The 72,089-nt window shown below is 40.4% G+C and overlaps 3 protein-coding genes and 1 long non-coding RNA gene across 4 annotated transcripts; 1 reads left to right on the forward strand and 3 right to left on the reverse strand.

Moving 5' to 3' along the window:
* Positions 1–11,229: 11,229 nt before the first annotated feature.
* LOC122638844 (probable alpha,alpha-trehalose-phosphate synthase [UDP-forming] 7) lies at positions 11,230–14,760 on the reverse strand. Its single transcript, XM_043831693.1, has 4 exons — positions 14,752–14,760; positions 12,826–14,606; positions 12,444–12,717; positions 11,230–12,114 (listed from the first exon to the last, which is right to left on the reverse strand). Exons 1-4 carry the CDS (start codon positions 14,758–14,760, stop codon positions 11,782–11,784), a joined length of 2,397 nt encoding a protein of 798 aa, XP_043687628.1. The 3' UTR covers positions 11,230–11,781.
* An 11,232-nt stretch (positions 14,761–25,992) lies between these two features.
* LOC122638845 lies at positions 25,993–27,885 on the reverse strand. The gene is made up of 5 exons (XM_043831695.1): positions 27,323–27,885; positions 26,842–27,178; positions 26,526–26,682; positions 26,262–26,380; positions 25,993–26,136 (listed from the first exon to the last, which is right to left on the reverse strand). The coding sequence occupies exons 1-5, from the start codon at positions 27,883–27,885 to the stop codon at positions 25,993–25,995; spliced, it is 1,320 nt and encodes a 439-aa protein (XP_043687630.1).
* Positions 27,886–28,030: 145 nt separating this feature from the next.
* Positions 28,031–45,204, forward strand: LOC122640915. The gene is made up of 4 exons (XR_006329778.1): positions 28,031–28,206; positions 39,302–39,306; positions 43,127–43,131; positions 45,194–45,204. It is a non-coding gene; the product is annotated as an uncharacterized LOC122640915 (long non-coding RNA).
* LOC122640914 (nuclear pore complex protein NUP214-like) lies at positions 45,201–45,877 on the reverse strand. The gene is made up of 2 exons (XM_043834197.1): positions 45,568–45,877; positions 45,201–45,467 (listed from the first exon to the last, which is right to left on the reverse strand). The coding sequence occupies exons 1-2, from the start codon at positions 45,782–45,784 to the stop codon at positions 45,229–45,231; spliced, it is 456 nt and encodes a 151-aa protein (XP_043690132.1). The 5' UTR covers positions 45,785–45,877; the 3' UTR covers positions 45,201–45,228.
* Between the last annotated feature and the right edge of the window lie 26,212 nt (positions 45,878–72,089).

A 72,089-nucleotide genomic window follows, 5' to 3' on the forward strand; every position in this document is an offset into this window, starting at 1 on the left:
GATGGGGATGCACAAACATACAGTTCGCACATAGACCATGATGCATGTACATGTTTGTAGATTTTCCACCTATCACACAGTCTAATTCAATGGTATATGCTACTATAATAACTCGAGAAACACTGTGGGTCCTTTCATTCTCGCCACAATGCAACCTCAGCTATTACCATGGGGCCCGCATAGGTCGAAGCCTTAATACCACCCAGAGGCAGACCCCGATGATTAGTGATCACCCTTGACCTGGCCTCTCTCCCCCACAGGCACAAGGAGCCCTACTCACCCAACACTCAAACCTCTGTTGGTAAGGGTCATAGAATAGGGAAGCAAAACCTAACCGCAGTTATACTTCTTGTAAATCTTATCATTTCGAGAGGTATTCTAAGTACATCAATGTCTCATACCATTTAGCACCCGGGTACCAGCACGATACGATGCATACAAATCAACATGGCATGCAATAAAGATCATATACATTTCTGGGGTTTCGGTACCGATACTTCCCAGCACCGTAACCGGATACAAGGATGAAACATATCTCACAACATCAATATTTCAATCAAGTAATAAAGAATATGTAAAGTATGAAATCATGCATAATTATGATGCAAAAAATTCAATAAATGTACATTTAATAAGGTCAAACCCAAATAAATGCCCAAAACCCACTAACTATAAAGATCACGTTCCAATGTTACAGGTTTGTCACTGTCGTTGATTAACATGCCTCAAGATATGAGTTTTTTATCCTAGGGAAAGAGTGAAAACAATATTAAACAAGTGGTGAATAGAATCCCAAAAGGTATCCCTTAAATCACCCAAGTATAGGGCTTCAAAGGCAGGGCAGTTTTATGGGTGGTTTTAACCCAATTCCTAAAACCGCACGTAAAACCTCTCAAGTCAATGGCTTTTAAGCCTGGTGATTTTATGAGTGGTTTTACCCAAATCATAAAACTGCAGGTAAAACCTCCCAAGTCAATAGCTTATATTGGGGGCAGTTTTAAGGGCAGTTTTACATAGTCTCCTAAAATCGTATGTAAAACCTCCCAAGTTTAACTCTGAGATTGAAGGGGTTTTTCACATAGGGTTTTAATCCTAGAGCGTTTGAGTGCATTAAGACAATAAAGGGGCTTCCCCCTAGGTTGCTTAGGGTCCTAAGACCTTATTAGGTCCATACAACCAAAGGATTCAAGAGGAGAATCCTTGAAGAGCCTAATCTAAAGCATAGTAAGATAACACGCCCTAAGTCTTACAAGTAGGGTGCAATGGTGGGTCTTAAGGGTCATGAATAGAGTGTAATGATCACACAATAACACAGGGTGGAGGTTCCAAGTGGAATCCTAGGTCAAGGTCTTCCCATTACCCCAAATCCCCAAACCCAAAAATAGAAGAGGGAAGAGAGTTTCATAGCCTACCTGACCAAAACAGAGGAGCTCCACGTTTAGGACTCCAAGGGGTGGGGTCTTAAGCCTTCAGCCAATCTCCTCCACCCACCTTCTTCCTTGCTATCTTCCATGTTTTGGGTAGACGGGAGGAGTTATGACCAATGAATGCTTATAAGGTTCTATTTATAGTAAGTGGAAACTCAAGGTCTATTTGGTTGGGTAGTAACTAGGTCAAAACACATTTTTGAGTTAAACTTGGTTAAATGGGTCCACCCATTGGTCCCACAAGGAAAAGAAGATTGTGGATGGGGTCCACAAGGGGATGGAGATTGTGGATGGGGTCCACAAGATATGGGGACACCAGTCCCTAGCACATTTCCCAAGGTAAGTGGGACCCATAACAAAACACTCCACAAACAGCTAAAATAGCTTGGGTAGTTTTATGGATGGTTTTACTCATAACATAAAACAGCAGGTAAAACCACCTAAGCAAAGATAGGTTGAACTCCACATCAAATATCCCCTGCTTTGTCCCTCACTTCGAGGACCCAAAGAGTAAGGTAAACAAGTAAAACAAAAGGCTAGTAACTTACCCATCAACTGCCACAGTGTGTTCCCCGTGATCTCGAAGAGTTTCCCCACTGGAATGCCAAGTTCATTACTAAAAGAAGTGTCTAAATGGGGTGACACAGGATGTGTCCTCCGATACTCCTCGCTCTTAGGGCTGCTACTAGGAGGGTAGTCAACAAAGTCACCATCGATGAATTTTTCCTACTGCCAGTTGAGGAACCTTTCTTCGACAGGTAGATCCGTGAAGTGGTCAATGATCTTGTAGTTGGGTTTGACCATCATGGAGAACAGCTCACCGGCATATGTGGGAGCATCATCTCCAAGTCATGAGGATAAAAATAGAATATTAGGATTTAGGGTGCAGGTATAAAAGCTACACACTTAAACCTTCGACTTCACAAACAGCCAGGGCTTCCTCCTCACATGCAGCCGGGACTTCCTCACCACGGGCAAACATACCTCTTCCACCACCACCATGAGAGGATCCTCAATCAAGCCCACCAGGTTGGGGTTCATGATACAACGCTTTAGAGCTTTGGAGCAGAAGATGGATGAAAATTTCCCATCTTTATAGATGGTTGTTTCCGAATTTGTTGAGATCGGGGAGAGGTTGGATGGCATAGAAGCTCAACTAAACACAGTAAAGACTTGGAGGTCGCCACCTCAAACGATGGAGAAGGGAAAAGGGAAGCGAAAGGAGAAGCAGTAAACTTAGGATTTCTATTTTCAGTCCCTAGTTTGTTATGTACTTTTTTTATTAGTCATTAGATTAGTTTCTATTTTCTTAGGACAACAATGAATATGGAGGTATTATGATGTAATTTTATTTTAATTTGAGTTTTGTCGTCCTTGGACGGACCTACTTATGTAAGGATGGTATTTTAATTAATGAATTCAGCATTTACTATTTAAATGCCTTCTCTTATTGTCTTCTATTATGAATTGTGTATTGTTAATGTTTTTATTAGGCGTTTCCTAACATTTAGTAAATTAGTTGTGGGTTGAACCAGTCGATGAACATGGCAGAGCAAAATGTCTCTAATACCATACTGTCACACCCCACTCCCTAAGGCTAGGTAGTGTGACTAGGATACACCCCTATATCCTACACCAACACCAAGATCTAGATCTACATTTGCAGTACCATGATCATCAAACCAATAATGTAAATACAATCAGAGTAGCAGTGGAAGCATAATAACATAAAACATAATATCACGGAAGCTAATAAGATGATATCATATAGGTAAGTTGAAACTTATTCCATCACCACAAGGTTTATCATCCATACTATATTTATATACAAGTATATATACCAAAAACCAAGGAATAGAACCATACTTAATTACATTTCCAAAACTGAATAAAGTAATGTAATTGTTTCGATGGGCTTCAAGCCCTACAGTGCCCCGTACGCACAAGCCTCACATGTACATTCCTCTTTGTGCTCCTCCTAGCCGAGAGCACTCCATACATCTAGCCCGTCACCATAAGGATAAGTAGGATCCACTCAGTTGGTTCCGTCATACCTACATCCACATCTAAAGAGAGAGGACCCTCGAGGGATGAGCTTCACCAAGCCTAGTGAGCAATTAGATCACACAAGCAAGCACGGGTATTCATGATTTCACAAATAATATGATGCATGAATGCATTGATTGATTTTCCACCTAACACCACAACTAAGTCGGGGTCTAGTACTTGTAATACCCTAGGCATCATCCTTAGTCCCAACAATGGAGGAGCCCAACGATGTCAAACCCGAGTTGCGATGGGAGCCTACGGTACTGAACTCCCCATAGATCGTCCACAAACCCCCTCTTATAAATCCCATCCTAGCGTTTAGTCCAAAAAAATGGTCGGCATCTGAACTTCTTGGTGGGCCACGTCCATGGGTTGTCTGACACCTAACCCCCTATTGACAAGGGTTATAGCACCATCCTAACCAGCATACAACTATATGCATGATAGGGTACACATATGTATATGCTAGAGGTCGACTCCATAGTACCGAAATCACGATTGGCCCGACTATCCTCTCGTCCCCTCTATCGTACACATACACCTACCAAAAGTACGGAAAATGTGATACCAAAGTCACAGTCGGCCGGTCACAAAGCCGTTTTCAACCTAAATGTAGCAATTATCTCTAATGCAACAAATATCTCTACATGAGCATAAAAATAAATAACTCATGGCAATCCCAAGTCTAGCACCGACTCATGGCACTTGGATCCCACCTCACACATTCATCTCATAACCACAATTTACATTCTTAATCCATCACATGTCCATTACACAACCATTCTCTCATTCACAACGCAATCCATAACATAATCAAGTGTTAAACATAAGCCCTAGCTAGTAGCATTGAACATGGTCTGCAACCTAAAACATCTAACCCTAACCTATCATTCATATAAGAGTTTATAATCTAATCTAACATTCATAGTGAGCATTTCACACTTATCATGATAGGCATATAAAACATACCATATGCATGTATGACATTCACAAGGCATATGGGAAAAACACTCCAAAATTAAGTTCAAGTATCTAATCCACTAAGAAATCATCGTAATTAAATGATCTTGGGTTCCCGTGCACATGTATGCCTTTACAGCAGGTGGAAATTACCCTAGATCGTCAAGTTATAGGTGTACATTAGTTGGGAAGAGGTCTGGGGGTCAAACCCTTGAAACAATAGGAATTTAGCATGTGCGAACTGTGCTTGCGGTCTGTGGACTCCATCATCTGCAAGCCTGCGGTCTGTGCAGGCAGACCACAATTCCTGCAGAGATTCCAATCCTGATGAAGAAGCTGCGGATGATGTCTACACAGTCCACAAACATCGAACGCTGAGGACATTTTTGCTGTATTTCAGCAATGGCCCAAGTTGTGGATGGTCAATGTCCAAGGAATCAACAGGGGCTCCAATGGGGAGTAATTCTAACCTCCTAGGGTTGCAAATGATCGTTGGATCCCATCCCAATTAGGGTTCTACATTGGAATTAGGTTCTAGACCATGAAATCCCCAATTCAAGGTGCATTAATGGTGGTTTAATGGTGGTTAGGTAATGAGGCTAGGAATTTGTACATTAGGGTTTGAAATTGATACTTCCAACATTCAATTGAAGGAATAAATCAATTAGAGCAACAAGCCCTAAGGTCTAAACTTGAATTAGCAATCAACCACCTAAAACCTTAAGTGAAATCAATAGAAACAAAGAGGGAAGGAGGTTGGTCACTGTGGAAATCAATTGGGATAGCAAGGGGAAGTGTTTCTGAGCTGGGAATAGCTCTATCCTTTTATTCCTCACGAGCTCCTTGGTTGGGTTGAGCTCCAAAGGTGTTGGAATGGTGGTGGAGCTCAAGAATGGCTTGGATTGAAAGGTGGGTCAGCAAATGGAGTCTTCTTCCTTCTTCTTCCTTTTCTTTTCTTCTTCATCTTCCTTTCTCTCCTCTCCACTTTTTCTCCTCTCCTCCTTACTGGAAATGTGAGTAGATGCTAGGGTTTACCAATTATAAAATAAAACACTTAGAGTGTGTTTGGTAACGTTCAGAACAGCATTCTGAAAAGTTCTTTTGTTCAAAAAGAACAAAAAAACATGAAAAAGTGTTTGGCTTTGCGGTTCGTTTTTTCATTCTTTTAGAATGAACCGAAGGTTTTCATCACCAAAAGAACAAGAACGACAATTACATCGCAATATCGTGAAATCCCGTGATTTCGAGAAAAGAAGCCAACAGCCTCCTTGGGGGAAGAGAAGGGAATAGAAGGAACAGAGGAAGAGAAGGTACCTGCAACTACGGCCAAGGTAACCATGATCTCATCTCTCTCTCGCTTCCTCTCTCTGTCTCTCTCTCTCTCTCTCTCAATCTCTCTCTCTCTCTGTCTGGCTTTCTCTCTCTCTCTCTCTCTCTCTCTCTCTCTCTCTCTCTCTCTCTCTCTCTCTCTCTCTCTCTCTCTCTCTCTCTCTCTCTCTCTCTGTGTGTGTGTCTAGGTCATCCCTGTTGTGCGAAAATCAGCGGTTGATGGGGGTTTTTGTGTGTCATTGTGTCTCAGGAATTGGATCACCAACCCTATACTTGGAAGGATTCAGCCGAAAAGGTATGGGATTTTAGGAATTTTTTTGGTATGATTTGGGAATTTTGTATGATCTGTAATTTTAGGGATTTTTTTGGTATGATTTGAGATTATGGAATATGAATTTTGAAGAGGCCGTGTGCTTGTCTGCCATGTGAATTTAGGAGGAGATCGCACCGAAGCTTCGTTGATTATTATGAGAATCAAACATTATCTCCTCATACGATTATGGTGATTCTTAACCAACCACTTTACTGTCCACACGTCTTTCTTCTTACACGTATTCCCATCTTCCTTCCTTCCTTCTTTTCTTTCTTCTCGTCTTTCTCTACTTCTTTATTTCTTCACATCTTTGGAGTTTTTTTTTGTTCCCTCTTTCCATTCTTTTGGGTTTTCTCAGCCTTCTTTGAATCTTATGAGACTCAACCAGTTTCATAGCTCAAAGAGTTGTCAAAACCCACTTCTCTGTCTGTTCTGCTTTACTCGAAGTCTCTTATTTCCCCTTTCTGCAGAGTTTCTCAGGAACCTCTGTGTGTGTTTGAAAGATTATTGAAAATAGTCTATCTGGGTAGCTCCAAGAACTCTTCTACAGATTTTAAGAGTTGAGAAAAAGAAGAAAAAATTATCAGAAAAAAAAAAAAGAAGACTAGAAGGAAGAAGATGAAAATCCAATGTGATGTGTGTGAGAAGGCACCGGCAACTTTGACATTGAAGTTCATGAAGCAAACAAGCTTGCAAGCGAACATCAGAGGCTTCTTCTTCAGTGCCTCTCCAACAAGCTCCCTAAATGTGATATCTGCCAAGTAAATATTGTTGTACCTCCATATTTTTTATTTTCTCTAATTTTCCTCACCATTTTTGTCGTTTCCATGTATTGTTTGATTTGGTTCATTTGATTTTTTTTCCTCCCTTCTTTTGATTAACTTGCTTTGGGTATTGAAGTAAATATTCTGAAGATGGTGTTAGGCAACTAGGAACTACTTTCTAATCGTTTGAAGTGTTTTTATACCACTTTTATTCACTAAATGATAGAGATCGAGAATGCTTCAAGGTACTCAGACGTAGCGTAAGGCGTAAAATGACAACTTTAGTAGTTCATTAGCTTAAGATCCATAGAGTTTCTGATCGATGGAGATGTTGGTTGTATTTACATTATTCTGTGAGTAGTTTATGATGTAATTGGTATTAAAAAAAAAAAAAGGAAGGGGGAAAAAGAGAGAGAGAGAGGGAAGAATGAATCAAGATTAGATATCAGAACTATATATGGTAAAAGGAATAACAAATAATGAGCCAATGAAGCACAGTTTGCTATGTTATTAAAGCTTCCATAATCTAGAGCAGAAGATAAAAGACAAAAGAGGGGGGAGTCTTGTTAGAACTGAAAATTGTGGGTCATCCATGAGTCCATTTATGGGCCCAAAAAGGGCTGGACATTCAATGGAGCCTGTTAAAGATACATGCATGGGAGGGTAGTCTTAGCTAAGTAATTTGGGATTTAATTGTTATATTGTTTCTCTTTCCTATTATAGTTATATTTCAGTTTCCTATTGTAATTAGGTTCTAGGCTTAGCTAGGCAAGAGGTGTTAGAGTCCTATTTCCTTTGTAACTCTTATTTGGCTTTCTAAATATAAAAACATGAAGGCTGGTATGATATACACACCATCTATCATCCAACTCTCTTCCCATCTTCTCTTCTCAGTGATTGTACAACTCAGAATAGATAAACAAGATTAAAATTCAAGCAAGAACTATTGGAAACAAACAGTAGTATGGACAGTTTTGCTGTCTATATGCAGGAGCTAAAGCAGGCCAACGGATTTGAACCTGAATGTAGGAAATAATATTCTGACCTATAGAATCAATGAGAAGAACAGTGCACTACAGGGGGCTGCAGAAATCAATTCTAGTTGTAGGAAACAATAAAAGGAAATTTGTAGGTGGGATGGGCTTTTTTTGGTTACTTTGGTATACTGTAGGTACATTGTAGCATATAATTTATGGCTGAGTGTTGGTGTTTCACCTGATGGTATATTCTGCATGATGGAAAAACAGGTCTAAAGTTGAATGAAATCTATATAAAAGTGGTGTTACTGTCTGGTTAGGAAACAGTATGTTGATAAACAAAGTCCTTATCAACTTCCTTTTCTCTTTATGACTACAGAAAACACCATGCTAGTTTTGGTCAAGGCAACCCTAAGGAAAGTTCAGATTCCAATCCAATAGGCAAAATCGCATATGGACACAACCAGCAAAGTAAACTGGTGATATCTCCCAAACAAGAAATCTGATCAGATTCCAACACTATTTACTTCAGATCTGTCCATCAGATTTGAGCCAAAATTTGGGAAACCATTCTTCTCCATATAATTGACCTTCGACCAGCTTTTGGACCATATCTGAAACTTTGATTTACTGTTATTAAATTTATTTTTAAATCTGGGTTTCTAAATCTGTCACTGTGAAAACCATCCAAGAGAATTTGAAACAGGTCAGATTTTAATAAGATATTGATCATGAGATGTGATCTTCATCCCAAAAGGACTTGATTGGATGATATTGATCTGGGTATGACATGGGAGGATGGTTCAAACTTAAACTTTTGATTTCTGTTCTGGGTACCCTAGGGGGGACTATCATATGATAAGTTGATTCAACGTTCATATCCATACCTTTTCTTCCTTTACTTTTTTCCACTCACATAGGAGAAAGGGGATTGGGGAAGACAAAGAAATTACTGTGAAAGGAAGCAATGAATGGCAGGTAAGAGCAGGGCCCATCTATGTTATCTCTTAGGACCAATTTCAAAAGGTTCTGGCATTGGCACCACCATTTTTCTGTTTGTACTAATTGCCTTTTCTTTGAAAAACAAAAAATTTCTTTACTTCTCATGTCCAAAATAGCCAAGTGTTTCAGTTAGTTAAGATCATTCAGTCTATGGAATCTCCTGGCTTTCTAGAATCCAAAAGAATGGAGAATATAATTTGGTTTAATCTGTTGTGTTAATTCATTAACAACTTGATGGGCCTTTAGCTCAAATTGGTAGAGCACTTGGAACATGAGCATGTTCCAAGAGGATGATGGTTCAAGTCCACCAAGGCCCTCTTTATTCAACTATTCATAGCATAGTTAGTTATGCCACTAATCCACTCAAGAACCTAATTTTAATGGCATCTTTGAAATTTGACATCTTTTTATACTTACTTTGGTTATGTTAATGAGATATTTTAATTTTATGCTAAGGTTGGTAAGAGAAAAGGATTTTACAAGTCTTTTTTTGGTATAATTGACAAAGAAATGGCATTATTGTAATTAATATCAAATAGGGAAGAACAGATTTTACCAAATATCATTTTCGTTTTGAACAGCGTTCTTGAGAACATTATCAAGCGGTCATTTTCGGTCTTACAACGCCGTTCTAGACCAAGAACGCAAAAGAACATTTCTAGTCAAGAACGGGCATTCTTTGTTCAGACCGTTACCAAACGCAGCCTTAGGGTTTGTTTTGCTGGGACAGCTTATTTGCCTTAAAAGTGTTTAAAACACAGTTGGGCCAAAGTGGGCATTAGATTAGGTGTCCCAATGACTAGGATAGGTCAAATAGGTCCCAAGCCACCTAGGAACATTAGATGTCAAGTCCTAGGTCAAACCATGTGGGGTCCAAACACAAAGATTTCATTTCTGGGCAAAATAAGCATGTGCGGACTGTCTGTGTGGTCTATGCATTCGATCATTTGCAGGATCATCCTGCATGATCTGCACATGCCAAAAGTTGCAGAATTTGGCTCCAATTGACTCAGGGTTTTCTCCAGGGTCTTTGTACATGCAAGGGGACTTTGTCTATATGATTAATATGACCTAAATGCATATGTTGCAAGGTATAATTCATCCAATTAGGTCATGGACAGACTTACCCTTAGACTCTGGAAGTAGTTTTGGCATGAGGTCCAATCATTCCGCTGCCGGTCCTACATGCAATGTTCTGATTAGCCCAGATTAGGGTGTGATTGTAGCATCTTCTTTGCAAACAAACAAACAAAACTGGTGTGTAGATGTGTACCCTCGGATTCTTTTCTTACCTCAAATATGCTTCTTTGACTAAGCAACCAATCAAACCTCTTCTTAATCACAGATTATTAACTACAGATTATTGATTGACTAAGGAGTCAACTAGTTTTTGGAAAGATCCTAGGTTCCTGTCGGCAGACCCTCAAGGTTCGGTCCTTTAAAAGGGCCTGTTTTGAGAGAGAAACCAATAAGAGCGTTGTGGCCTACGCCAGCACTCCCATGTGTCTATCTCTCTCCTCCTTAAAACAAAGGGGCAGAGATGTCTTTTCACATGGGAAGGAGAGAGATAGACTCATGAGAGTGCTGGCGTAGGCCACACTCCCGGATGAGAACTTTTTCCCATAAAACTAACTTCAAACTAGTTTTGGAAACAAGCAATAATTATTTGCTCCTACTTTCAGAAAGAAGCAACTTCTCGTAATTAAATGGATTAAACAAGCAAATAGGGACAAATTGTTGAAAAGATGGAATTCAGACTCGTAGTAAGATACAAACAAAAACCTATCGAAGCCTTCTTCCAACTAAATCCTTTTTATTATTAATTTAAAGTCATACCAGCAATTAAACTAACTAGAGTTGGAAATAACCTACTTTCTGAAATGATCTTACACAACTCAACTCAAATAAGCCTTGTTCCAATTATTATCATCCACAATCACACAAGTCAACTAAACCTTATTCCAATAAATTGATCAACTGGGATGATTGTCATGTATATTTTTGGGCAAAATCCATGATTATCATTGTTCCCTTAATTTAATAACTGTAAACACTTAAAAACTCGTCCAACCCAACCTGGACAAGGGTGCATCAGGCCAACAACCAGTATTGGAAAAGCTGCAAAAAAACCCAAAAAAACGCTAGATACAGTAGTGGTTGCATCAGTTTGGAACCAGTATAAAAAAAATTTAAATATGATATTATTCATGGATTCTTGAACTTCATTGGAATGACTTTAGCATCATACATTTAGGATTGGTTTTCTTCATGGGAAAGTCTTAGTTTCAGGTGCAGAACACAATGTGACCCATGAATATTTGTCTCCGACATTCACATACTCAGATAACCCAAATAAGCAATGGAGTAAAAGGAAGCTACAACAACTTCACTCAAAAGAATGGAAGGGGAAAAATTAGCAACTATATTATCAGTAATATATTCCATATTACATTCTAACAACCAGCCAATATATGCATTTGTCCTGCTGTCTCTCACCTCCCAAAAGTTTCTAGGCAGCCACAAAAGATCTTCTAACCCTGTTGTCTGGCTCCTCGCTAAAAAGCTGAAAGTGAACTATGGCTACACAAAAAAAAAATGGCATTTCTTTCATTTCTTTCAGTTGAGTCGAGTCTTTCCACATATATAAAGCTTTAGCAATGGTTAACCCATTCAAATGCTTGAGCCGATGCAGCAGAAATACTCCCGCCGTCAGTATGTGAGTACTCTTTACTGCTTTATAACTTACAGGGATATTCCAACCTGCTGGTGTTTACTCTTTTTAGCAATCCACCACCCAAATCACAGTAGGCCACAAAGAATCTTCAAACAAAATTTTCATTTAACTGAACTGTGCAAATGACAATTGCCTCTTCCAGTTCCAGGCTTCCATAATCTTCCCAAGTTTTCATTGATAGAGCACACGGGTGTCCCCCAAGACAAGGAAGCACTGGAGGAAGAGGTCAAGGCTCCTCTGCAGTTCCTGCTTCGGGGAATGATGAATCAGATGATTTCGGGGATGTTAAATCAGATGCTTCAGCAAGAGCTTCCAGCATGTTGATGACCTCAGTTGTGTCATCCAAATAATACTTGGCTTTACTTGGCTTCTGCCCAACTGTGCAGGCAAATAAAGCAGTATGGTAAGAAAGGATATTCTTGTTCATAGCATCACCGATGATCTCAAACATGTCCTCATCTGATCTGTCATCCCCGACACATAGCACAAAATCTGATTGCCTCCCTTTCTCAGCCATGGTAGTGAAGATCTTTTCTGCAATGAGACCTTTGCTGACTCCCTGAAATCCAAAGGACAAGAGACATCAGATATATATATCCCCGAGGCAACAAGACATTATTAGCATATGCCCCTGGTTTACTCTCACATTACAGGGCTAACACAATAAAGACATACGTCCAGTTTCATCACACCATAATAATTCAATACCACTCTTCACTGGGAGAGACACTAGCACAAAAAATATAAATAGTTTGGATGATTTTAGTTAAGGTGACAGATTGAAACTATATTCTTCAATCAGGTGATAAAGTGGTTTAACAAAAGAAACAATCACATGCTAAATTAGATAGCAAAGATTGAAGCCACAACTGAAAATAGAAAATGTACCTGAGGCTTCACTTCGACAATGAACTGACCACTCTTCACGGCAACTGGTTCATTTGCTAGCACACTCTCTAGGTGATCCAGCAGCTCCTTTGCTTGAGAGGATCCAAAGCCGGGGTCCGCATCCCTATGGTGCCAAACCAAGGCACTCTCCTTAGTTTCAATGGAAGAACCATCCGTAGATTCTGTATACAATTTCATTACAGGCTCAGCCATTTGTGTCCACCCAAAATCAATATTCTGCCCGCAGATTTCCCATTCATCATCACGCAACCACCTACGATATCATACCATTATAAGAACAGTAGCATTTCAAAATCCAGACTAAAGGGAGCTTAAATAAAGGATATTCTAAAAACACTAAAGAAATAAAAAAGATGCATACCTCAAGAAGTAACCGTGCTCAGCTGCAATCCCGAGCCTCTCACATGGAGAAAACCACATTCCCAGACTTTCCCTCCCTCTTCCGCTAACAATGAAGACTGTGTTCTTATCATCACCACATAGTATGTTAAGAATGGAGATAACCTCTTGACTTGGTTTTTTGTTTATGGAGGTTTGAGGCATGACAGTGCCATCATAGTCCAGTAGTATGGCTCTGCTCTTAGCCCTTGAGTATGCTGCAACAATGGCATCTAGGGAAAGCTTTCTGAAATTAGGATCAAGTGCCACAACCCTGAAACCGAAACTCAACCCAATTCCCCAACATCTTCTCCTGAAATGATCTTTACAAGTTCTCTCCAAATCTTGCAAGAAACTTCGCGCCCAAAAAGCCACATCATGGGTGCTTATATAGCGGTAATGGTTCTCATGCCTCAGCTGTTTCTCAGCATCTGCCATTGAAATAGCTTCATTCATTGCCTCTGCAGTGGCGTCAACATTCCATGGGTTGATCCGTATCGCTCCACTAAGTGAAGGCGAACAACCAATGAACTCTGACACCACCAGCATGCTCTTCTTTGGCCCTGTTGACTCTGAACTCGACCCAGCTACAGAGGCACCCTGCCTGCACACGATATACTCATACGGAGTAAGGTTCATACCATCCCTCACAGCCGTGACAACGACACACTCGGCAATAGTGTAGAAGGCCATTCTTTCACTAACCGAAACAGGTCTATCAATGAACACCACCGGTTCATAACCAGGGTGACCGAATTGTTCATTAATCCTCCTGCAACTCGCCTGTATTTCTTCTTGTATCTCTTCAAGATTTCTCCCTTGACCCCTGGCAGGATTCGCAATCTGAACAAGTACAGCCCTTCCCTGCCACTTGGAGTGTAACTTGAGCATCTGTTCCATTGCCAAGAGCTTCAGATTAATCCCTTTAAAGATATCCATATCATCAACGCCAAGCAATACAGTCTTCCCCGCAAACTGCTGCTTAAGCTCTGCAACCCTCCACTCCTCATCAGCCTGTCTCAGCACAGAACAAATCTGACCCATGTGGATTCCAACGGGCATGATCTTGATCCCAACAGTCCTTCCATAATATTCCAACCCAATGTAACCTCTCTTGGATTGATAATCCAAACCCAACATCCGACTGCAACAGGAGAGGAAATGCCGAGCATAGTCGAAAGTGTGGAAACCAATCAGGTCTGAATTCAACAGTGCCTTGAGGATCTCTTCCCTAACAGGTAGAGTCCTGTAGATCTCAGATGAAGGAAATGGGCTGTGGAGAAAGAAACCCATTCGCAAACGGTTGAAGCGCCTTCTCAAGAAGGTGGGAAGCACCATGAGATGGTAGTCATGAATCCAGACGTAGTCATCTTCTGGGTTAATCACCTCGATCACCTTCTGCGAGAAGAGTTTATTCGCAGAAACGTACGCTTCCCAAAGAGCACGATCAAACCTTCCACCATTATCAGCCGAGAATGGGAGCATATAATGAAACAGAGGCCAGAGCTGCTGCTTACAGAAACCCCGATAGAATTTGTCGAAGACATCTGAAGGGAGGAAAGCAGGTACAGATTTGAACTTCTCGAGCAGAACCTGAGACACATCGTCCTGCTCATTCCCCTCTACTTCGACCTTCAACAGCCCAACATAGATAACTTCCATGTCTTTAGGCAAGCCATCCTTGAGCTGCAACAGTAACGAATCTTCATCCCAACTGAAGCTCCAGCCTTTGTTATCGGGCCTTCGCTTGGCTTTCACGGGCAGCTGGTTGTGTGAACATTTGAATAATTGATTTCACTACAAAAGAACAAGTGTGACCACAGTCATAGTAAGCTTTTTTCACTCTGTGGTTGAGGTTCTCACGGTTTTCCTCTCATTACATAGTCTCACTTCACAAGTTTCTTATAACCTTCACCATGACCCAGAAAGAGTCATCTTTACACTTTTTAGGTAAACAAAAATGATCCCTCAGAGCCAGCCAATAAATATCGATATTGTGAACTAAATTCCTACTACATCCAGATGAGGTGAACCAAGCCTTTAGCCACCAAAACCGTGTTAACAGTGTTGTGAAACCCTATGAAATGAATGAAACATAATATACAGTACAGAAAAAATTATCCGGTCACTTGGAAGTAAGGTGAAAAAGAGAAGGAAAATCTATAGAGCAGGGGAATCTACAGTTATGACTTCTTGTGTATGTTTAACACTAATCATCAAAATGATTAGATTATTATGCAACACAAATGGACATCCAATAATCCAGAACACAAAAATCTTGATTGAACAGTTTAATGGAACCCTAGGTTAATAGTTCACTTACAATTTCTTGTTTTCCCTTTCTGCAGATGGATGATGATGAGTTGCTCCAAGTAATGGTCACCGGAGAAGAAATCGTAGAACTTAATTCTCGACAAAGCTGGAAGAAATCGCTGGAGATGAAATCGCCCACGGTGGTTCTGCTCTTCGCGCTCCAACGGGAAGAATCTGGTCTTGCCCTAGTAATTTTTCCCTAAAAATTACTAAGAGGGTAAAATCGACATTTTCTATTTTGGGTGATACTAAGAGGGTAAAATCGACATTTTAGCTTTGGGGGGTAACCCTGTTTAACGTCAGGGGGAAGGTTGCCATTTTGACCAAGTTTGGTAAGTTTATGACGTATTGGATACTTACAGGGGGTGTCCGTGAAATTTCCCCAAAAAAAAAAACTTATTTTGTATTGAAACGTATCCCATGTATGCAGTTGCATGTGTAGTGGTACTCTTGGCATTACCATACACACTCTCCCAACTTTGAGTAGGTCGGTTATGCCTACATGAATCCTTGAGAATGCGAAATATTAAAATTAAAAGTCAAGAAAATACATACAACAACATCAACTATAAAACAGTCTTACACAAACTAACGGGGTTAGCTACACAGATCGTTGTCCTCCAATCAGATTTATTCGACTTCATACTTCAAACAATACCTAAACTATGCATGTCTTTTGGGTATGTCCTTAGCTCTTTTAGAGCCTTGAATCTAAATCAAGCCATTCCTCCGAATTGAAGCATTTGAAGGCCTCCTTTGAACATGGTCATGCCACTTCAGACAACTTTCTAATCGGGGCTACTCCCAAACCGGCTCAAATATGATTATTCCTTATTTTATCCTTCCTTGTTTTGCCGCTCATTCATCTCAAGATCCTCATCTATACTATCTTAGCTTATCTATATATGCTTCTTAACTACCCAGCACTCAATTCCATATATCGAGCGGAAATATATGATTTAGATTAAAAGACCATAAATATGGATGGTTCATATTTATCTTTTGAATCTATGATGAAGGATTTAGACTCCATTTAAATGATAAAAGGAAGGACCAAGTTTTCATTAAGCCAAGGTGAAGGGGAATCCCTTGACAGTGACTTTTGAATGGTCGGGAGAGGGTATTGCGCAACAATGGGGGAGGTATGTTTGACCATTTGTTTATAGGGGAGATGTATGACCCTAGGATGGTGGCTGAACCCTTTCCATGCTGTGTAGGAAAACTTTCTCAATAAAAGGATGACATAAAAATGGATATAGTTACAGATTTTTTCCCCAAATCATCTGTACATGTATCATAAGGTCAGTGGTAGTTTTACCCAAAAAAAAAAAAAAAGTTAGTGGTAGTTAATCTAGGGAGTGCATAATGATTGGTAACTTCCACTTATAATAGACTTAGGCCCAAGAAAATTTTACATGAAAAAGTAACCAAACTTTAATTTTCTTTTGACAGTATTTATACTTCAAAATTTACTATAGTATTACATGTAGCCTAAATTTGCTCGAGTATAAAGTTAGGGATAACTTAACACATTTTAGTCTTAACGATCATAGACAAAGGGTATAAATATCCACTATAATTACACACTTTATTCTTAAAGCATTATTTTATGTGTACAGATGATTTGGGATAAAAATCTATGGATTCTGGACTTCATCCAAAGATCCAATATGGATTCTGGAGTCTGAAGAGGAGATTGCTGTGGCCACAACTGTAAGAAAATGCCCCTAATATCATGGGATAAACCGTTATTGAATAAATCTGACGAGCTACATACTTACCCATTAACAATCTATTCCATGCCATATGACCAAGTACAACTTCCAAGTACTAGAAATGAATCTTCAGAACTCTACCAATGCTACGAATAACACGCATTTATCAGCAGGAAGTTAAGGATGGATAGCACAAAATTCTCATGATCTTTCTTGTTGCAGTAGTAACCAACTCAAGGACTAGGACAGGGGGTGGAGTAGTACCTGTGGTTGTTGTATGGTGTGCTTGGTATTTCACATGTCAAGTATCATCTATTGTTATGGTGTGCAACTTACGAGGGGTTTGCTGATTAACAAACACAAGCTTTTCATTTAACAGAGAAAAAAAAGGGTCCTCCAAGCTTCCTGCTCCCTTGGTTGTAATCTCACTCACTGATGCTACTTAATTAGTCCTTTGCTTTCAAAGTCCACACGGTAAATGTTGGACAAATGTGTGTCCATCAAACTCGGTTCGGTCCGGTTCAACCGATTCACTTTTGTATTGAACATTTATACATTTTAGTTTGATATTGTCACATGCGATATAAACTTTTTGAGCATTATGTGTCCCTAAGTTTTACTTAAAATGGTAGTCACGACTAGGGTTTGGGCTGGGCACCCTTATCATATGGTCGTCGCATTGGGTATGCCTAGACATGTGATGTCAGGATACGAATGCGAGTGCTCACATGTTTGATGTGTGCATTGACGAAGAATCTACTTTGTCGATTCCGTCATGTATTACTGTCAGATGTAAGAAGGGATAGACATGTGTCACCGACACCCTGGGCCTGAGGGAACCCTGTCACTGCAAAGTGTGATCACATTCTTTGGTTCATCAATGACTGAGACTCAAGCGAGTCAAAGCCGGTGTTCTGGGAATGCGTAAACACTTTGTGAGTGAAGGAGTTATCCAACACGGTCACCACTGTCCGATTGGGGAACACCAAGATAGAGACTGTCTGTGCATGATCGGATCAGAATCTGGATCTAGTGCAGTTTTGGAAATGGTTTTGCAAAAATCTATTTTACATAAAATGATACATTATTTATAATTATTTGAACAAAGTATTTTATTGAGTTTTGTAGGACCCGATCAGATGCACAGACGCTCTTATATGGACATGTACTATAGATTGGGGTTTGACAGTACATGTGTACATGCCTTAGATTCCATAATGATGGTGTTGATTAGTGGGGGGGGTTATATATGATAAATAGTTATCATATAGGGAGTTATTTGGAATTTGCTAATTTAATTAGCTCTTTATTTAATTAATGGTTTTTTGTGCTAATTATAATTATCCATTGATAATTAAATAAAGTAGCTAATTAACGCATTCCCTATTAGATTCTGCTTCTTCACCTAGTAAAGGACTTTGAGATAGACAAAAAGAGCCAATCAAGAGATATATCAGGAGAGAGAGAGTTAGACTCTCACTGTGATTATATTAAATCCTATTAGGATTTAATTGAATAATTTTTTTATTTAAAAGGAGACCAAAACGTGGGAGAGGAAGTTTTCCACGTTTTTCAAAGCTACCCCCTCTCCAAGTTTTTGGCTTCCCCTTCTCTCTCTCTTGTGTTTCTTCTTCTTGCTCTCTAGTTCTTGAGGGCTAGGGTTTTAGAAACCCAAATCTAGTTGAGGTTCAGACCTGTTTGCTCGAAATGCTTCTTGGAGGAAGAACCACTATCTATTGGAGGAGCAACACTTGAGACTCACCATGTTAACAGTTCTTGAATAATTTCTTTTTGTTTTAAATATTTAATGTTCATGGGATGCGAAAGAAAATCAAATCGACCTTTTCCGCTGCGCATTCGAGTCAGGGATTGATCCCTCTTGCCATGTGATGGACTAGGGATGAGTTTCTTTGTCCCTACTGTGATAATAAATTTTATGGGACACATGAGGGAAGGAAAAACCCTAACAGGGATGCACCAGGGTTCCCATGGGCGACCATGGGAAGCTCTAAAAATTAAATAGGGCACCCATGGGACACCATGGGCTAACCCAGGGCGTGCAAAACCCTGAGGATAAATATCTTGGTCTCCCTAAGGAACCATGGTCTGATCCCTGGACCGTTGTTTGACCCACAGTAAAACCTAAGGAGTAATACATTTCAATATCAACCATGGACTTTCAAATGAAACAAGGTTCCAAAATTGGAAGGATATGGAATATCTAATTTCAAAGAGTAATTTTAAGGGAAGAAAATAGCATCTATTTTTACATTGTTAACTCCCATTTCCATGAGAAGTTAAATGGAATAGTAAACCCAGCTCGCAGTAGCAGTTGCAGAAGATTTATGGCTTCATCCAACTTCACCTCAATGCTCTGATCATTTTCATTGGATTGGTGGATCAATACTGACATAAAAATTTGCAGCAAAAGATGTAAAATCTCGTGTACTCGTATATACAAAATCATATTCCAAGCGAGCAAGCATATGACTTCTTTACTCCAAGGTATTCCACTACTTCCTCATCTGTGTATATAATTGGGATGTTGGTCCACCAGCCGCCCCCATGCTGCCACTCAACGTGGGAAAAGCACCACCTCCCTGTTTGTTGGCAAAAGCCCCAAACCCACCACCTGTTCAAAGCACATGATCAGACTTCAACGAATCGTAAAAGGACACCTTGTCACCTTCCAATTGGCCCTGAGCTGACCAGGCTCAGGTGATTGGCAAAGCAAAATCGAAGTAGACAATTATATAAAAATAGATAATACCTGCTGCAGCAGCTGCTGCAAACCCACTGCCAGTGGCAGCTCCGGCAAAACCACCACCAGAAGAGGTGGCAGCGGCAGCAAACCCACCAACACTTGAAGCAGCACCAGGAAACCCACCAACTGTTGAAGCAACACCAGCAAACCCACCTGCAGCAGAAGTGCCAGTAAACCCGCTACCAGAACCAAATCCAATTCCAGTTTTTGCAGCAGCTGAGAACCCACCACCACCAAATCCACTTGCAGAGGCAAAAGCATTACCAGGTAAGCTGGAGCCCAATTGTCTTGACTGTCCAAAAGCACCAAGTACAGATCCCAATGCTTGCTGCCCAGGTCCAATCTGTGCTGGCTGGCCAAAACCACTTCCTGTGCTAGGTGAAAGAGTGCTTCCAGTACTGAAGCCACCAGAGAAAGTAGCCACAGAAGTTGGTTGAGATTGTTGGGAACTGAAAGGAGACTGGAAACTGAAAGAAGCAGGTCGGAACAGCTCCCCACTGGGGGCAGTAAGAGTAAATGTAGACGTTGGATTCAATGCCACATTATTGAATGGACCACCAAATGGATTGGGTTTTGGTGCAGCTGAAAGGGCGGTTGACCCAATACCAAACCCATCAAGGCTTCCCAGGCTCAGGTCAGTTGTCATATCCGGAGCTTCTTCCTCCATCTCATCCTCTTTTGTAATTTCCACACTTCCCTTCTTTCCATCGGGTGCACTGTTGGAAGATGAAAGAGATGTTGGGAATGAACCAGTTGCATCAGATGGTGGTTCAGATTTAGAACTGGAAGCAACACTGGGACCAGCACTAAATACATTGTTGAAACTTGGCTGGCTTCCAAATGCCAATCTTGTTGAAGCTGCACCTGCAGCAGGTTCTGGTGGTACGGATGGCTCTGGCTTCAAAGTAGATTCATCAGTGGCAAGCATAGGGTGTGAAACTTGAGCTTGTAAAATGGCACTCACATCTGATTTTTGATCAAATTCCCTAACTGAAGGCTTAGGCTCTGTAAAAGGTGCCTGAGATGTTGAAATTGTAGAAACAGATTGAATAGCTGGCAAAGCCTGGGTTTTGGGGCTTGAAAAGGACCTGAACAAAAGGGGGTCAGACCAGAAGGATCTGAAGATTGCATTGGTAATGGAATCATCTTACCAGCTTCTGTACTAAGTTTGGAAGTTAATAATCCCCCATATGACATGACTGATGATGAAGATGGTGGGGACGCTAATGAGATGGGTGAAGCATTTGGAGGATTTGTTGATAAAGAAATCGTGGGAGATGGGAATGAGACTGAAGGTGATGTTGAGATTGCAGGAGAAACTGCTGAAGCTGATGCTGTAATACCAGGCTGGATTTTGGTTGTTACTGCATCAAACTGGGAAAGTAGACACAGCAGGGAATGATGAGCTCTGACTTTTTTCAGGCACTGCAGAATACTTTTCTGGAGTGACAGCTTCACGTTTCGCACTTCCCGTTGGTTTTGTCTAAGCAATTCCTTCCGTACTCAAATGTGGGAGATCGACTCTTTGGGTCTCTACATCTGGTGCTTTCTTTTGTGGTACTGGAGTTTGCTGAGGTAAATTCAAGCGTGTTGATGGTATTTGGTTCCTGAGAGCTTCAAACTGTGTATTAGCTTTGGTGCAAGAGAATGGATAGGATTGAACTGTTGATGAATCAGACTTCCCAACATGACTCACACCAGTGTTTGATCTGTCAGCTGCCAAATCCCCAGTCTCCCTCGTGTTATTCTGAACAGAGTTGGGTGATGATTCGGATGCTGCTGACAATGAAAAAGATTGAAGATTGCTTCTCTGTGTTACTTGTATCACAGGAGATTTCAACCCTGTAGTGTGCAATAGCTGTGAACGGTCACCAGCCCATTTGAACAAAGTTGACTCAAATTCAAAATTCTGCTCTAATGGTTTATCCTGTACATCTGCAGTAACACAAGAATATGGAAAGTGAAAACAAACATAGCAAATTACCTTTTTTTTCTTGAAATTTGAGCGACTTAGCTTTGTTCATGGATATGTACATGGAAGGAGATGTGGTCTGGCCCTTCCGGCTAGCATCAGAATATCCCTCATGCTGTTGAGAACTACGGCGTTCACAGTAACCCTTGCTTGTTCTTCTCGCAACAAAATTCTTTTGACAGTTGTCTTTGGAGGCGCAAAGCTAGCCCAACTCTGCATCGAAAGTAACTGAGAGCGATTAAAATGGTAAAACCTATGAGTGTCTACAGTATTTGTAGGAGATTACAGTATATATTGAAGGACCGCAGCACAAAATTCTACCCACAGCTTGCAAAACTAACAACAAGACATTTCTGAAGCACCATAGTAAGATTTATTGGAATGGAAAGATGAATAGAACCCGTCTTCCTTGATTTTGATTTAGAAGGATACCATACACAATAATTAGGACCAAACACTCTCCCCCCTCCCATCCATACAGTGGCCAGGACCGACCACTCCTCTCTAAATGTACCAGCCAATGAATGAACCTAGAAGGCGAGAACTAAAAAATCACTCACCCATAATTGAACGAAATATGATGATCCGAGTCACACTTTATATGCATCAATCTCCAGGATATGAGCAGAAGTACTAAATTCCAGTAGGGAGAAGAAGGAAAGGAGAACAACGGAAAGAGAACCAAACTAAGCTAGAAGGTTATGCAAGTAAAACCTTCCATGGGGCAGAACCCAACAGACACGAGTTTTAATTCCATATAAACTTGCTATTTAAAACAGAGAAAGGTAGAACAGTGTATTCCCTTGAAAATTTTTCTTTATTAGGCAAGTACATCTGAGGCTACAATTTTTTCTTTATTAGAAAAAGACTCTTATGGGACTTTCATGCATTGAGAATTACGTGTTAACTCAGTCAAAGATCCAACACATTAACTGTGCTCTTTTCCTTTTAATACAATAGTAGAACTATGTCAACCATGCCCACTGTGATGCAGATTTACCACCAAATAGGGCTTGTTTGCTTATGAATAAGTCTAGGGTTGGGTTATATACATATTGGGCCTTTGATCCCATGGGTTTTCTATGTAGTAGGCCACTTTTATGGGCCTAAAATATGGGTAATTAGGTTGCATACGGGATTCCTTCCTTAGTTTATTTTTATATAATTAGTGATCATGTGACTTGGTTAAGTGGTCATGACAACTTAAGTTGGCTGGATTAGGACTTTATAAGTGCAGCCATGTTTTGAGTCTATTTCCTTTGTTATTTCACTTTCCTAGTCAGTTTAGATTACCTAATAGGTTAAGGATTGGGTTAGGCCTTTCCTTTTTAGTGTAGGAGTCTATTTTTGAGTCTTTTATATAAGGTTGTAAGGGGGGCAAGTATTGAACACGAATTTTGATATTAATGAAAAGTTTTTTGTTGCTCTTCATCTCCATTGAAGATTTTTGTCTTGTGTTTAATCAAGGCTGGTGGGATTGGTAATGTAGTCCTAGATTCGAATAATCAAACTAGGAACCAAACCGGGATCTTTTCATCAAAGGGTAGTTAAGATTAGGGAAAATCTTGATAATAGAGAATCAGATGGTTAGAATGATCCCAATTTCCATATGAGTTTACCAAATATGGACTGGAACAAATGCTGAAAAGCTGAAATTGATCCAATGGTTAGATCAGCTAATATGGGGGAACCTAGTACAACTAGGAAAAGGGCAAAACAGTAATTTAACTAGGAAATTCTGAGATAAAAAATTAGGGTTATGTTCAGTAATCGAATATAAATCTAGCCTATAAGAATCAGCAATAACAGATCAACAGAATAGGTATATTAATTGTGACCTCAGAAGAACAATATAACAATAAGGGTAGAATTGAAAATTCATAGCAAGAACAGATCTGTATGTCAGAATTGCACCAAACTGAAATTGAGTTAATGAATTAGGTTCAAGAACATTAGGACAAAACTTGAGATGATTCTAACGATTAGATTTGGCTGGGCAAAATTCTAGCGAAAATCACCTTGCATGTGACCTTTTAGAAGGGAAGAAGAATAGTTGCAGGTTTTAGGGTTCTAATGGGAATTTGGGCTGAATTTGATGAAGGATGAAAGCTGTAGTGGATTAGGAGAGAAGGACAATTGTAGAAAACTAAACTAACTGGCTGGATTGAGCACTGGAGAAAGATAGAACCACTTTCAATGGAGATCCTCCCAGCCGTCACGACGTAAGGAGTCGTAGGAGATCCACCTACCCTTTCCACCTTGATAAACCCACAAGGATGCAACACTCTGAAGGAGCAGGAGCAGCTATGGCAACAAGCAAAAGCTTTTTCATTAATCAAATTCGTATTCAAGGCTTTGCCCCCTTACAACCTTATATAAAAGACTCAAAATAGACTTCTACTCTAAGAAGGAAAGGCCTAACCCAATCCTTAACCTATTAGATAACTTAAACTAACTAGGAAACCGAAATACTAAAGGAAATAGACTCAAAATATGGCTGGACTTATAGAGTCCTAATCCAGCCCAACTTACATCACATGACCACTTAACCAAGTCACATGATCACTTAAGTGATCACATAACCACTAATTACATAAAAATAAAAACTAAGGAATTAAATCAGCTAATCCAGTATGCAATCTTACTACCTATATTTTAGGCCCATAAAAATGACCTATTACATAGTAAAACTATGGGATCAAAGGCCCAACATATATATAACCCAACCCTAGACTTATTCCTAATAAAATAAGCCCATTTCGGTGATGAATCTGCATTAATTGGTGTTTGATCCAATCGACACCTTGCGGTGTGAAGCCCAGGTGGTTCGTTCAAGCTCTCTTTGTTATTTGAAGCTCTACTTTTTAAGTTCTATTTTTATTCAAGTTTTCACCATCAAACAAGCTGTTGCCAAGGAATTTCTGCAACAACAAAGAGTTTGAATCATCCCCATCCCCAACAATTCTTCTTCTAATCCTCTCACAACCCAAACCCTAAGATTCCCCCTTTTTGTTTTCAATTTTCCCAATACCTAAATTCTGCCCAGACCAAACCAGCCAGCCAAATCACACCAAACTTGATCAAATTCTCCTCTCATACTTGGGAAAACTCGATCCAAGTTGCTCCCTCATCAGACCATCATAAACCCTAAAAATCCGTCTTTTCCTCTTTTCAAAAACCCGATACCCTAACCCTAACCTTGCTGCCAATTTTAATTAAAAGGCCTAGACTTGTTAAAACTTAACAAGACCTTCACTGGAAGACTCCCCTGCATCAACTTAGCATAACCCTACCTTCAAACCCTAGGTCCCATTAAACCCTAACCCTAACTTGACCAAAATCACCTAAGTTGACCTAATCGATTTACATGTTCAATGCAGATCCTGGTTATTGGCTTCTAGTTGGTCTCCTACCAATCTAGAACTGCATTACACTTTATGCCTAATTAATGTCATAAATCTAGTATTACACATCATTAAATACAATAATCCTTCTACCAAAAAAAAAAAACACAATAATCCAGGCGTTCTAGTGTTCTTTTTTTTATATAACCATTTTATTTGGCACAAATAGTATATTAAAAATTATATAATTCTACTTCTTTGCCAAATAAATATTAAAGAGTCAAACCAATGCAAGATATTCATCCAAAAAAACAAATTAACAAACTAAGTTCATCATATTATCATAGCAATATAGCATATAAATATGAAAGTATGAAACAACATTATAAATTATTAAATATAAAGCATAAAGGGTTGGTAAATTATTATACTTACCTCTATGATGCCAAAATGAATGCTTAGGCAGTAGGCCCTAAGGTCATCCACTATATTTCTACTCATGTGACCCTGTTAATCAATACTCAATAAAAGAAAACATAAAATAACCTAAAATAGTAAAATGCCAAAATTAAGTAATCATTAAAGCTTAAACATTCAAATACTTAAAGTGAGGAAAAGTCTAAAAAAAACCATCCAAATTCCAATACAAATTGTTTAAGAAGTACTTCACTACTTCAAATTTTACTCCCAATTAAGTATATATTCAAATCATCTTCTTCCTCCTGTTCATTGCCCACAACATTACTTTGTATACCAAAATCATCCTCAACATCTTCATCATCACGCACATCCTCTTGCTCCAACTCCAACCCGAACTCCAGTTCGTCATCTGAAGACTCCTCACGGACCCTACTGCGCCGTGAATAAGAGGCTAATGCTGGAGCCGCTCCACTGGTTGATGGTCCAGACCTCCTTGCTCTATTGGTGCCATGAAACGATGAAGATGCTCCAGAAACTGTTGATACAGTTCTCCAAGTGAGATCATCCCCAGGATGAACTAATTCATCATCTGATACGCCAGTCATCTACTCACTACTCTAATCTAGATCATCAAGCACCAATGGATTAGAATTTCTGGATTGTTCCCTTTCTCTTGGAACCTTATTTGAAGACGGAGATTATACTGGATGTAGACAAGATCATTTAAACGTTGATGCTCTAACCTATTCATCTTCTTGGTGTGAATCTGAAGAACAATTAACAATATACAAATATCACCTTTATTCCTTAAATCATTCTTTCATAAAACTACACAAAAAATAAAAAATTAAAATTAAAATTAACTTAGTACTAAAGTACTCAGTTACTCACAAACTCAAATATGCTCCAATTGTGCTCACAACCAGAGGATGAGCAACAAAGGCCAAGTAAGCGCCTTGCAAGCTTTGTAAGCTCAGGTGTAGAGCTTCTATGTTTTTCCCACCAAACGACTATAAATATATATATAAGAAAAAATATAGATTAAATTAAAATCAACATACAAAATACAAAGTACAAACAAGTGAAACAACTAAACAATATAAATTAAAAAAAAAATTACTTACTAGGATTCAACTTGTCCCTTTGTCTAATTGCCATCTCCTTTGCAACTTCCATTACTTCCAGTATAAGCAGCAGATTGTGCACTGATCTTGTCTTGTAAGGTTGTATCAGGCACCATCCTTGTAAGAATATCATTAAAGGCATCATTTGCTTTATGCATCAAGGAGTTGACTATAGATTCATCTGATTCCTTCTCAATTACACTAAATTATTAGCTTGGATTGAGGAGAAATGCAGCCAAATATATTGGTCGCTCCATCTGACTTGTCCAACGCCTATCAATAATTTTTATGATCTTCTTCTATTTTCTTTCTATGCCCTTAAAATTTGATTTTATGTTCTTCTTTGCCTCTTCCATTGCAATATATACTTCAGGCAATGCAGGCCTCTCATCTCCATCTACTATCCTCAATACTTGAATAAGAGGCAATGATGCTCTCAAGCAATCTTGCACACCATTCCAGAAAGGTGTGGAAAGAATTATTTCAACAATTTGCTTCCCTGCCTTTGTATGTGACAACTTAGAATTGTCCCAGTGATCAAAAAGAAATAATTTCCTCAAATTATCCTTATGTTTCAATAAGCTTTGAAGTGTTAAAAATGAAGATGCAAATTTGGTTGCTCCAGCCCTCACTAAGTCTGCTCCTCTTGTATGTACCCTCATAGCTTCAAGAAAGCGAGTATGCCTATAGATGAAGCTAGTAATTTTTCTCCCCTTCAATATCACGGACCTATATGTTTTAATATCGCCTATCTCCTCCATCATAAGGTCTAGGCAATGAGCTGCACATGGAGTCCAATACAACTTCTTTCTTTTCTCCATTAATAACCTTCCAGCAGCAACATAATTGGAAGCATTATCAGTGACCACTTGAACCACATTCTCCTCTCCAATCTCCTCAATCTTATTATCAAGGAACTCAAATAACATTTTCGCATCTTGTATTTGACTTGATGCATCCACAGGCCCCAAAAAGAATGTCCCCTCTGTACTGTTGACAAGAAAATTAATTAAGTGCCTTCCTTTCTTGTCTGTCCACCCATCAAACATGAGAGTGCACCCTTTCTTCCAAGAGATTGTGTGTTTCTTTTTTATTTCATCAATTTTTTCCTTCTCAGACTTCAATAGAGGAACCCTATAATCATGAAATGAAGGGGGCTTGAAACCTGGCCCATACTGTCCAATTGCCTCAACCAACTCCTCAAAGCCCCTTAGCCTCAAGGCATTGAATGGAACACCGCTTTCATAAGCCCACCTTGCAAAGTAAGAACGAAGTTTATCTCTTTCCTCCTCTGATCTCATACGGTTCTCCATTGTAGTTTGTTGGGGACCTTTACCGTGCCTTTCTGCAACAACCTCTTCAGAAGTCCGCCTCTTGACATGAGCATCCATGGGACCCCTTACTTGTTGTTTGACTATGGTCTGAATGACAACTATTTTTTTTTTTTAAGTTGTTCCAGAGCTTGGAATAAGGCTTGAGCCCCCCCCCCCAAATCCGACTCTACATGTCCTTCTTCAGCCCCTTGGCCCCCTTCTTCAGGTAAATCTTCACTACCAACATCCAAATCATCCAAATTTTCCATCCTCCTCTTCTTGTTTTTCAAGATTGCTTCTCTCATCTCTGTAGCAATTGCTGCAGTTGTCTTTGTGCACTTGGCTACATCTCCATAACCACCAACCAAGTGTTGCTTCAATCTTTTTATTCCTCCCTTGGTATCCACCCACAAAGGATACACTTGACACAATTCTAGTCTTCTAAATTAGGCCAGTATCCATACTTCCACCCAGGATCATTAGACTTAGCCTTCCTTTTGGGATCCTTGCTTAGATCAATCCCTGATCCCGCTGTACTTATATTTTCAGCCTCACTACTACCATCAACATTGGCCATGTATAAAGAGCTGATGTCTAGTTGTCTACAATGATAGAAAATAGAAAAAAAATTAAAAATATAGAACTAATACTCTAATAGAAGACTAGAAGTACTACAACAGCACAAACATTGGCACCTTTTTTATGCAAAAGGTTTAATTAAGAAATATGAATCATATGACATCCGAAAGCATGGTTGGAGAAGGGGAGAAAAATTACAGCTGACTTGTATATTTATGAACAAAATATCTGTTCCCTTCATGTTTGTAGTAGCATTAGAACTTTTATCCAAACTATTTGCACATGCATCCTGAAAATTAATTGCATAAATGACCAAGAGATGCCCCAAGAACCCATTTTCTTTATTTCGTTCAATTAACCACAGTGTGAGGAAATTAAAGAGGATATTGCCAATAGCATCAGGAAGGGCCGAAGGGATGGATGAAGCAAAAAGGTGCTTCTGGTGATTGAAGGAATTTTTATACAAGTCAGGTGTAGGAGCACCTTATCTTTTCAAAGAAAAATTATGGGCAACAAAACAGCAGATTCAGCACCTTATCTTTAATCATTAACAAAATAGACCAGAAGAAAGGGAGTACGAAGAACTGAAATCAAAAGAGAAGAACTGAAATAAAAAAATCAAAAAATCAAAACACTTATCGACTTACAAGAGTTGTCGCTGAATTTGTCGCCGGAGTAAAGGAAGACAACTGGTTTCCGCAGCAAAAGGAAGAAATAGAAAGATGTGGTTAGAAGAAAAGGGTTTGGACTTTGGATATTAGAAGAAGAAGAAAAAAAAAAAGAATGTATAAGTGCACAAAATTACAATACTTACCGGTGGAGGCAAGGGATGTCGCCGGAAACCGGCGGGGGTGGAGATAGAGAATGAGATGTCGGAAATGAAGGGCACAAATTTTAGAAACCTTGATGGACTGAGGACTGAGAGGGAAGTGATGAAGTCTCAACTCTCAAGTTGCCGCTGCAAGCCTGCAACTCCGGCAAGTCGCCGTTGCCGTTGCTTCTTTTTTCTGGAGATTGAGAATGAGATATTGAGATGTCAAAACCCGGAAATAAAGGGTCGAAGGACTGAGGACTGAGAGAGAACTCAGGGAAGCCTTGAAGGAAGTCTCAAGGTCGCCGCTGCAAGTTGCCGCTGCCGCTGCTTCTTCTCTTTCATTTTTTTTATTCTTTCGATTTTGAAATGTGAAGGAATTTGATTTAATAAGTTACTTTTAGGTTTTGTTTTTTTATTTATTTTAAGTTTTAACTTTTTACTTATGATTCCATGCTTCTCAGAGCATGGAACTAAAAATACACCCCCAATGAGATATTTCCAATTAGAATATCTGATTAAAACATAAAAAAAATTAAAAAACAAAAGTAAACCAAAAAAAGGATCTAAGGTGACCGCCCAAAAGAAAAGGCATCCCAAGGCGGTTAAGGCGACGCCTTGGTGTCCAAGGCGCACGCCTTTCTGTTACACACTAAAGCGTCCAACCACCTAGACCCTCTAAAACCGCCTGGACGCCATGGCGCCGCCTTGATAACTATGGCAACCAATTTAAACCGGTTCAATTTAAAAAACAGAAAATAAACTAAGTATGCAAGCAAAATAAACCTAACCTATGGCTCCCTACTTAAGCCCTAAGTTCATGACTTCTTCTCCCTACTTGGAGCTGTATCAATACGGACCACGGTTCACGTGAGCCCGCACCCTCACAAACCCCCTTATCAAACACCAAGAAGCGTAGGGGTCGACAGATATAGGCTCCAAATTATATGGATATTGGACTTATCTAGCTCTGTTGGCGGTTCAAGTATGGGTGATAGGGAGCGTGGATCGAGTAGGCATTGGTGTGCCCCATCTTTTGACGCACATACCACTCCATCGTCATTGGATTATAGTGCATCACAACCTCACGGTGGATATGGATACGGATATGGGCAGTTCAATGGGGTACGGGACTATGACTCCCAGTCCCAGTCCCAGTCCCAGTCCCATACTAGATCATCTTTTGTGAATGACATCTTTGCATACCCTAACTACCCAACTCACCAGCCATACATGCTGCCAGCGCTGACATCATATCATACTAGATTAGTGGATAGTCATGATTCTTCTTCACAGATTGGACCGATTGGTAACCCTAACCCATGTCCTAGGATAGGTTACCTTCAGTATGTTGATGACTCCATTTACATGACACTTGTGGATGACTACACTCGTTTCTTCTCCCAAACTATACCGTGGTCCACGTATGTCATTCAGACAGAGAGCAATGGACGTCGACTCCAGCGGAGCATGAGTGGGGTCGATCCAAGAAGGCATAGTAATTATTACTAGGATTTGTTTTATACTTTTATGCCAGTTGTGACTTGTGAGTCTTGTGAGTCTTGCACTCTTGTGAGTTGTGAACTTGTGACTTTGTGTATTGACTATTGACTTTGTGTATTGACTATTGAGTAATGAGTATTGACTATTGAGTATTGAACTATTGAGTATTATGGAATTTATGAGTTATGACTTATGAGTTATTTTTGTTTCATTACTTTGTTTAAATTTCTTATATGTCTTTTAGTACCTAATCAATATGTATTTAACTATTTATACATCAGGGTCGGCGACTGTATACTATGAATCAAGGGTGCATACCCAAAACACCACTTGGAGTTCATTTTTTTGCAATATGAAGGTTTAAATGTGTTTATTTAGCTTAAATAAGGGTGTACATGAAGTATCAGGCCTTCATAAGGCCAAAAACCCACCGAGATGGAGTGCCAAAATATGGCAGAAAAAATACCATATTTCAGTGAAATTTCGGTATATTTCGGATATCTCAACCAGCCCGAGATACCGATATATCGCGAGATTTTAAACCTTGTTTACCAATTGCAATTCGAAATTCAAAAGGAGTAAGAATTTAAACTCAACATCCCATATCCCATGTTGTGTCATATCACTCTCTTTCCCCTTCCTATCGTGTGTTTGTGTCTTCCTTGTCTTCTGTTTCTATTCCTCAGAATTGGCAAGAGGAACTTGCAGATCCTCAGTGGAAAGAGGCTATGCTTCAAGAGATGAAGGCACTTGGGAAAAATGATACCTGGGAGTTAGTGGCTCTTCAACCAACCAAGAGACCTATGAGTTGCAAGTGGGTGGGCCGATTCTAGTCCTAAGGGGTCAAGACCAAAACCGGACCAATGAGCTAATCGGTTCCAAACTTGAGATCCAGGACCATTAACTAATGGGTGGGCCAGTTCCAGTTCCGGTTCCAAGTAGTCCAATCACAATTTTTTTTTAAAAATTCCCTAACACATGCTACATATATTTAAAAATATTATAATAAGACACTAATTTCAATCACTTGAGATAAGATTCATAATCACTTGAGATATGATTCATTTTTTTTTTTCAAATCACATAACTAGTCTATATTACCTCTTGTTTGATATTAATTAATAAGTAGGAACACCACCACCCTTATAAGTTAGGATTATTTTAAGGTATGTTCTTAAGTTAGCATTCACCCAAATCTTTGGTAATAGTATATGAGACAAGTAGTACTAGCCAAAATTGACAAACTAAAAAAATAAAAAGGTTTGACTTTAGCTCTCATGACCTTGAGTCTTAAGAATTAAGGTTAGGATGTAAATTTATAACGGTTCCATAGTTGTCACGGCGTCACGGCGATCCAAGTCGGTAGAGGGCTGTCACGTCGATTTATCGACATGTCGCCCGGCAAGCATGTCGACCATGTTTTATTTTTTATTTTCTCTATTTTTAATGTCATTTAGTATGATATAATATATATCCTATAACATCAAAATCAACATGAAAGTGTACTACTAATATACTATGGTTTAATTCATGAAAGTGTAATATCCATTAGTGTCTATGAAAGTATGAAAACATAGATTAGTGACTGTGCAAGCCTGCAACTGCAAGGCAAGAAGAATGAAAAAAAAAAAAGAGAGAACAACTTGCTGTAAATCTGTAATAAATCCCTGCCCCCACCTTCTGTCTCTTGATTCTTTCCCTGTCTCTGTGTGTAATTGTATATGTGTGGCTGTGCGCAGGGCAAGAAGAAAGGAAAAAAAACACTTTCTCTGTCTATGTGCAAGCCTGCAACTGCAAAGCAAGAAGAATAACCAAAAAACCGAGAGGTCCATGATTGTGTGCAAGCCTGCAACTGCAAGGCAAGAAGAAGTTAAGAAGACGAAGAAGTGAGAAGAAAAAGAAGAACTGACAAAGAGAGTTGCCGGAACTGAAGAAGACGAAGAGGTGAAGACGAAGAAGAAGAGTCGCCGGAGGACTGAGGAGATTGGAGAAGAAGAAGAAGAACCAAATAAATAAAAAATAAAAAATTACTTACCTGGAGGTTGCCTGAGGGGTTTGAACTTGCTGAGAGTTGCTTCTTCTTCTTCTCACTTCTTCGTCTTCTTGACTCCGTCAGTCTCAGTCTCAGTCTCTGTGTCTCTGTCTCACGAAGTCTCTCCTCTGTCTCGACAAAGCACTTTGTGATTTCTAAAATCTCCCAAATTCCAATTCCAATTAGGGATTTAGGGTATAGTAGTAAAGTGTACTGTTTAATGTTTAATGGTTTTAATTTTGTATGTTAATGTGACCAATACAAATCAAGGAAAAAGCATTTAAGCTTTTAAATGGTTTTAAAAAAAATAATATTAAAACCTAAGTTTTTTACACAAATATCGGGCGATATTTATACATAAGCCATGTCGAAGCTTGATATGCCATCTTCTCCATCGCCAGGACGCCATGGCGACGCCATGACAACTATGAACAGTTCCACCAGTTCCTAATTGGTAGATCTGGAACCGGACCAATAACTTATCGGTAGATTCGGAACCGGACTAATAAGCTATTGGGTAGGTCAGTTCCAATTCCTAGCGGGCCGGTTTCGGTCCTATTACCAGTTCTGGTCCAAAATTGATACCATTACGTTTGTTAAGTCTGGAGATCAGTTAGCTGATGTGTTTACTAAAGGTCTTAGTTGTAAATTGTTTCACCCAACTGTGCTCAAGTTGGGCATGTGTGATATCTATGCACCAACTTTAGGGCAAGTGTTGTAATACATGTGTAACAGAGTATAATGGTATAGTTGGTATTTTGTCATCTTTAGAATATTCTAGTATTTGTCTTCTTCTATTATAAATAAAGTAGGTTGTGATCATAATGACACATGCCATATTTCCCCAAGATTTTCATCACCTTCATTCAAAGTCAAATAGTGTTAATTCAATGTCGAATCAGGGCATGTTGCGGCACTTCTCCATTTTACAGAAACTTTAGATCTTCTTTACAATGGACCACACTTCGACCTCAGCAATTCATCCATTGACTGGAGAGGATGTTGAATATGTTAACAACAACGACAACACATGGCCCAATAGTCAGACCCTTTGCTCAATATGTTCATCAATAGAGGTAAGGGCTAAAATTAAGAATGAAAGAGATGGAATCATAATAGTTGGATAATGTATGGTTTTACCCCCCCCCCCTCCCCCTTTTCTTTTCTTTTTTTATTGTTTTTTTTTTTTTGGGGGGAGGGGGGGGGCTGGGGGGGAAGAGGGGGTGGAGCAGTGAAGTCCTGATTCAGTTAAAGCACTTAAATAAGCTTATTTTCTTAGAAATAAGCCTTGGATTGGTTTATATATGTGTTTGGCCTTTAGTCCAATGCGTTTTCATTGTAATGACGAATGAACCACTTTAACAGGACTATAATATAGGTATAGGCTAGGAAAACGGGATTAGTTAGTTAACTGTCTTTTTCTTTACTTTAATTGTTATTAGGTGTTATAGTTGGGCTGGATTAGGATTCTATAAGTTCAGTCTTGTTTTGAGTCAGTTTCCTTTGTTATTTCAGTTTTTTAGTTAATTTATGTTACTTTATTAGTTAAGGATTGGATTAGATCTTTCCTTTTTAATGTAGGAGTCTATTTTTGAGTATTCTATATAAGTTTGTACGGGCGGCCAGCATTGCACATATTAATGAAAACCTTTTTCTGCTTTTCTATTCCTTGCGTGAAGAAATATACCGTGGGTTCTATCAAGGAACCTTGTGTATGATCAAAGCTAGTTGGTGTTTGATCCTTCCAACAACCTTGCGGTGTGAAGCCCAGGCGTTTCTCTTATTGCTATCTTCTTCTTCCTCTATCTTCCCTTCAATTGTTCAAGTACAGTTCTGAATTTTCTGCTATTCATCTTCAAGTTCTGCAACTAGAATTCTGATTTAAAATTTATATGCAAGGGTTTTTTGACACGAATTAAAATTAGGAGGATCTAGTCATTAGAATCTTCTCAAATTTAAGGAGTTGTTCTAAAGGAAGAAGATCAGAATTTCATCCTGATCTGACCTACGGATCTGGGTTTATTTCAGATTTCCAATTCTTCCCTTGCGCCTTGAACTTGGATTCTCTCTTCAGTTTTGTGAATCGAAATCTGTTTTAACTGATCTGTTCTTGCTGAGTTTTATGTTCATTGTTCATAATCGATTGGACATTATTTTCCTGTTATCTGAATTTTAATCTGATCTGTAAAGTTACTGTTTTACCCCAATCCTAGTGTTAGTAGGATTGGTTCATATTTTAAGAACCAACCCTTGGGATTGACTTGAGGTTTTCAGCACTTATTCTATCCCTGATTTGCTGAACTCGATTGGAGTTTGGTGGTCATCTGATTTCCTTCTATTAGATTTCTTCCTAAATCTGGATATTATTCTCTGTACTTCGAACTTGTTCTGGATACTGTTTTGATCTTTCAAATACAGTATTACATTAAGTCCTGGTCCAAAAATTCGTCTTGTTTTATGTCTGTCTAATGTATGGGTTTTTGACTACTTGGCTTTAAATTGTAATGGGCTGAAATATAAAGCCCAAGAGTAGGGTCTAGAAGTGTATACGAAATTTAAATATTATAATTTCATATTCAATTGTGTGGGGCCTCTTCTCTCTCTCTCCACCCCATTGCAGCTACTTGGCCTGCATCATGGGGACAACCTATTTTCACTATTCAACTCTGTTTAAAGCTAACTAGCAAACTTGCATATGTGGCCATTTGTTAGGTGGCTGAAAAAGAAAATGTCTGGAAAAAATTAAATATATTCCAATTATTTCAGATTAAGGCTCTCTTTGGTATAGTTTAAATTTATGTTTATTGGACACATAAACATAAATAGATGTGTTTGGTATGATTTATGATCCCTATTTCTCATTAAAATAAATCAATACAAGCATAAATACATAAACAGCTCAAGAGTTGTTTATGATTTATCCGCATAAATTGTTAATCTTTGTTTATGCGGATACCATTAATGAACATGTGCACAATTGCTACTTAAGTGAGGGTAAATTTGTAAAATTAACAAAAATTAGAACAAAGCCTCTCTTTTGCCCCTCTCTCTCTCTCTCCAACCCCACCCTGCTCCCACCAGAATACATAATATATTCTTTACTTAAGCATACCAAACCTATTTTTCATTATATTATCTATTATATCTAGTAGTAACCAAATGATTATTGTTTATAACCCATAACCTATTATCATAATTGATTATTCTTAAATAGGTCAAAAATATAAATATAAACAATGCCAAAGAGAGCCTAAATTAATAAATAACGAACCTGATTTGTGAAATGTATCAATTAGCTTACTTATGCTATTAAGAATCATACAAGATATCAATTCAAGCATATAATAAATTAAGGTTAACAAATGAGAGAACAATAAATATAAATCAACTAAATTAATATAATTTTTGAAATGAGAATTCATATAGCCTTCTCATAGCATATAAAAATAAGGTCCAGTGAGTGAAGGAGAACATAGCCTCTCAAGCAAAATAAGCTGTACAACCAGAGGGAGATTAAGGGATGAAACTGGACATAGTGTTGAGAATTGCAACTTCCTGTTATAACTTCCTCATAATTCTATCTTCTTGCCCTCCATCACCTCTCGGCCTTTCACTTCCACGCCAATTTATTTCCCCCAAGCCCCCATTCCCAAAGGGAGAGAAGAATACCAAATAGGACTTAGCAGTACAAGTATTAAGTAGATATATACAAATATCGATATCACATAAAGCCAAGAGATGCTGACATGAACAAGCAAGATCATAGCTGTCATGGCATCTAGGCGATCCTAGGCATTGGGGGCATAGTTGTCAAGGCGTCGCCTAGGTGTGGCATTTTGGTCAACTTGGGCACCTTGGCCGCCTTGTTCGCCTACTTGAGCTCGCCTTGATTTTTTAGCCTCTTCATCGCCTTGGGTAGCCTAACCGCCGTGACAACTATGATTGGGGGAGGGATAAATCAAGGCGAAACCAACAGGGCACCTAGGCAACACCTTGACAACTATGAGCAAGATGTTCAAACATAAATATCACATAACAATTTTGCAGTTACAATCCTGAGCATACTAAATTACAACTAAATGAAATTATGATATATAGCAAAAAGGATGAATCTCACTTAACTGTATATATATATATATGTATGGTAAATGGTTCTCCGAGCAAGCGGTTTAGGGGAACCCACTAATGAGATGCGACAAAATGGTATCGTACATAGGAGGGCAGCGATGTCGTTGCATGTGAAAAGGAGAGAGATAGCAATAGCTGCCCTCCCACGTACGATACCATCGTTCAGTTGAGAAAGCATCGAAAATAGAGTACTTCTTGCGAGTTTCTTGCCAGTGTATCCTAGTGTGAGAGTGCCTCAGTGTCTTGTGAGTTTGTGCTTGTGTAGGGTGCTTGTATTTAGCATCTTCAGAGTTTGTGTATTTATGTAAGTTTTCTACGTTAGTCTTCTATGCGTCTGTAAGCTTTCCTTATATGCTTAACCCTGTGGAAAGACTATTGATAGAGAAAAGGAACAGGCCTAGACAGTTGTCCCCATAATCGTTTCCCAAATCTGCAGTCCCTACTTGATTGAGGAGATCTTGGGTATCTTAAGTATTGTCGGTAGAAATCCTCTCATTGCCAGACTCTTGGTTAGGAGACTCGAGCAACATTGTGAGCTGCCCTTTTAACTCTGCCTTAGAGAGAGTGGAGTTTTAAATAATTGAAGCTAATTCTTTAAGCTCTTGAGAAGCAAAGGTGGCTGGTAAGGCCTGTATTGAGGCAGAGGGAAAAGCAATTGCTTGTAGCCTAAAATGAGGCTTGCATAAATTGGTAACTTCAAATTTCTCCCACCATTTTCGGTAGACTTGTCTTCAAGCTGAGGGATGTAATCCCAATTATCTTCTTCTTGGGATAAGGCATCATCCCATTTCATAATCCAAGGGATCTCATATAAGATCTGAAAATAGATTTTTTGATCTAGTGTAGAAAAATTTTTATATATAAACATATTTAGAGAGAGAGAGAAAGAGAAGATCATTTGTCACAGAGAATTTAAGTGGGATGGATGAAGTGGAGAGGTGCGCCTGGAGTGTTGTGTCACTGACGTATTCCTTTAAAGCTTAAAAGAAAGTTCTATAGGACTGTTGTAGAACCGGCTATGATGTATGGGGCAGAATATTGGGCATTCAAGAAGTGTCATATTGAGAAGTTGTGTAGCAGAGATGAAGATGTTAAGATGGATGTGAAGAAATCTACGAAGGATAAAAAAAGGAATGATCGTATTAGAGCTGACTTGGGAGTTGCCCTGATCAATGACAAGCTCCAAGAGAGTCATTTAAGGTGGTATAGTCATGTTCAACGGAGGCCTAGGGACACCGCGATAAGGAGGAATGATACGATTGAAGGAACTAAAAGAGCTAAGGGCAGGCCTAAAATGACCATAGGAGAAGTGGTGAGGAAGGACATGCATAGTCTAGGTCTTGTACCAAGTATGACCTCAGATAGAGCGTATTGGAGAGCGAGGCTCATGTACCAAACCCCATTTAGCTGAGAGATCCTACGGACTTGCTGGGCTGCCTCTTTCCTTTTACTTTCATCTTTCGTTAACTTTTTATTTTCATCTTTCGTATGTCATTTTCTATTTTTCATTTCTCATCTCATTTTCCATCCCTCTTTTCCCATCTCTTTATTCCCCTTCTTTATTTGGACCTCAGTTTTCCCTACCTTATTTTGTTTGGATCTATGTAGCCGACCCCATTAAGTTGTGATAAGGGGCTGAGTTTGTGGTTCTATATATATATATATATAGATATATAGATATATAAACACACACACATACATACATAGTTCATGCATAGTATTCAAATAAAATAGAAAACATGTCTCATTAGCATCCTAACAACAACAACAACTCAGCCTTATCCAAACTAAATGGGGTCGGCTACATAGATCCCAATAGAAACAAAAAATTAGTAATAAGAAGTAGGAGGAGGAGATCACAGCAAAGACACAAACTCTAAGGCCTTAACCCAACTTAGCTACAAACCGCATCATATCTGCTAAACATTCCGCTCTTGTCCTCAAGAGAGGCGTGTAATACAACAACAGCGTCCCAACAACAAAGACCAACTAAAAGGGGTCGACCATGTGGATCTTCCCTCTCCAATCACTTTTGTTTGAATTCATAGAGGAAGCAAGGCCTAAGCTAAGCATGTCTTTCTTCACCACTTCTCCTATGTTTATCTTAGGCCTGCCTCTAGCTCTTTTGGTTCCCTCCATCTGAATCAGGTCGCTCCTTCGGACTAGGGCATCTGAAGGCCTCCGTTGAACATGGCCATGCCACCTCAAGCAACTCTCTCTAAGTTTATCATGGATTAGAGCTACTCCCAGCCCAGCTCTAATATGGTCATTCCTTACTTTATCCTTTCCAGTTTTCCCACACATCCATCTCAAAAACGGGCAGCAAAAAAACCATCTTCATGCCATAAAAAAATCAATAGGGGGCTCTATGGCATTAATCATCTAGAAACTAAAAGTGTACTTACAATAGAAAAGGAAAGTGATTGAAATAGGAAAGAAAGAAATCGTAAACTCTATCCATAATAGGGATAGATGTCCCTAATAACTAAAACTCTATCTTAACTAGTTAGAATAGGTGTCTCACATGATTAAAACTCTATCCAAAGTAGGAATAGCAGTTCTATTCATATGAGACTATCTTCTCCTTAACAACCAAGTAAAATAACAATTACTTAATGAAATAAAACACTTAAACTAAAGTAACACAATAAATCTTGTAGTCGTACCTCCTACACATAATTTAGGCACATTAAAGCAGCATATTACAATGAAAAACTATTAGACCAAAGGCCCAACACATATATAACTGTTAACAAAACAGGAATTTCGTGAATGGCTTGAATGATCAATGAGATCAGTCAAACTCTCTATTTATAATAATAATAATAATAAAAGAGATTACAAAGGGAAACACTGTTCAGGGCACTATTCACGATACTGTTCACGACACTGTTCACGTGAACAGTGTCACAGCCCAAATTACAATCCTACCCTTGTTCAAAAGTACATAAATAAAGCATAAATAAAAAACCCAAAATACCCTTATAATATCGGGTAACACATCTCAACACTCCCCCTCAAGTTGGGGCATAGATATCACACATGCCCAACTTGACTAGACTAGGATAAAACAACTTCCCACTCAACCCTTTGGTGAAGACATCAGCCAGTTGATCTCCAGACTTCACAAAAGGAATACAAATCTGCCCACTCTCTAACTTCTCCTTGATGAAGTGTCTGTCAATCTCCACATGTTTGGTACGGTCATGCTGCATTGGATTGTGGGCAATGCTAATTGCTGCTTTGTTGTCACAGTACAACATCATTGGAAGATGAACAGAACCACGAATATCAAGGAGTAAACTCTGAAGCCACAGTAACTCACATATGCCTTGGGCCATAGCACGGAATTCAGCTTCAGCACTAGATCTTACCACAACATTTTGCTTTTTACTCCGCCATGTGACTAGATTTCCTCCAACAAAAGTACAATACCGGAGGTAGATTTCTGTCGGGTTACCACCCAGTCGGCAAGATCTCGTGTAAGCCTCAATGCGAAGATGGTCATGAGGAGACAAAAGGATCCCCTTTCTCGAGGCGACTTCAAGTAATGGAGAATACGAAGAACAGCAGCCATGTGAGTGGAATAAGGATCATGCATGAGCGGCTCACAAGACTCACAAAGAATGGCAATATCCGTGGTGTGGGAGAGATAAATTAGCTTGCCCACCAATCGTTGATATCTGCCCTTATCAACAGGTTCACCATCCTTCTCTTGCGGACGGGTAGTAGCTTCCAAGGAGTGTCACAAGGATGACAACCAAGCAAACCAGTCTCGATAGTAAATCTAGAACATACTTTCTCCGGGAGAAAAAGATGCCTTTTGGAGAACGGGCAACTTCAATCCCAAGAAAATATCTTAGCTATCCTAGATCTTTTATGTCAAATTCCCGTCCCAAGAAAGCCTTGGTGAGAAACTTCATCAGTATCATTACGATCACAACTATGTCATCAACATAAACTATGAGAAGAGTGACCTTTTCTCCCTTTCGCTTGATGAACAGAGTGTGATCAGCATGACTTTGTTTGTATCCACAGGAGACCATGGCTTTATGAAACCTACCAAACCATGCCCGTGGAGATTGCTTCAACCCATAGAGTGCCCTTTTGAGCCTACAAACTTTCCCATGGGTCTTGTCGGAGGAAAAACCCGGAGGAACATCCATATAAACCTCCTCTTCCAACTCCCCATGAAGAAATGCATTTTTACATCCAAGCTCTTGTAGGTCCCGGCCAAAGTTGACAAGACAAGACAAGTAAGACCGGACGGTGTTTAACTTTGCAACGAGGGCAAATGTCTCCTGGTAGTCGATCCCATAAGTCCGAGTGAAGCCTCGGCCACAAGCCTGGCTTTATATCTATCCAATGTTCCATCGCTCCGCTTAACAACAAATACCCATTTGCACCCGGTGGTTTCTTACCCGAAGGAAGAATAACTAGCTCCCATGTCTCATTTTTAAGTAAGGCCGTCATTTTTTCCATCATGGCCGCTTTCCACTTTGGATCTGCAATCGCCTCCTGCCATTTCGAGGAATAGAAGCAGAGGAAAGAGAAGAAACAAATGCACGATAGGAAGGAGATAAAGCATCATAGGAAACAACATTGGAGATGGGGTGTTGGGTGCATGACCTAACGCCTTTACGAACAGCGATAGGTAAGTCAAGGGAAGGATCCTTACCAGATGATGTAGTCGGGTTTGGATCTGGATCAAGTGCAGACGATTATGGAGGTGGTATGGTGGTGGTGGTAGTCTCAACTTGTCCTGTGCGCTCCCGGGTATATACCTTATCAACAGGGATTTGACTGACTGGTCTACGCTCCCCCTGAATAGGAGCCACTATAGGAGCTGAAGTTACAGAGGGCTCCCCCTGAATAGAATCCAGAAGAATAGAAGACACATCTTCAAAACCCTGATCCTGCTCCCCCTGAAGAGGTGTCTGGGAATAATATGACAAGGACTCATGGAAGACAATATCCATGGAGACAAAAGTACGACAAGAAGGTGGATGGTAACACTTGTATCCTTTCTGGGTCGCAGAATAGCCCAGAAAAATACACCGAATGCTCCGTGGATCAAATTTCCCATGAGGCTGATGATTGCGGACATAGCCAACACAACCAAAAACTTTGGGGGGAACCACAAAGGAGGAGGAACCCTGGAGGAGATCAACGGGGGAACGACCATCAAGGACACGGGTAGGCACACGGTTGATGAGATAAGCGCGGTAAGAATGGCATCACCCCCAGGTAGTGAGAAGGAACTGCCGTGCAAACATAATGGCCGGCGACCTCAAGGAGATGTCTATTTTTCCTTTCAAGAACCCCATTCTAGCGGTGTGTCAACACACTGTCGATGGACAATACCAGTGTGCACCAAATAAAGTTGGGCCGACCCTCCATGTACTCTCGCCATTATCGCTGCGTAAAATGCGCAGGTGGCATTGAATTGGGTCGAACCATACGATGAAATAACGAAAACAACGGAAGACCTCACTTTTATGGCTCATCATGTACAAGTGGCACGAGTATAACAATCAATAAACGAAACAAACCATCGATGACCGAGAAAGGGAAGTACAACGGCGGGCCCCACACATCGAGAATGAACCAAAGCAAAAGGAAACTCACTTCTTTTATTTAATAAAGAATAAGCTGAGCAGTCTGTTTGGCCAAAACACAAGCCTCACATAAAAACTCATTCCTATTACAATGCTTAATCAAGCTCGGAAACAAAAGAGACAAAGTACTAAGGGATGGATGACCAAGTCGGCAGTGCAGAGATGAAGGTCGGGGACGAGTGGATTGTAAATGATGAGCCGTAGAGGAAGCCGAATGCAAAGTAGAAGGCGACCCGGTCAAGTAAGTAGAGACCACCCCGCATCTTACCACCCCCAATCGTACGCCCGTCTCCAGATCTGTATGACACAATGAGAAGGGAAAAAGTCGGTTGCGGTTCGGATCCCTAGTGAGACTACTTTAGAGAGAAGGTTGGTAGAAAAGGGCGGAACATGCAAAACAGATTTTAATGAAAGGGTAGGGGAGCAGCGTATGGAACCCTTCCCATTAATAAGAGAAAGGGAACCATTAGCTACTCGAACACTGTCTTTGCCGGAAGATGGAGAATAAAGATGAAATACATGGGAGGAGCCGTGTCATGTGGTCGTGGCACCGGAATCTATAATCCAAGGACTGGATACGCCGATGCACACGACTCATCGATTGGAGTACCGAGGCAAAATTAGAACCAGGAGGGGCAGCAGGTGTAGATGCCGTAGTGGAGGCAGCGGAAGAGGCCTGTAGCATGCGACGGAAAGCTAGGAGCTCATCCTGAGTAAGCCCAATGTCAGATGAAGGGGCAGCAGCAGCAGTAGTAGGAGAATCAGCCATATGAGCCTTGGGCTTAAACTTCCCACGGGCTTTCTTTTCCTCAAAATCAGCGAGGCTTCCCATGGAGCTTCAAGATTGAGCCTTAGTATGATAGAGCCATTGCAGTGTTCACACTGACAGGACCTTTAGGGACAGCAGTACCACCATCAGTAGTAATAAGAGAAGGAGTACTGGAAGCAACTTGCAAGGCGGAGCAATCAACAGTAGAGGAATGCAGCATAGCAGCCCGACGAGATTCCTCATTATGAACCAAGGCAAAGGCCTGTTCTAGGGATGGAAAAGGGGACTGCCCAAGTACTTGCACCCGAATAGGATCAAACTCCATATTTAGTCCAGCCAAAAAATCATAGACACGTATTTTGTCAACGTGTTTGTGATAGGCAGCCGGATCGATGCTGAGAGGGTGATAGTCGGAGTAATGATCCAATTGCCGCCACATGTTCTTGAGGGCAGCATAGTATTTGGAGACAGAGAGCTCTGTTGGGTAGTGGCATTAGCCTTCTTTCTAATCTCATAGACTGCATCATTCCCGTGCGACCATAAGTCTCTTTGGCACCATTCCGGATAGTATGGGCAGTGTCGAGAAGAAAATTGTCCGAGATATCCCCTTGCATAGAATGGATCAAGTAGGACATCACCATCGCATCATTCGATAACCACTTGTTGAGCTAAGAACCCTCTTCCACTGGTTTAGTTGTTGTCCCAAGAAGATGGCCAGTGAGGCCACGGCCAGCCTTGTCAAATAGGTAGACCGAGACCACTTCGGTAGTTAGAGCCATCAAGTTTGATTGGGGCAGCAAGGGGAAGAAAATCAGTCGGGCTGGCCATCAATGCGAAGAGGCGAAGAAGAATCTGAACCAGTCATTGCAGAGGTAACCAATCTTCAATGAAGCAAAACAGCCAAAAATATCCAAAAATTCTGGAATCGACCCCCAATAGAAAAGGGTTGTATTGGAGCAAAAATCTCAGATATGTAGGCTGGGAATGATGTCGAATGAAGGCAGCAAGGGTGCCAATCAGATGCAAGAGAACAAGCAGCCCAACCCCAAGATCGATTAATGTCGGGTTTTGAAAAAACCCGAGAAGAGAGATCGATAAGGGTGGGTCTTCAACCAATCTGATGAAGTGAATAGGGGCTGAGAACAATATCAAATAAAGATCCCACAATAGAAGATGCAGCCGAAACAAATGTAAAGGCCTGATCTCCAAAAAAAAATAGGAATCTTCAAATCGCAGACAGTGCTTCAGCTCCACTCGATCCAAAAAGAGGCATAAAAAAGGAGGTATATTGGGGCAGCAGCTAGATCATTACGATCACCTCAGTAGTGCTGCCCTAATGGGAGAAGAAGAACCAAAAGAAAGGAAGAAAGAAGAAGGGAAGAAGCTCAATGGAGGGAAGGAGAAAAAAATCGAAGGGAGGGAGGTGGGTTTTGAAAACCTAAATCAGAGTGTATTTGGCTCTAATGCCATGTTAACAAAACAGGAATTTCGTGAATGGCTTGAATGATCAATGAGATCAGTCAAACTCTCTATTTATAATAATAATAATAAAAGAGATTACAATGGGAAACACTGTTCACGGCACTATTCACGATGCTGTTCACCGCACTGTTCACGTGAACAGTGTCACAGCCCAAATTACAATCCTACCCTTGTTCAAAAGTACATAAATAAAGCATAAATAAAAAACCCAAAATACCCTTTTAATATCGGGTAACACATCTCAACAATAACCAACCCACAGCTTATTTCTAATAAAATAAGCTCATTTATGTGATTTATCTGCATTAGGGGGTAAACTACGGAGATCAAAAAGCACGTAGCATGGAATACATTACTTATGAAGATAAACAAGAATCCACATGAAAAGGTTTAAGGAATTAGTCTGTGTTAACACAGTTGTAACATGCGGGTGTCTTCAAACAAACACTAGAGGGAAGAAGTAGCACATAGAGTAAGGGTTGAACTAGATACTCATTAGTTATAAAGCTACACAGTAGACAACATTTACCTTGTTAAGAAGAGAATCAACCGAGAATAAATGAACCACTCCACCAACAGTGACAGCAAGCGTTGAAAAATCCGTAGACAATGCCAAAATGTAAGCCTTACCAATTGGAACATCTACAATACTAAGGTCTTGGATACATGAACCTCTATTTTTCTCCTTTATTTCCTTTGCTGCCTCGATAACATCCCTTGTCTTTGCAACACAGAACCCTAGAAACAAAACGCCCAAAATTACAATTGCCCATGTGAAACCCAACAAGAGATGAAAACCGGAAACAAAGTAGTACAGAAAGAAAGAGAGTAAACCAACCTTCGTTGTGTGCAACGAATATGGCTCCAAATTGTTCAGAGACGACCAAAGGTCTTGTTGGAGGACATTCAGTATCAAAATTGGTGTTCTGTAGCTTTATGGGTACAGATTCTCCAATCCTCTGAAAGATATAATCCACAGATGCTTCATGGTTGCCTTCCTTCTCTTCGTCTAGCTGAATAGTATAACCTCCCCATTCATCTTTCAACACCGCCATCAGAGTGTGTGTTTTGTATAAATGGATGGTCCTTGATAAAGAGATTCAGAGTTTAAGACTTGCCAGTCTGAGCCCCAAGCCTCAGAGTTTAAACAGCCTACAATATCAATGTTGCACTTTCAAAATTTTTTCGGAGTCAGGACCATCGTTAGTTATAACAGGAATAGCCAAAAAATAGTGTTCAATATGGCATGTTTAAAACGGCTCACAAATTTAAATGGATCAGTAAGAAATATGGTCAAACATTTCAAGAACCAAAAATTTGAAAAAGGAAAATACAAGTTTTAAATGTTTAGATTTAAATATATACATACATATATATATATATATATGGGACAAAAAATACAGCAATAAACACAAATAAATTCACAATTTTTGTCTAGGCTCTCAAATCTCAACTACCTACATTTTACAATCAAATCATCCATTCCAATCTCAGAATCAATTATAGGACACTTCCAACGAGTTTGTTTGAATTAAACACGTTAAGTAACAATTATCAAGCAAGAATCAATGTTCAAGCTAACAATCAATTACATTAAATAATTATTTTGAACATTTATCAAGGAACAATGAAAAATCCATGAAAATGTAAATCACATAAGAAACTCTGTGATAGCGTACAGATTGCAAATCTGCTGAAATTCTAGGACCACTTTTAAAGAACTCCAAAGGAGCCTATATGTTCTGATCAATAAACAACGTGCTGCTGCTACCATTGTTACAGCAGAATGTAAGTTAAGTACATTATTTGATCAATAAACGACGTGCTGCTGCTACCATTGTTACAGCAGAATGTAAGTACATTATTTAAAAGTTAAAACTCTCAAATGTGGATATTATGGTCCTCAAGGCTGCAACGGCTTCATCTAATATAACTGGACCTGTATCTATGGTCATACTCAAGTAACACAACCATAGTTGTTGAAATTGAAACCAAACCCAGACCAGCAATAACAGCTATCACAAAGAGAGGAAGCATAAAAACGAAAAAAGAAGCCCAAGATTGCAAACGTTAGGAAGAGAAAATAGAGAAAACACCACGTCAATTCAGCAGCTAGGATTTGCAATGAAGTTTTAACCAGCAACAGACTTTTCTCCAGGTATGAAGGTAGTGAAATCCCCTACTGTATTGAAGAACACATCGATCTGCCAGGGATGAGATCTCAAATACGATAGAAAGGAGAAGAAGAAGGTGGAACAGCAAAAGGACAAAATGGAGAGAGTCTCTGTTCAGGGAAGGAAGTCCTTCCTTTCTCTTTAATCCTTCCTAAGTTAAACCCTCAAATCTGTTGGACTTAAGAAGCAAAACACTCAACAACAAGCCTCTCAATTGATTAAGACTGGAACGAATGCAGAACCTCTGGCAGCATCCATTCAAATATTTGAAAGAAAACCAGGAAAAAAAAAAAAAAAAAAAGGCGTTTCAAATGGAGAGAGGTTTTCAGAGCAGGATCTCTCATGAAATATAATATATCATTCATAAATAGCACAGACCAAGCGGACGCACTTAAAATGTTTATTGAACAATGAACGGCCATCGTATTAGCAAATAAACATATTCCTGAGCTAAATGCGCAAAAAAATGAGGGATTAACTCAAAGTGTATGAGTTTCAGTTGTAGAGCAGGTTTTCTTATTTCTAACCTTTTTCCACTACGCTGCTGCATCCTATGTAGAGAATGAAATAAAGCTTGGTTCGCTGCTGATCCATCATGAAGCTAATGTTTCCTGCAAAATAAACCCCCAAAAAAATGCAAGAATAATTAACAATGAAAAGGGAACATTGCGACCGTATGACATTTGGGAGGGTTTCGGTTTGGAAACAATACGGGAAGTGAGTGATGAAGGAAAAGAGATAGCCAAGAAGAGAAGAATAGGAAGAGGGAGCAGCAACGGTAGCCTAGCAATGGAGTTGCCTGTGCCAAATCTACCCAGAATTTGGAGAGTTGCAGAGAGATTTCCCCGGGGGTAGAGCTTGAGAGGAGGGTTTAAGAGAGAGAGAAAGAGGAGGGTTTAAAAGAGAGAGCGTGGGTTTTAGGCCGAGGATGTGTTCTATCGGGAACAAAAGGCATTCTGTTGTTTCAAATGTGTCGAAGAAGAAAGGCTGAACACAATGATGTTCCGTCGTATCTATTCTTTTGCATTCTCACATAATATAAGAACACCAGAAACATTTTTCGGGAGTGTTCCGGGACCTAAAAGTTGCGCGCAATTGCAAGTTTGCAATTGCAACCTTAGTTGCAGGTTTAAAATTTGGGAATGGAAATAGCCTCTCCGGTGCAGTATAAGGTAAGGCTGCATACATTTACCATTTTGCCCCTACAATGCCTTCTAGTTAAAGGTGTCAATTGGTCCAGTTCTGGGCTATCGATCCGGTTCTTTAACGGTTCTAGTCCTAAAGGTTCAGGACCAGAACTAGACCAATAAGCTAATCGGTTCCAAACTTGAGATCCAGGACCATTAACTAATGGGTGGGCCGGTTCTAGATCCTAAACGGTTCTAAGCAATCCAATCAAAATTAAAATTAAAAAAAAAAAATCCCTAACACATGCTACATATATTATAATAAGACACTAATTTCAATCACTTGAGATATGACAACCCAAAAAAAAAAGAAGATATTATTCATTCTTTTTTCTCAAATCACGTAGCTAGTCTATATTACCTCTTGTTTGGTATTAATTAATAAGTATTGACACCACTACCCTCATAAGTTAGGATTATTTTTAAGATATGTTCTTAAGTTAGCATTCTTAATGGACCTTAAAAATTTACAGCCAAATCTTTGGTAAAATAGTTTATGAGACAAGTGGTACCAGCCAAAATTGAAAAACTAAAAAAATAAAAGGGTTTGACCTTAGCTCTCATAACCTTGAGAGCTAAGGTCAATTTGGGTGTTGATTTCGAATCAAAAATTTGGGATTGGTCAATTTGGATGTTGATTCCGAGTTTTAAAACACTGATTGATATTGATGCAGATAGCAATATATAATATTGTAATGGTCATATTAGGTTGGTCAGACTATTCTAAACTCTCAAAAGATCAATACATAAGATTATCTAATCCAAATAAAGCGAATAACTTTTCAACATATAGATAGTACTCTGGAAAATATGGTGACATCAGAATCCAACAACTATCAAAGCCTGAAAGGTTGTATAATATGTTGGATTAGTTGATTTGGATTTCGGTCGATCCCTTCAAAATTCTAGGGTTAGGGCAACTTTAGATCGATTACACCAATTCTCCTTGTCGATGTTGAACGAGATCAATCCAAATCTTAATTTCGTGTTTTTAACCCTGATTTGCCTTTCTGCTTTCAGGGTAGTTGTTACCATACGATCTTTACCCATACCCTTTAAGGCTTAACCCATTTAATCTCACTATATAGTATGGGAAATGGCTAGGCACACCACCAAGGTGTCCAGCATGTGCCATCCTATCTCCTCTGCCTTTGGAAAAGACCCCTTGTGCTACTGTGTCCAGTCTTGTGATTGGTGACAGTGTAAGTTGTGAGCTTACCAAAAGCTAACAACATACCCAACCCTCTCCCATATAGTATAAATATACCAATTTCTTCATTTGGTACTATAATACTTTTTGATCCGAGGCCATGATTAGGTGTGGATCACTTTTTGACCTACCATCCACCCTCACCCAACTCGTTGGGAGGTCGATTGCCCACATTTGGGTAGTCTTTAGTATGCATTGTTGGAATAGATAGTGATTGTAGTGTACATTAAGATTTCGAGTCTATAATACATTTTGAAGTGAGAAAAATAGGAAAGAATATGGTTTCATATAGAACTCTAGACCTAGATTCTATTATGAGAATACAACCAAATACAACCTTGATCTAATACCCCTTCATAAGGGTGCAAGTTTGGCCTTGTCGACCCAAACCTGCCCTGGCCCACCCTGAGCCCGAACAGGATCTGAGCTGAGATATCTTGGCCCTGAGAGCAAGTTAGGGCTGAAAATTTCTAACTCTGAGTCAAGGTCAGATCGGGCTAGGGTTGAGGCCTGGCACTGAGCCTGGCCCGACCCAGCCCGACCCTGTTTTAAGTTATACTATAAAAAATATATTAATATAATATACATATTATAAACTTTAAATGTCACCCACATTTTGATATATAGTATATTATGGGCAAGAGATCTCTATTTGGTCGCATGGTCTCTACACAAGCGTCTGGGCCAATGGGTGAGCACACATGGGTATCTACCCAGGGACAGAGGCGTCACCTCACGGCCCCCTGTGAGAGGGCGTAGGAAACACCACCAAATTGAGATCTTTTCCAATATATTATATATGAAGATAATAAGTGATAAATATTTTATTACAGTGTTATTTCATGTAAAATTGATAATTTTCTCCTCAGCCCAGTCCAACCCATGTATCTCCCTTCCAAGTTCCCCCTCCCCATGATCAGGGGCAATCAGGATCAGCCCGGCCCGACCCTGAGAGTGGGTCAGGGTTGGATTTTTCAGGCCCTAAGTCAGGGTCAAGTCAAGCCTGGGCTTGGGCCCAGTTAAGGGGACTTAGGGTTGGGCTAGGGTTTTATAAAGCCCGGCCCAACCCGACCCTGTTGCAGCTCTGCCCCATCATCTAGCTTAACACCCCTTCATTTTGACCTACACACCTTTTATTGGTTCTTAGAGGTGCTAAGGTATTAGGAGCCTAGAAATGGGAGCTCTGTTTGAGTTCACATTTCCATGTGATGCAAAAGAGAGAGAAAGAGAGAGATTAAGTTGGAATTTTCCAAAATAGAGGAATATTGCTCCTAATATGCATTCAAATTTTTTTATTTTCTTAAAAGGAAAAATAAATTATTTGGTTTGAAGCATTTGGGGACATGAAGCAATAGGAAAAATGCTTTCCTTTTATATCATCAAATATATAAAATATGGAGGTACCTTGCATGAACTTCTTCATTACATGGGTTCAACAACACATCATTGAAACTTTTTCATTAACCAGGGGACCATGAAACTCTTTCTATAAAGCATTAACTTAGTAGCTAAAACAACCGTTGTTTTTTTTTTTTTTTTTTAAAATAAAAAACTTTATAACTAAGAAATTAACAAATATCTACAGAGTCTTGCCCATACAAAAAGTGGCGATGACAAGTAACTGCTTTCCTAGCAAAGGAATTCATCCAGAAGATTATATAAGTATCTGGGGTTAACAAAAAACATAAATTATCCTAAAACAGACATTGTTAATGAACCCCAACACCACCAAATAATTAAATAAAGTTTCTACATTTGCCTTCCATAAAGGTTGCATGGGCTTGTTGAAAATATGAAATATGAGTTTTGATATCCAAACACCTCTGTAGACATTGTGTCAATGATTATAACCAGACACAATGAAACTACCATTCATTTGTGTTGGTTTCCAGAGCCAAAAGCCATTATGAAGAGCATTAAGATGGTGGTCATGAAGACTGCTTACAAAATGGCAAACATAATTGACAATGGTCTCTCTTGCTCAGTCAAATATGCCTAAATATAAATTTCTTTGGAAGATATCATTCACAATGACACCTCTCATTTCAGTCCGAGTCTTTGAGATTCTTATTTTTGTCCCTCCCAAATGAAGGTGTAAGGACCCAACCATAGTTATCATGGCATCGCCATGGCGTCCTGGCGGTGGGAAGAGGTACATATCAACCAACGATATGGTAGATGTACATATATCGATCGATATGGAGTCCATGGCGCCACCATGGACGCCATACCACGATATATGTCCATATCACCCGATAATCCTGTTTTAGTGCATAAAAATTAAGGTTTTGAAATTTTTTTTTTAAACCATGTAAGAGCTTAAATGCTTTTTCCTGGAAAGTTACTCCTCCAATACACATTCACATAAAAAAATGTAAAAAGCATTAGTAAATGACTTTTGACTATTTGACTTACCCTAACTCCAACCTTGGGAGAAATAGAAATCGACAAAGGAGAGACCGAGAGAGTCGTGAGATTTCTTCGAACCCCTCCAGTGACCAGCGACTCTAGGGCTCTCGACCTCCTGCTACAGCTCTGGCGACACTCCCAGGCCTCCTTCTACGGCTCCCAATCCCAGCTCCGGCAGGCAGAAACTTCTTCAAGCAGGTTAGAGCTTACAGGTAAGTATTTGTTTATTTATTTTTTATTTGATTCATCACTTCATCTTCTTCTTCTCCTCCCAGTCCTTCGGGAACTCTCGCCTTCAGTTCTTCTTCTTCTTCTCACTCACTCACGCACACACACACGCAGTGAGCCAATGACTCCAGCAAGAGACACAGAGAAAAAAATTCAGTTCAGTTCTTCTTCTGACTTCTTCGTCTTCTTCACTTCCAGCGACTCTTCTCTTTTTTTTTTTTAATAAATAACTTACTGTAATATTCAGGTATTCACTTTTAATCTTGAGTTTTTTTCTTTCTTTCTTCTTCCCTTGCACACAGCCACGCACAGAGACAGAGGGAGAGAGTCGAAAGACAGAGAGGGCGGAGGGATTTATTAGTTATTAGTTATTTAGTTATTACAGCTAGTGTCACCATCACAGAGTTTTTTTTCTTTCTTTCTTTTTTGTTCTTCTTCCCTTGCACATGGCCACACACACACACAGACTCACAGAGACAAAGATGGGGGGAGGGATTTATTAAAGTCAGTGACTCAGTAGTTCACGCCTCACGGTGTCCACCAGTCACCACTCACTCACACACACACAGAGACAGTACCTGCTCTGTTTTCTGGTTTCCTTGCAACCAAAATGCAATGCCTGTTTTACTGTCTCTTCTTTCCCTTTCTAAGTTCTAATTTCTGAAATCAGTGAACTATTTACTTAGAAATACAATCTTTAGATGGGCTGTTTATTACTAGTATTCATTGATTTCACTCAATAAGTCGATATAAATTATGTTCTTTTAAATTGTTTTTTTGTTTTCGACTTTATGATCAGCAAGACTATTGCTATTAATTATTTGATAGGCTAATCCATGGTTTCATAATTCATTTACACTAATGGATATTACACTTTCATGAATTAAACCATAGTAGATTAGTAGTACACTTTCATGTTTGTTTTTGATGTTATAGTGTATATATTATAGCATACTAAATGACATTAAAAATAGAGAAAATAAAAATAAAACATGGTCGACATGATCACCATGGCGGATGACATGTTGATATATTGATTAGACACTCCTCCACCGACTTAGATCGCCGTGACGATATGACAACTATGGACCCAACACATCTAGCCCAATTTATTTTACAAGATTTGCACAATAATACTCATTGTTACGGTATTAGCTGCATAATTGATCTATATTATTTTTTTAGAAAATTACATTACTATTAAATTAGAATATCGACATGCGTCACGTGCCTCGCGCCCGTTGCCCATCGCTTGTGTCACGTGCCTCGTGCCTGTCGACTGCGCCTCACGCCCGTCGCCTGTGGCCGTCACCCTGGGCCCTTGCGTCTTTGGCCTTCTCGCCTGTGCCTGCGGCCTTTCAGGTATGGCCTCGGCCAGAATTTTTTTTTTTTTTTTTGTGTGATGGTACCTTATGGAATCATTTTTTGCATGTGGCAGTTCTCCTTCTTCTCTCTTAGGTTGGCAGTTTGACGTTAGGGAGTACTGCCCAAGTAAGTCTTCCATATCCTCCTTCATGCCGTCGAATGATTCTAATTCTGCCTCTGTCCGTGAGGGGTATGCCATGGACGGGCCTTATTCAGGGTCGCTCTCGTCTGTAGATACCCTCCCCCCATTGCCTTCTCCTAGGGCCATTGTTAGTGATGAGGAGGAGTCTGGTGACTCTGGTCCTGGTAGGCGTCCTGGTATCTCTGGGGTGGCACCCCCAGCTGTAGACCCTACCAGTAGGATAGGGCGGTTCTCTAGTGTCCTGACTGCCTCAGACCTGGTATCTTTACACCGGGAGTACCATATACCTTTTGAGGTTGTCCTCCGCGCCCCCGGGGGCGATGATCGTGCCTTCTCCCACTGGGCGGATGAGGTTTGTCTCTATAAGGTCTTCTTCATTTATGACCTTCGCTTCCCCATTCCTCGCTTTGTTGAGTTGGTCTTGGACCACTGGCACCTTACCCTCGGGCAGATATTGCCCAACTCCTGGAGGGTCATCTTGGGCTTCAATGCATTCTTTGCCCGGATGGGGTGTGCCGCCACCATTCCCTTGTTCTCGCACTTCTACACATTGAGGAAGGGGGATGATGAGTGGTACCACTTTGTTCGTTGCTCCCTCAAGGGGCCCTTTGCTGACTTTGACTTCTTTGAGGGGCTCACCAGTTCGGTGAAACATTGGAGGGATCGGTTTTTCTTTGCTACGGTCCTCTAATGCCTACTGCGGACCACCTGGGAGGCTATTGACCTCAAGAGTGTGAACCATTCTCTTGAGCTGAACGACTTTGAGAGCGACTACCTCAATCGGTGTCTAGGACGCAGCATGTTCGATGCTCGAGAGTTGGACTCGGAGGCCTTCTTGTTCCTTTGGAAGTTGAGTCCTGGTAAGATCTTTGAACTGGTGCCCGTATTTTGTACTTGTGCCTAGAATTTTATTTTTGTTTATCTGTTGCTGACTCGTTTTCTTTCTCTGTCTGTTGTTGTTTTTCAATGGACCTGCGACCGGACCCTGTGCTTTTTCATGCTAGTTCTCGGAGGAGGGTGGCTCAGAGGGCTGCTGCTCAGGCCGCGCTTCCTGTGGATGTCCCTTCTGCTGGGGTAGGGTACGCCGGCACCCTTTCGGTCCCTACTCCTCCTCCCACCGTGGTTATGGCCGTGGGCGCCAAAAGGAAGGGGGTCCCAACCCTCCTGGCATCGGGAGGAGTTCTCCGAGGGTCAAGCTTCCATGGCTGACCCCTGTTGTTCCTACTGCGCCTGGTGCTTCTGTTCCACCCTCCTTGAGAGGCAAGGGGGTGGTCTCTACTTCGGGTACTGTTACGGACCCGTTGGCTCCATCTCCTCTGGTTCTTCCCTGGAATATCCAGGAGGGTGCTTTTCTTTCTGCTGGTAGCGACGTTCCGCGAGAGTGGTTGGACAAGGGCCAGCTTCCTTCCGACCATCTGGCTTTGTAGGAGATGAGCCACATGGAGCTTCTGAGGTCCCTTTATGGGGACCTTGCTTCTGTAAGTGGTACCTTCTGATTTTTGTTACTTGGTCACTTGATACCTTCTGAATTTTGTTACTTGGTACCTTCTGATTTTTGTTACTTGGTACCTTCTGAATTTTGTCACTTGGTACCTTCTGATTTTTGTCACGTGGGAGGCTCACTGACAACGACTTTGATAGCAGGTCCAGCACCGTACTACCGAGGCGGTACTTCGCTTCGAGAGATTCGTCTTCCAGGAGATCCAGCATACCCAGTCTCTGCGGAGTTTGGAGAGGGATCTTCTGGAGCAGAAGGCCGCTCGTGAGGAAGGTGCTGCCCGGGAGAGGAGGATGTAGGTTAAACTATGGTCCTAGGATTAAGTCATGGTTCCCCAGGGAAACCAATTATAAACCAATTAGGGTATTGCATGCCCTGGGTCAGCCCATGGTCGCCCATGGGTGCCCTATTTAAATTTTAGGGTTTCCCATGGTCGCCCATGGGAATCGTGGTGCATCCCAATTAGGGTTTGGTCTGATAAACCAATGCCCTACCCTTCTCGTTTGTGTCCCATGCAATTATGGAACCCAAAACAGATGGAGAAAATTCATCTCTAATCCATCGCATGGAAAGAGGGATCTATCCCATACCCAAATACGCAGCGGAAATAAATCGATTCGGGTTTCTTTCGCATCCCATGAATAATCAATAATTAAAATCAAGAGGAATTCATAAAGAACTGCTAACCTGGTGAGCTTCAAGTGTTGCTCCTCCAATAGACAGTGGTTCTTCCTCCAATGAGCACTCCAAGTAAACAGATCTGAACCTCCAATAGTGCAGCCAAGGTTCTTCAAGCTAATCCCAGATGCTCTTCAACTCTTCAAGCACAGATCTGGGTTTCTAAAACCCTAATTCTCAATTCGAGAGGAGAGAAACAAGAAGAAGAAGAACAGATCACAAGAGGGAGAGATGGACCAAAACACTTCAGGAGGGGGAGAGCCAAAAAACGTGGAAGACTGCCTCCCCTCCTGCGTTTTGGTCCTATTTATAATAATAGGATCTTAATTAAATCTTAGATGGATTTAAGTAAATCCCTGTGAGAGTCTGACTCTCTCTCTCTGTTCGGCAGTTCTGTTTAAACTCAAAGTGCTTCTAAAAGGTGAAGAAGCAGAATCTAATAGGGAGTGATTTAATTAGTTATTTTATTTAAAATTTATGGATAATTACAATTAGCACCATATCCATTAATTAAAAAAAGAACCAATTAATATAGCAAATTCTAAATAACTCACTACATGATAACAAATTATCATGTACAACCCCCCTAATTAACACAATCATTATGGAATCTAGGGCATGTACACTTGTACTGCCAAACCCCAATCTATAGTACATGTCCATATAAGAGTGTCTGTGCATCTGATCAGGTCCCACAAAACTCGGTAAAACACTTTGTTCAAATAATCATATATAATCTATTATTTTATGTAAAATAGATTTTGCAAAAAACATTTCCAAAATGGCACTGGATCCAGATTCCGATCCGACCATTCATAGACAATCTCAATCTTGGTGTTCCCCAATCAGGCAGTGGTGACCATGTTGAGTAACTCCTTTACTCACAAAGTATTCACGCATTCTCAGAACACCGGCTTTGACTCACTTGAGTCTTAGTCATTAATGAACCAAAGAATGTGATCTCGCTTTGCAGTGACAGGGTTCCCTCAGGCAAAGGGTGTCGATGACACATGTCTATCCCTTCCTATATCTGGGAGTAATACATGAGGGAATCGAAAAAGTAGATTCTTCACCAATACACACATCAAACATATGAGTACTCGCATTTGTACCCTGACATCACATGTCTAGGCATACCCAATGCGATGACCATATGATAAGGGTGCCCAGCCAAACCCTAGTCGTGACTACCATTTTAAGTAAAACTTACGGACACATAACGTTCAAAAAGTTTATATCGCATGTGATAATATTAAACTAAAATGTATAAAAGTTGATGAGCACATTTATGTGTGAAATCTTAGGGCATAAAGCATATATATTTACCACATTGGATAGAGTTACTTGGTGCTTTCTTGTGCTTTTTAGGTTTTAGGTGAATTCTTGTGAAAATGGAGGAGATGATGCTAAGGAAATGTTTTTAAGTTGTTTAGAGGTGTTAATGGCTTGGATGTGTAGCCCATCGAGTCAGCTTCGTAACGGTTCAAACAACACTTGATTCCGAGTTGAAACGAAGAAGTTACGGCCGTTTCCATAACAAAGCGCGAAAATGGTCTGTAGGGGTTTATTTGTAATTATTAACAGTCAGACGGGGACAAAGTGAAGCAAAAGTTCGGATTTTAGGGGCCTTAACTTAATAACTAGAAGTTATATTTCCTGTACCCGAAAGATTCCATTTGGAGGGCTCTGGACAGTTCAACTTCAACTTGAGATATCTTGGGCTCCCGAACTCCAAATTGGACGAAATTTGGGTCTATTTTGGGTGATTTTTCGCAAGAAACACAATGGTGGCCTGTATAAGCACCCCATGCTCCACGTTTTCTGAAGGACAGAATGAGTATTTTATTTATTTTTGAAGGAATCCTAGTCATCACCCTTACTCCTCTCTCTCTCCACCAACTTCTCAAGGGCACTTCTAGAATTCTACTTGGGATAGATTTATATTTTCTCATCTATGGAAGGTTGAAAAATCAAAGATGCTTTGATTTTATTGCTTGGAGAAGATATCTACAAAGAAAAGGAAGCACAAGTTAGAATTAGGAACATACTTTTCTAGAAATAAAAAATCTATGTAACTAATATTCTCTTCTCTCCCTCTTTCCATTTTTTTTTTTTTTTGGGATTCAAGGCATTATAAAAGAGGAAGGAGAAGAGAATATTCTCTTTTCTTAGGGAATATTTCTCCTACACTTCCCTCTTCTTCTTTCTTCTCCCTTCCCCTATAAATACCCCTTGCCCTTCGAGTTGTAAAAGGTTAATTTTAAGTTAGTTCTAGTTCAGTTTTTTTTTTTAAGTTAGTTTTAGTTTAGTTTTAATTCATGCTCTTAGTTCAATTCATTAATGAAATTGCTTCTTTTCCCTTTCTAGTTTTTAGTTTTGATTTCATGCTTTCAATTCCATAGTTATAATGCTTTTTTATTCATGCTTTAATTTTATATCTTTATTATGGTTGTAATAATTCTAGTTTAGTTTCAAGCTTCCTAGTCTAAGTTCCTATGTTGATGACAAGACGTGGAGATTTAGAAGAGGAAGCCATGGTAAGTTTATTCAAGTATTCATGCAAGCAAGTTCAATTCGGTTCGGTTAACTTTGCATTACTTTTAAGTTAGTTAAATAGAGTGACGTATATCTCTTCGTGTTCGACCTGTAGCTACGATTGACCCGTACGCTTGCGGTTTTATTTGACCTCAAACAAGTTTTTGGCGCCGTTGCCGGGGAGATTATTGTCCACTCTATTTTTCTGATTTTTAAGTAGTTCGAAGTGTTTTAGTTTATTCTCTTCTAATCCTCTTTTCTAAAAAAATAAATAAATAAATAATAAAAACTCAGTTTTTGAAAACCTCTTCTTGTTTCTCTTCTGTTTCAAATAGTGTGCACCCAATCTAAAGTCCTTCATATGCCCAAACCCAACCAATCTTGGTGCCCCTTGATTCGTTGGGTGGTTTGGATTGGCATGTGACTTATCTTTGGAGGTGACCACTCTTGATAACAGGAAAGCGACATAGTGAGAGCGTTGGAAACATAAACGTATAGTAGTCCTCCACCCTACATCAGAATCCATTTGGAGTTGCCCGTAGGTGGCTCGCGAAGACTATACAGGTTCCCTTGCTGTCAACCTATATGGCAACCTTACAGCTTTGGAACCATTGTTTCGATTTTTGAGGGATAGATGCACTATCTACCTTGGGCTCCCTCTTGTTTTTAGTATTTTTTTTTTCTAGTCTTTTATTTTTCTTTAAACTTTTTTTTTATGAGAGACCTCAATTTGGGATAGGTGGTTAATTTAGAATAATGGGAGATACACTTCCATATAAGACTTTGGAGGAAAGATGGACCTATGCTGAGGCAACCATGATTTTGGAGGAAATGTTTAAATAGGTTAGGGAAGCCAATAGTAGTGAGATAGAGAACAATTTTGCACCACCCCAGTACAATTTTGCTCCCGAACCCAACTATGGGCTTTCGGGAAATTTTGATTGGTCACTTCCCCAGACAATCCATTAATGGGAGAGAAGGGAAGGATTTATGGCTTGAGTTTTATTGCCTTCATTTTTCACTGTCCCATGAGGACAGATTTTTCTATTGGATATTTCTCAGTTGTGCTTAACTTCCGTATTATTTCTCGCTTTACTAAAATTCATGGTCGAGTATATTCTGGTTCTGAAGCTCTTTCTACATTTACTGGCCATGGATTGAGATTTCTGTTACTGCCTCTAGTACTTTTTGTAGAGGTCATGACTCTTCATGACCCTTTTTTTTTATTATATCTGGTAAGCCCCTTCATCTCCTCCCTTGTCCTTATTATTTTTTTTATGCATGCATTGAGGACACTGTATGAATTAAGTGTGGGGGGATGTTGGGTTAATTGGTAAATTTTGATTGTGGCGATGGTTTGGTTATGTGCATAAGTCTCTTCGATTTGCAAAGCAAGAGAAAGAGGGAATTAGATGCCCTAGCATGCAAAATAATAAAAAAATCCCTTTTCAAGGACGGTGGTTAGTTTGTATTCGGTGAGAGGGATTGAGTTGGAAAATATGAGCGTTATTTAATTTGATGGGTAGATTCTTCTATGTGTTTTATGGACCCTTTGGCCTTTTGGCTAGTAGTTGAGACCAATTTGTTTGTGGCAAGGCAAAGCATGAAAGTGAAAATAAAAAAAAAAAAAAAAAAAAAAAAAAAAAAAGGAAAATGGAATTCCTTGGGATTAGACAGGTCACTGTGCCTCAAGAAGCAGGGTGACTTGATCGAAATTCTTTGGAAGGAAACTCAAAAAAAAAAACTCTTGCATCAATGTCTCAATGTCTTATGGATATATGCAAAAAGCGAAGCTACCAAGTATTTGGGTGTCTGGTGTATGCTCCACCATGTCATTCAGAGAACAGTAGTGGAGTAGAAATAGAGTTTGTGGTTGAGAAAAAAAAAAACTTTTGCCTTAATGCCTGGAAAAAAAAAAGAAAGTATGGTCAACAATACTCAATGCCCAAGTCTTTGGTACCATCGATGCTATGGGGGGGGTTTACTTGAAGGTGAGTAGTGTTCAGAAAATATGAGGAGATCCCTTGAACTTGATGCATGCTTGTTGCTTGAATTGATGTGGGGTGATAAAATTCAAGTGTGGGGGAACCTTTGGCTTCTTGATCTTTAGTTGAACACTTTTTGGGATTATGTGCACTGTCCTATTTATGCCATGATTAAAATTTGCAGCATTTATTTTCAATTGAATTTTGGGTGTATATTCACTGTAAACATCCACGAGACACAACTCGTCCACTAGGGATAACCTAGGGGTTCAAAGGCTTATTGCACATGCTAAGTGCAACCGTGATTCCTACGAAAGTGAGTTAGGATTTTCTACATTCTAGGTTAGTTTTTCTTTTGCTTTACTTGAGGACAAGTAACGTTCAAGTGTGGGGGAATCTGATGAGCACATTTATGTGTGAAATCTTAGGGCATAAAACATACATTTTACCACATTGGACAGAGTTACTCGGTGCTTTCTTGTGCTTTTCAGGTTTTAGGTGAATTCTTGTGAAAATGGAGGAGATGATGCTAAGGAAATGTTTTTAAGCTATTTAGAGGTGTTAATGGCTTGGATGCGTAGCCCATCGAGTCAGCTTCGTAACGGTTCAAGCAGCACTTGATTCCGAGTTGAAACGAAGAAGTTACGGCCGTTTCCGTAACAAAGCGTGAAAATGGTCTATAGGGGTTTATTTGTAATTATTGACAGTCGGACGGGGACAAAGTGAAGCAAAAGTTCGGATTCTAGGGGCCTTAACGCAATGACTAGAAGTTATATTTCCTGTACGCGAAAGATTCCATTTGGAGGGCTCTGGATAGTCCAACTTCAACTTGAGATATCTTGGGCTCCCGAACTCCAAATTGGACGAAATTTGAGTCTATTTTGGGTGATTTTTCGCAAGGAACACAATGGTGAGGCCTCTATAAGCACCCCATGCTCCACGTTTTCTGAAGGACAGAATGAGTATTTTATTTATGGCTGTGGGTGCCAAGAGGAAGGGGGTCCCAACCCTCCTGGCATCGGGAGGAGTTCTTCGAGGGTCAAGCTTCCACGGCCGACCCCTACTGTTCCTATTGTGCCTGGTGCTTCTATTCCACCCTCCTCGAGAGGCAAGGGGGTGGTCTTTACTTCGGGTACTGTTACGAACCTGCCGACTCCATCTCCTCTGGTTCTTCCCTGGGATATCCAGGAGGGTGCTTCTATTTTTGCTGGTAGCGACGTTCCGTGGGAGTGGTTGGACCAGGGCCAGCTTCCTTCCGACCATCTGGCTTTACAGGAGATGTGCCACATGGAGCTTCTGAGGTCCTTTATTTATGGGGACCTTGCTTCTATAAGTGGTATCTTCTAATTTTTGTTACTTGGTCACTTGATACCTTCTGATTTTTGTTACTTGGTACCTTCTGATTTTTGTTACTTGGTACCTTCTAATTTTTATCACTTGGTACCTTTTGATTTTTGTCACGTGGGAGGCTCACTGACAATGACTTTGATTGTAGGTCCAGCATCGTATTACTGAGGCGGTACTTCGCTTTGAGAGATTCGTCTTCCAAGAGATCCAGCATGCCCGGTCCCTACGGAGTTTGGAGAGGGATCTTCTGGAGCAGAAGGCCACTCATGAGGAGGGTGCCGCCCGGGAGAGGAGGATGTCTTAGGAGATCAGTACCTTGTCTTCTAGGAGTGTAGCTTTGGAGGCCCAGAGCTTGGGTTTGACCGCCAGGGTCCGAGCATTGGAGGAGGAGCTGTAGACCGTGAGGCGGGATAGTGATGTTGACTTAGTCCAGGCTCGCGAGCAGGCTATGGCGCAGTTCCAGAAATCTCGATCCATGAAGGACCTATTTTAAGAGTACAACAAGGAGGTGTACGATATGGGGATTCATGACATAGTGGCCTATGTCCTTGGGGAGACTCCCGAGTATGACTTCTCCCGGTTCCTGGGCTATGTGCCTCCGATCACTGTAGCTGCTAGGGTTGCCACCGTTCCCCCTGGGGAGGGGGTTGTTCCCCACGAGGAGGGCGCTGCTCCCCTCGAGGAGGGCGTGACTCTTCTCGAGGAGGTCGTGGCTCGTCCGCCTAAGGCTGATATGGTTTCTTCCCCTGAGGAGGATGTGACTCCCCCAGAGGAGGGTGCGGCTCTTCCTTGACTTCGCTCTTTTTTTTTTTTATTAGATGTTGAACTTGGAACTTGAAACTTGGCGTTGTAATCAACGTTGCCTTTTGAAGTTATCTACTTTTTCTTTTTTATGGTTGAGTCCTCGCCTCCCTTGTGTATTGTTCTTCGTCGTTTGTGCATATGGTCGACATGCCTTTATGGTCATTAGACCTTGATGACTTTACGCCTCGATGGTCATTGGACCTTGGTGGCCTTGCACCTCGGTGGTCATTAGACCTTGGTGGCTTTACACCCCAGTGGTCCTTAGACCTTGGTGGCTTTATGCCTTGGTGGTCATTAGACCTCAGTGGCCTTACGCCTCGGTGGTTATTAGACCTTGGTGGCCTTATGCCTTGGTGGTCATTAGACCTTGGTGGCCTTACGCCTCAGTGGTCATTGGACCTTGGTGGCCTCACGCCTTGGTGGTCATTAGACCTTGGTGGCCTTACGCCTCGGTGGTCATTGGACCTTAGTGGCCTTACGCCTTGGTGATCATTGGACCTTAGTGGCCTTACGCCTTGGTGGTCATTAGACCTTGGTGGCCTTACGCCTCGTTGGTCCTTAGACCTTAGTGCTAGAAAGTGTTCGACTGATGGGCGGGAGGTAGACAGATGTAGCCTAGAATAAAACATTTACTTCAAAACATTAAAAATTTTCAAATAATCCTTGAAAATGGAATGCTACTATTGTAATGCTGTAATGCGAACTAGTGGCTGAAAGCCGTAATTACTGTTACTCTACTGATAGTACTTCTTTAGATGCTCTAAGTTCCAGACTCTATCTATCTTCTTGCCCCCAGAGTTTTCAAGCGGTAGGTCCCTGGCCGTATCTGCTTAGAAATTATATAGGGTCCTTCCCAATTGGCCGATAGCTTTCCCTCCTTCCTGGGCTGTGATGCTCTGGCCCTCCTTAGAACTAGGTCTCTTTGGTGGAAGAGCCTCTCCTTGACCCTTGCATTGTAGTACTTGGCCGTTCGTTACTAGTATGCCACATTCCTGAGCAGTGCCTTCTCATGAGCCTCGTCCATGAAATCCAAGTACGCCCGGTGCCCATCGTAGTTTGTGCATTCATTGAAGTGCAGGACTTTGTGGGACATGGCAAGGACTTCTACTGGTGCCAAGGCCTTGGTACCATATGGCAATCGGAATGGGCTCTCTCCTGTGGGCGTCCTTACTGTTGTTCAGTACGCCCATAGGACACTTGGGAGCTCTTCGACCCATTTGCCTTTGGTCCCTCTAACCTCTTCTTGACTCCCTCGAGCTGTGTTCTGTTAGTCACCTCTTCCTGATTATTGGCCTATGGGTAAGCTACGGAGATAGGCCGATAGTCGATGTTGTAGGGTTGACAGAAAGCCTTGAACTTTGGATTGTTGAATTGCTTCCCGTTGTCCGAGACTAGGATCTTGGTACCCCGAACCTGTAGATCACCTCATCGTGAATAAATCTCTCCATCTCATTCTCTGTTATCTTCACAGTGGCTTAGCCTCGACCCATTTGGTGAATTAGTCAATGACGACCACTAGGTACTTTCTGTTCCCAGACGCTGGCGTGAAGTCATCTAGGATGTCCATCCCCCACATGGCAAACGGTATGGGGTTAAGGATGGAGGTCAATTTTGTGGTGGGCAGATGGGGTACCGAGGTGAACAACTGACATTGTTCGTAAGTTTTATCATATTGTATGGCCTCTTTTTGCATCCGTGGCCAATAGAACCCCATCTCATTCTCTGTTATCTTCGCCAGTGGCTTAGCCTCGACCCATTTGGTGAAGTAGTCAATGACGACCACTAGGTACTTTCTGTTCCCAGGCGCTACCGTGAAGTCACCTAGGATGTCCATCCCCCACATGGTGAACGGTATGGGGTTAAGGATGGAGGTCAATTTTATGGCAGGCAGATGGGGTACCGAGGTGAACAACTGGCATTGTTCGTAAGTTTTATCATATTGTATGGCCTCTTTTTGCATCTGTGGCCAATAGAACCCTTGGCCGAGGACTTTATAGTCTAGCGCTCGTCCTCCCATGTGGCTTCCGCATATTCCCTCGTGGACCTCGGCCAGGGCGTATTTGGCTCCCTTGGGTCTTAGACACCTGAGCAATGGTGCAGTGACCGCTCTCTTGTATAGTACCCCATCAATGACCGTGTACTTTGCCGCCCGCATCCTTATCTTTCTGGCCTCAACCTTATCTCCTGGTAGTATGTCGTTCTGTAGGTAATTGACTATAGGGTCCATCTAGCTTGGCCCCTCCTCGATCTCATTAACTTGCTTCTCCTGGTAAGTTGGCTCATGCAGTATTTTGACGTACACAGCATTGGCTAAGTTTTGGAGCTCATCATTTGCTAGCCTGGATAGGGCATCTACTGTGGCGTTCTCAGACCTCGGTACTCGAACCATCTTGAACTTCATGAACTCCACGACCACCTCTCGAGCACACACTGAGTATGCTGCCATGCGCTCATCTTTTGCCTCGTACTCCCCATTCACCTGATTTACTATGAGCTGGGAATCACTCCGGATGGCTAGGTGAGTGACTTAGATGGCTTTGGCCACTCGGAGTTCAGCTAGTAGCGCCTCGTACTCTGCTTTGTTGTTGGATGCCTGGAAGGTGAATTGGAGGGCATATTGGATTCGAAAACCTTCGGGGCTGGTGAGTATGAAGCCAGCCCCACTTCCTGCCGCACTACTCGAATCATTCATGAACATCTCCCACGACCCACAGTCATGCTCCTCTGATTCCTCTACTTCTGGCTCGACCTCTTATAGGGTGCACTTGGCGACAAAGTCCACTAGGGCCCGACCTTTGATGGCCGTCTGAGATTGGAATTTGATGTCATGCTCACTTAACTCTACCGCCCAGGTAATCAATCATCCTGAGACGTCTGATTTGTGCAGTACCTTCTTCAGTGGTAGGTCTGTGAGTACTACGACAGTAGGGGCCTGGAAGTAAGGCCTTAGCTTCTTTGCCGCGATCACTAGTGCATAGGCTACCTTCTTGATCTTAGCGTACCTAGCCTCTGCGTCCATCAAGACATGACTAACGTAGTAGATAAGTCTCTGTAGTTTACCTTATTCCTTCAGTAATACCGCGCTTATCGCGACCGGGGTGGCCGCCAAGTAGAGTTATAACACTTCATTAGGCTCTTGCTATCCAAGTAGTGGTGGACTCTCTAGGTACCTCTTTAGCTCCTCGAATGCTTTTTGGCACTCCTCTATCCACATGAAATCTTTAGGATTTTGGAGGTTCTTCAATGTCTTGAAGAATGGTAGGCACTTGTCTCCAGCCCACGACACAAACCTTGATAGGACTGCGACCCTTCCATTTAGTCTCTGTACCTCCCTGACCGTCTGGGGTGGTGACATCTCCTGGATGGCCTTGATCTTTGATGGGTTGGCCTCTAGGTACTTGGACCATGAAGCCCAGGAATTTTTCTAATATCATGCCGAAGGTGCACTTTGCGGGGTTTAGCTTCGTTTGGTTCCTCCTAAGTACCTCGAACGCTTCCTCTAGGTCGGTCAGGTATTGTTGGACGTTGACACTTTTCATGAGCATGTCGTCCGTGTACACCTCCATGTTGCGCCCAATTTGTTCTTCAAACATTTTATTGAGCATCCTCTAGTAGGTGGCTCCTACGTTCTTTAGCCCGACTGGCATGACGCAGTAGCAATAGTTCTCCTTGTCCGTTCGGAATGTCGTATAGGACTCATCATCCTCATTCCTGAGGATCTGGTTGTACCTGGAGTAGGCGTCCATGAATCTCAGCGTCTCATGGTCGGCAATAGGATCGATCAACAGGTCGATCCTTGGCAGTGGGTATTCATCTTTTGGGCATGTCTTGTTTAGATCAGTGTAGTCGACGCACATCCTCCACTTTCCATTTGGTTTTGGTACCATGACCACATTCGTGAGCCATGTTGGGATCTTCTCCTCTTTGATGAACCCCGAATGACTCAACTTCTTGACCTCTTCTTTGATGGCGGCCTGTCGGTCAAGGGCAAAGTTTTGCCGCTTCTGTTGCACGGGCTTCTTTGTTGGATTTATGTGTAGCCTGTGCTCAGCTATGCATCGGGGTATGCCTGGCATGTAGGAGGTCGACCATGCAAAGACATCCATGTTCTCCTGGAGGAGACGCCCAAGCTTGTCCTTCTGTTACTTGTTTCAACAACGACCCCACCTACACTACCTTGGAGGGATCGTCCTTGCAAAGAGGATATGGAACGAGGTCCTCCACTGGCCTTCCTCTTCGTTCTGTCAGTTCATCTCTCTGGTCGTTGACGAGGTTCTTTAGCATAGTGCCATCCCTCGGGTATTACCATTATTCTTCTTGACGAACGTCGTATAGCACTCCCTAGCTTTCTTTTGGTCTCCTCGGATCTCATCCACCCCATTCTCTGTTGGGAACTTCATCTACAGGTGGATGGGTGATACAACTCCCTTAAGGGCCATTAGGGATGGTCGCCTCAGGAGGCAGTTGAAGGATACTATGGACTTTACTACCATGAAGTTCACCATGATTGTGATCTACCGAGGGTACTCTCTATAGGATCAAGCACTTGCCAATCCCCCAAAAGACGCCTTGTGAGGGAAGGTGCAACTTTAATTCCTTATTGCACACTAGTCAGCGTGCATTACTCTGCCCGAGTCGGGATCTGGGTAGGGCATTTTGGGTCCCCCCCAAATGCACGCCCAATAACAGAGCACCCATGGCACCGGGGAGACTCGAACTCGCGACCACCTGTTCTAATACCAATTGTAAATTCACATTTGGTATCAGAGCAGGAGCTCAAGACCTTGATTGTTTTTAATCTAACTAAGAGTTAAAGACCATGGGATCCTCTGCCAATCGTAAGATTGAAGGATATAATATTACCCGACCCCCCTTCTTTGAAGGTGAAGGATTTTTCTTCAAAAATTTGGTTTATGCCAATAACATTGATGCATGGGAAGTTATTAAGAATGGACCAAATACAATAAACAAATCCAAAGAAGATTAGATTGCCGCTGAAAAAGCAAAAGTTCAATTCAATTATGTAGAATAAGTTACATCCAATGTGCTTTGGGAGAAAAGGAATATAATAGAACTTGTATGTTTGACTTCGCTAAGGAGATGTTTGACAAGCTCGTTGTAACCTATGAAGGTACTTCGGAGGTTAAACAATCCAAGATTGACATGCTTGTAAATGAGTATAAATTATTTAAGATGAAAAATGATGAGGATATATATGCAATGTTTACACGTTTTACTAACATTGTAAACAAGCTGAAAGGTTTAGGGAAGATCTATTCAAATGGTGAAAATGTTTAAAAGATATTGAAATCTCTTTCAAAGGAATGGAGACCTAAAACTACGGCAATCAAAGAATCCAAGGACATCGACAAGTTGAATTTAGATGAATTGTTGGGATCACTCCAAACCCATGAAATAGAACTCAAATAGGACACCAAAGAGGATGAACCAAAAGAACCGAAGAAGAAGGTTGTTACTTTCAAGTCATGCTACGAAATCAGTGATGATGAAGAAGAACTCTCGGCTGAAGAGATAGCCTATCTCTCCAAGAAATTCTCAAGATTCTTGAAGAACAAGGGAAAAACTTCATTCAGCAAAAGAAGATTCTCTAAGGATCAGAAAGGTAAAAGTATTTCTAAAGATAATACTGACTCTTTTTCAAAAGATGTTATTTATTTTGAATGTAGGAAACCAGGACATTATAAGGGAGACTGTCTTAAAATGAAGAAGTACAAAAAGGCCTACAAAGCTGAATACTCTTTTGATTCAAGTGATGAAGAAGAGGAAGAAGAAGAAGCTCAAGAAGAAGAGCAAACCAACCTTGCTCTTATGGCTACTAAAGATGAAGAGAATCAAAATGAGGTAACCCCTACTTCTCCATCTCATAAAGATAAAGACTTTTTAGAATTAGAAGAAGCCTTTAAAGACCTTTATCAAAGTAGTATGGAATTAGCTACTACAAAAAAGAACCTCTTAAAAGAAATAAGTACCCTTAAAGACCAAAATATAACTTTAACTTTTCAAGTTAATGACTTAGAAGAAGAGAAAGAAAAGTTATATAAAGCTTTAGAATCTTTCACTAATGGTAAAAAGACCCTTGACATTTTACTTGGAACTGCATCCAAAGCATCTTTCAACAAGGAAGGGGTAGGCTATGATGTGAACAAAAGTTCAAATCAAACCAAAGAGTCAAGTACAAGTTAAATGATAAGTAAGAAAGTAAAGAAGAAGTTTTGTAACTACTGTAAGAAGAAAGGTCACTCTATTGAGAAATGCTATTCTAAAAAGAAAAGTCCTCAATTTAGCAAACCCAATTCCAAAGGGAAGATTCCATATACCCCTCAAATTGTTGTATGTAATAATTACAACAAGAAGGGACATACTATTTGGAAATGTTATCACATGAACCAACCCTTCCACCATCCTAGAAGATCTTACAATGGTCAAAACAGAAGCAGTCATCCAAAGATGCAAAGACCAACTAAAACTCCACCTAAGGTGCAAAGACCACCCAAAAACCAAGGTTCATATAGAGTACCCCAAAATCAAAGACCTTGGAATCCCCAATCATACCCAAATTGGTATGGCAACCAAAAGGCAAATGGAAACCGAATGGTGTAGAGACTAAGAGAAAGGTATGATACTAATAATGACGAACCTAACATATAATGGAGACCAAAATTTTATTAAGTATTTTTATTTTATAGGTGCACATGAGAAATATGAAATGGTACATCGATAGTGGCTGCTCAAAGCACATGACATCATCCAAAGCTGTTTTCAGAGCTCAAGAAGCAAAAAGGAGGATGGGTATCCTTTGGAGACAACAGCAAAGGAAGAATCATTGAAAATGAATCTATAAAATTTGGAGGTACAATAATCTCCAATGTTAGCCTAGTTGATAACCTTAAGTATAATCTACTTAGCGTAAGTCAATTGTGCAACAATGGATACTTTGTTAACTTCAATGCCTCTAAGTGTGTAATTAAGGATTCTAATGATAATATGATTCTTGAAGGGTGTAGAAGGAATAATGTTTATACTTGCATATTTAGTATAAACTTTCATGATGCATGCCTTATTTCAAAATCTGATGATGCTACTTTATGGCATAGGAAATTATGATATATTAATCCTAAAATAATTAGATCCCTTTCCTCTAAGAACTTGGTGAGAAATCTACCTAAGTTGAACTTTGATAAGCAACACACTTGTGGAGCATGTCAAAGAAGTAAGCTTACTAAAGCTTCTCACAAGACCATTAATTCTGTTACTACTTCAAGACCTTTGCAATTACTTCACCTTGACTTGTTTGGACCTATACAAATCACAAGCTTAGGAGATAAGAAGTATACTTTTGTTATTGTAGATGACTACTCCCGATTCACTTGGACCCTCTTTCTCAAGCATAAAAATGATGCATTTGAGGAGTTTGTATCTCTTTGCAAGAGAATACAAAATCAGAAGGATAACTTGATCACTTCTATCAAAAGTGACCATGGTGGTGAATTTGATAACATAGATGAATTTGGAGACTTTTGTAGAAAATAAGGTATAACCCATAACTTTTCGGCACCTAGAACACCACAATCAAATGGTGTGGTTGAAAGAAAAAATAGAACCATCCAAGAAACTGCAAGGACAATGCTCAATGAATATTCTTTGCCAAAGTACTTTTGGGCCGAAGCTGTTCATACGGCATGCTATGTGTTAAACCGAGTTTTGATAAGATCTATACTCTTAAAAACACCTTATGAATTCTTTCATAATAAGCTTCTTAAAGTTGATTATTTCAAAGTTTTTGGTTGTGCATGCTTTATTCTTAATACTAAGGACAACTTAGGAAAGTTTGAAGAAAACGCCGATGATGGTATATTTCTAGGCTACTCCACAAATAGTAGAGCTTATAGAGTATTCAATAAAAGAACTCTAGTTGTGGAAGAGTTTATGAACGTAAAGTTTGATGAATCTATGGCCAATGATAAGTATAAAGACTTAGAAGATGAAGATGAAGATGAAGTACTTGAAATTAGAAAAAGAGTTAAAAATGTATTTTTGGAAGAACCTAATGATCAAGTACATCAACTTCCAAAAGAGATAAGGACTGTTAAATGCCACCCTCTTGACCTTGTCATTGGAAACCTAGAGAAAGACATACAAACTAGAAGTAAAGTTTAAAATGTTTGTTCTAATGTAGCCTTCATCTCTACAATTGAACCCAAGAACATAAAGGAAGCCCTTTTAGATAGTAATTGGATAGTTGCTATGCTAGAAGAGCTTAATCAGTTTGAAAGAAATCAAGTTTGGGACTTAGTGCCAAGACCCTCGAACACCAAGATAATTGGAACTAAATGGGTATTTAGGAATAAACTTGATGAAGATGGTAACATAACTAGAAACAAGGCTAGATTGGTTGCCCAAGGCTATAACCAACAGGAAGGCATTTATTTTGATGAAACATATGCTCCTGTAGCTAGACTTGAACCAATTAGAATGTTGCTTGCTTTTGCTTATCATAAGAATTTCAAGTTACATCAAATGGGCGTGAAAACTGCATTCTTAAATGGCTTCATAAATGAAGAAGTGCATGTTATCCAACCGCCTAGATTTGAAGACTCAAAGTACCCTAACCATGTCTGCAAGCTGAAGAAGGCCATATATGGCTTGAAACAAGCCCCAAGAGCTTGGTACAACAGGTTAAGTTTGTTTCTTATTGATAATGGATTTTCAATGGGTAAGATTGATACTACTATATTTATTAAGCATAAGAAAGATGATTTAATTATAGTTCAAATTTATGTAGATGATATCTTCTTTGGTTCTACTAATGAATCACTTTGCCATGAGTTTGGTAATTCTATGAGTAGGGAATTTAAAATGAGTCTAATGGGAGAATTAAATTTCTTTCTAGGACTTCAAATAAAACAGACCCCTAATGGGATTTTCATCAGTCAAACTAAGTATTTTAAGGAACTGTTAAAGAAGTTTGACATCAATGGACAGAAATCTTTTGGTACTCCAATGAGTACATCTGTAACATTGTCCAAAGATGAAGATGGAACCCCTGTTGACCCTACCAAAAATAGAGGAATGATTGGTAGTTTACTTTACCTAACGGCTAGTAGACTGGACATAATGTTTAATGTTTGTGCTTGTGCTAGGTTTCAAGCCAAACCTATGCAATCTCATTTGAGTACTGTGAAGAGAATCTTTAAGTGCTTAAAAGGAACTCCAAGCATTGGCCTCTGGTACCCTATGGACAATGACTTTGACCTTATTAGCTTTTTCGACGTCGACTTTGCCGGGTGTCATGTTGATCGAAAGAGTACAAGTGGATCTTGTCACTTCTTAGGATCATGTTTGGTTTCGTGGTTTAGTAAGAAGCAAAATTCTGTTGCTTTATCTACCACCGAGGCTGAATATATTGCAGCCGGACGGTGTTGTGCACAAGTGCTATAGATGAGGCAAACTCTCCAAGACTATGGAGTTAAGTTTGACACTTCCTCTATCCAGTGTGATAACACAAGTGCAATAAACTTAAGCAAGAATCCGATTTTACACTCAAGAGCTAAACACATTGATATCCGTCATCACTTCCTACGTGATATAGCTCAATGAGGTGAAATCCGACCTAACTTTATTGAGACCGAGAAGCAACTCGCGGACATCTTCACAAAACCCTTAAGTGAAGAAAGATTCTGCTCTCTTAGGAGAGACTTAGGCTTATGTGACCCTTTTGAATGATTGAATATGCTTTTAAAATTGGTTTTACTCACTATTTTTGCTAAAACGGTATAC

This window comes from Telopea speciosissima, chromosome 9, assembly GCF_018873765.1.
Source record: "Telopea speciosissima isolate NSW1024214 ecotype Mountain lineage chromosome 9, Tspe_v1, whole genome shotgun sequence".
Lineage (NCBI taxonomy): Eukaryota > Viridiplantae > Streptophyta > Magnoliopsida > Proteales > Proteaceae > Telopea > Telopea speciosissima.

Coding starts and splice junctions, on each gene's coding strand:
- LOC122640914 (XM_043834197.1), bottom strand. CDS start 45,784: ATGGCGGTGTTGAAAGATGAATGGGGAGGTTATACTATTCAGCTAGAC. Junction 45,468..45,567: donor ATTCGTTGCACACAACGAAG/GTTGGTTTACTC, acceptor TTTTGTTTCTAG/GGTTCTGTGTTGCAAAGACA.
- LOC122638845 (XM_043831695.1), bottom strand. CDS start 27,885: ATGGATGCTCATGTCAAGAGGCGGACTTCTGAAGAGGTTGTTGCAGAA. Junction 26,683..26,841: donor TATATATTGCAATGGAAGAG/GCAAAGAAGAAC, acceptor GTAATTGAGAAG/GAATCAGATGAATCTATAGT. Junction 26,381..26,525: donor TGGAAGTTGCAAAGGAGATG/GCAATTAGACAA, acceptor ATATATTTATAG/TCGTTTGGTGGGAAAAACAT.
- LOC122638844 (XM_043831693.1), bottom strand. Junction 12,718..12,825: donor GAGCACGGTTACTTCTTGAG/GTATGCATCTTT, acceptor ATGATATCGTAG/GTGGTTGCGTGATGATGAAT. Junction 12,115..12,443: donor TTGTCGAAGTGAAGCCTCAG/GTACATTTTCTA, acceptor TTTGGATTTCAG/GGAGTCAGCAAAGGTCTCAT.